Raw genomic sequence first — 71,314 nt, 5'->3', positions numbered from 1 at the left:
TTCTGATGATTCTCTTTTTACACTTTGGTCACATTTCCAGCACTAACGCTTGCAGGCCTTTTCCCATACATTACGCCTCTAAAGTGCTCATTAAAAAACACCCCAAAAAAATGTCGGGAGAGACCAAGGCGGAGGGAGTTAAAATGTCGGTGGGTGGCGGGGGTGTGTTGTTTATAAACTCGCAAGTGCTGCCGCGTGTCTCTGAGCGCTCAGTGCCTGCCCAAGCGTTTCCGTGCTCTCACTTGGTTCCCCAGGACAAAGAGCGCGATAGCGAATTGTCGTTCTATGGGGTCATTTCTAAAAGCGAGGCCTTCCTATAACTAACTAATTGGCAAGTATAACTTTTATTACATTGACACGTAAGTAAACACCAAAGACATTTAGTTCACGCTTAATCAAACTAAGCACAATTTTATATTTACACTTTTTAATGACACTTCAGAAATTACGACTCTACAGTTGAATATGAGTCCGCCTGCCATCGCCGTCAAGCGGAGGGGGAAGGCTGTGGGTCACTGTGTGCGGAAGGACGGAAGGATTTTTCTGACGTACGTTTGTGCCTCTGCGTAATAAACGTAAAATCAACGTTGCCTCACGAAAGAGACTCCAGCGCCCAGCACAACCACCCAGAACAGACTGGTGTACGAGCGCGCGGACCCCCAGACCCCAGGTCGGGACACCGTTCCCCGCTTTTTGTACTTAATTTGTTGTCCTTCCACAGATCGATTAGCGCGGTTGTCTACGTACGGTGTGAAATAAGTTCAACATACATAATGCTCATAGACTCAACACTGCCCATAGACTCAGCACTGCCCATAGACTCAACACTACTCATAGACTCAACACTGCTCATAGACTCAACACTGCCCATAGACTCAGCACTGCCCATAGACTCAACACTGCCCATAGACTCAACACTGCCCATAGACTCCGCATTGCCCATAGACTCCGCACTGCCCCATAGACTCAACACTGCCCATAGACTCAACACTGCCCCATAGACTCAGCACTGCCCATAGACTCAACACTGCCCCATAGACTCAACACTGCCCACAGACTCAGCACTGCCCATAGACTCAGCACTGCCCCATAGACTCAGCACTACCCATAGACTCAACACTGCCCATAGACTCAGCATTGCCCATAGACTCAACACTGTCCATAGACTCAACACTACCCATAGACTCAACACTGCCCATAGGCTCAACACTACTCATAGACTCCGCATTGCCCATAGACTCAACACTGCCCATAGACTCAGCACCGCACCTCCAATTATTACGGTTGGCTACGTATGGTGTGAAAGAAGTTCATACATGACCACGCAGTGGTGTGGAGGGTGGGAGGAGATGCCCGTGTCTCTATGTGCGTGCCCCCATGTGCGTGCAGTGACCTGGCAGCGCGGAACTGCCTGGTGGGGGATGCGATGTCACTGAAGATCAGCGACTTCGGCATGTCGCGCGAGGAGGAGGACGGGGTCTACTCGGCCTCCGGGAGCCTACGGCAGGTCCCCATCAAGTGGACGGCACCCGAGGCCCTCAACTTCGGTACCCTTTGGGGGAGGGGGGGCGGGGGACGTGGGGGGGTGGGGGAACAACGGAAACATTTTGCGGGTTCATCGTCAAGTGCTCGGCACAACTGCCACCACGGGGGGTGACGGAGTGACAACGCTTGTGTCTCACAGCAAGGGCTCCTGGGTTTTAATTCCTGACTCGGTCACCTTTCTGCATGGAGTTGGTATGTTCTGCCCCTGTTACTGCGTCGGTTTCTCCTGATTCTCCGGTACCCTCCCGTTACGAAAACAAAAGTGATATTGGCCAAACACATCCCAATGCTGAAGCATCACCTGTAGATCCCTCAGTTGGGGTTAACGTAAGCACTGCTACTGCGACTGCAAAAACTTGGCAAGGAGCTTCCTGATAAAAGGATCTTGAGACTTGGTGAGTCCATCCTGGGTAAATGAGCAGGATTGCTGGTAAACAGCCTCTCACTCAGAACAGCAACCAAGGAAGGCTGTCCTAAAGAATAATTAATATATAAAATATATTAAAAAAGATAATGAATATTATAATGAATATTATCTTTTTGAATATTTGTTGGAACGGTTTCAAATATTTTTTTTTACATTGGGAGAAGTAGTTCAGGTGGTTTCCCCTTCTGTTACTCAATGCGTGCAGTTTATCGTTGGCTTATTGTCGTTGACCTTTGGTGACCCTGCATAGATCTCCATGTCACTGAAGCACGGTGCTCCTCCACCACCACAAGGGAGAGGAAGAACATCTGGATTGGGCAGCCAGCAGAGAGAGGGAATGAACTGACAGAGCAGAGAGAGAGAATGAGCTGACGGAGGGGATTGGGCAGGTAGCAGAGAGAGGGAAACACAAAGATGGGCCAAGACCACAAACAGGTGCTTGGGAAGGCAGCCAGTACCGGCACCAACAATTGCTCAATTTCTGTGGTTTTATATTGAGAAGATGTTTGGCCAACTTCATGAATGAGTGTTTATACATGTGGGAAGAAACCACAGCACCTGGTGAAAGTCATCGAGCGCTTTTAGATGCACGTTTCCGCGGCCGTCTGAAACGCTCTTCCGATATTAGGAAGCCACTGGAGCCATGCATCTTTAAATCTTGATTGAAAACGCATTTCTTTAGAAGCGCTTTTTGTATTTATTTTCTTGCCCTTCCCCCACACCTCCGGTTAGCACAGTTGGCTACGTACAATTGTGAAATAAGTTTAACATACATATGTAATGACTGATGGCGAAGTAGTAAAATGAGCCACTTTTATTTGAATACTTCCGTAATAAAGGACCACCCTAGGCTTCGTGCTTGTCTTCCAACTTGTATCTTCCTCCGAAAGTCTCCACTCCTCTTGCTCTCCCGTTTTATATTCCTTAGCCCCCTGTCTCGAACCTTCTCGTCTTGTTTTTTACCTTTAGCCAATCCCTGTCCTTGCCCTCTAAACGGATCCTTTCTCTTGCCCCGTTTTCTCGCTCAACCCTTATTCCTCCAATCCCTTGAAGAGTCTGCGTTCCGACCAATCACCATGGAGGCCTCTTTCTTCCAATCGGAGACCTTTGTTTATTTTATATTTTCAAATAGCCATTAGGCTATTTAATACGTAAGCCACGATATGCAGCCATTAGGCTGCATATTGTGGCTGCATATTGGCTTGGGGTAATTGTTCGGTCATTACACATACATACAAACGAGAGGGGAGTAACTCAATCCCCTTGAAATCAGGGACGTGTGGTCCGGGGAGGCAGGGGAGGCAGAGCCTCACCTGTCATACTCCAATGAAAATAGATGTTAGAAAAAGTAAAAAAAAAGAATAATCAAATAAAATAAATATTAAGATTGTTCCACTGATCTGTGTTATAAATGTCACTTCTAAACGATTCCAATAATTTTTATAGTCAAAATCGCCAAATTGGCGGAGCTCCGCTACAAATACAGGAAGCGACGAGAGGTGAGGCAGCGACGAGCTCAGCCTCCCCTCTGATTGCGCAACCCCTCAGTAACTAGATGGAGCGCGGGCAATAAGCGCGTGCCTGTTACTATCACAGTATGTCACCAATGTAATGTTTGTAGACCCCTTCATTTCATCTCCTCGCCTTCCATACTCCAGGTAACTTATTTCACGTATGTATATAAAGATATTTATGCTTGCTGGTTTCATCATGAAACTGCAATGAAAAAGCTCCAGGGGAGGCAGCTATCACATCTGCCTCACTGAGGGGGACGTGTCTAACACGCCCTCCTTAGTGAGGACACGCCCCCTCGGTGAGGACACGCCCCCCTCAGTGTGTGAATCTGGCTCTGACACGAGCCAGTTCCTCCCCAGCCATTGACCTCACCGCACGTCACTGCTTGAAATGGAAGTTAACCCACTTGCTGTACTGCAGCACCCCTGGCAAGCTAAGAGATGGCGACCTCAACGCATGTGGGTAAGGGGAAGGAGTTTAGCGAATGTGTGTGATCCACCAACCCTCGCCGCCTTCCCGCATCGCTGGGTTACGGGTCCACGAGCAGCACTGCCACCCGGCGGGTGTTTCACCGTTGTGTCCCCACCCACCACTGTGCAGGCACATTCTCCACGTGTAGCGACGTGTGGAGTTTCGGCGTGCTGCTGTGGGAGACGTTCAGCCTGGGCAGCATGCCCTACCCCGGCATGACTAACCAAGAGGCTCGCGAGCAGGTGGAACGCGGTGAGTGCCGGGCACACCACACACACCACACACACACACTCCGTGTAGCCTTTAACGGACTGCTGGCACAAGTGCAGTGAGCGAGAAACGTTTAAGGGCATCGCACGAGGTGGCGTGGCCGCCTTCGTCTCCCCTGTGCCGATATTTACATGCCCCTCACCAGGTGCTCGTATAAGGCCGAGTAAAACTAGGGGTAGGCCCAGGATCAGTTTGTATATTTGTTGCTGATTTTGACCACGAGTGGCGATCGAACTCGCGGGTTGCCAAGTTGGTTGGGCAGTGTGCTAACCTCTGCAACACCGCTCGCGTGCCGAGCCCACGCGTATGCACATACATTTGCAACGATGCCTCCACGTGACGTACACAAGATGTTTCGGAAAGTGTTGTTAGCGAGCACCCCTTCAAGGCTAGAAGGATGCACATATTCGAACTCAATTGGGCAAACAGAGGTGTACTTAATAGACAAATGAAAAAAATACCCCGTTTTTCCTTACAAGCCTGGACGAGAATCAACGGTGGAAGGGCATGGGGGCCTGCCACACCCCCCACCCCACCTCTCAATGTGCAGTGCAGACCTTAATTGGTACTCGATAACAATACTTGCCCCAGCAATGTTGAAGGTTACATGAATGAGGGGTGGGCATTTTTGTCTCTTGTGTCCAGGCTACCGGCTGGAGGCCCCAGAGAAATGCCCGCGGGAGGTTCACCAACTCATGCTGCGCTGCTGGCAGTACGAGCCCAAGCAGCGGCCTCGCTTTTCCGACCTTCAGCGCGAGCTCTCCTCCCTCAGCAAAAAACACTTTGCGTGAGCTGGCCCCTCGCCCGCCCTCTCAATCGCCCGCCCTCTCAATCGCCCGCCCTCTCAATCGCCCGCCCGCCTGCCGTCCGCCCGGCTCGCCTGATTTGTTCCCTCTTTCAGTCGCCTCTTCACTCATTCGCTCTACTTTTCACCTGTTTGTTAATTGCATTCATTCATTCATTGGCTCGCATCCGTGTTCATTTGTTTCTGCTCAAACTTGATTTGGAGCTTTCGTGACTGCAGGAATTACTCTTTGGTTCTTTCGGTAAAGTCACGTGGAAAGAAAAAATAAATTAATTAATAGCATACGATGTTTCGATTGCAGCACAATCAATCATCATCAGGTACAAATGAAAGAGAAAACAAACCTAGTGAACTTAGAAATATAATGCAATACAACACAGAGCTACCTGGTTGATTACGTTCTTCCAAAGATTGCTAAATTTGAGAGGGAGACAAGACACAGACACGGAGACACAAAGACAGACACACAAGCAGAGAGAGACAACACAGAGACACACAGAGATAGAGAGAGAGAGACAACACAGAGACACACAGAGAGAGAGAGAGACAACACAGAAACACACATAGAGAGAGAGAGACAACACAGAGACACACAGAGATAGAGAGAGAGAGACAACACAGAGACACACAGAGATAGAGCGAGAGAGACAACACAGAGACACATAGAGATAGAGAGAGAGACAACACAGAGACACACAGAGATAGAGAGAGACAACACAGAAACACACAGAGATAGAGAGAGAGAGACAACACAGAGACACACAGAGATCGAGAGAGAGAGACGACACAGAAACACACAGAGAGAGAGAGACAACACAGAAACACACAGAGATAGAGAGAGAGAGACAACACAGAGACACAGAGAGAGAGAGAGAGAGACAACACAGAGACACACAGAGATCGAGAGAGAGAGACGACACAGAAACACACAGAGGTAGAGAGAGAGAGACAACACAGAAACACACAGAGAGAGAGAGAGACAACACAGAAACACACAGAGATAGAGAGAGAGAGACAACACAGAGACACAGAGAGAGAGAGAGACAACACAGAGACACACAGAGAGAGAGAGAGAGACAACACAGAGACACACAGAGATAGAGAGACAACACAGAGACACACAGAGGAGAGAGACAACCACAGAGACACACAGAGATAGAGCGAGAGAGACAACACAGAGACACATAGAGATAGAGAGAGAGACAACACAGAGACACACAGAGATAGAGAGAGACAACACAGAAACACACAGAGATAGAGAGAGAGAGACAACACAGAGACACACAGAGATCGAGAGAGAGAGACGACACAGAAACACACAGAGAGAGAGAGACAACACAGAAACACACAGAGATAGAGAGAGAGACAACACAGAGACACAGAGAGAGAGAGAGAGAGACAACACAGAGACACACAGAGATCGAGAGAGAGAGCCGACACAGAAAACACACAGAGGTAGAGAGAGAGAGACAACACAGAAACACACAGAGAGAGAGAGAGAGAGACCACACAGAAACACACAGAGATAGAGAGAGAGAGACAACACAGAGACACAGAGAGAGAGAGAGACAACACAGAGACACACAGAGAGAGAGAGAGAGACAACACAGAGACACACACAGAGAGAGAGAGACAACACAGAGACACACACAGAGAGAGAGAGAGAGACAACACAGAGACACACAGAGATAGAGAGAGAGAGACAACACAGAAACACACAGAGGTAGAGAGAGAGAGAAAACAAACTTAAAACCTCCCCATAGAGGTGGTTCAAACTTGATGTGGAGCTTTCGTGACTGGAGGAATTACCCTTTGGTTCTTTCAGCAAAGTCTCTGTATGTCTCTGTTATCTCTCTAGTATTTCCTGCAGTTTGGTTCCTCTCTCTCTCTCTCTCTGTGTCTCTGTGTTGTCTCTCCCTGCTTGTGTGTCAGTCTTTGTGTCTGTGTCTTGTCTCTCTCTCAAAATGTAACGCTTAACTTCTAATTTAGCAATCTTTGGAAGAACGTAATCAACCAGGCTATGCGTTAATTGTGTGTTGACCGACTCTCTGTGTTGCATTGCATTACATTTCCAAATTTTACTAAGTTTATTTGATTAAGTGTGTTTTCTCTCTCTCTCTGTGTGTCCTCCTGTTGTTGCTCTTATTCCCTGCAGTCACGAAAGCTACAAATCTCTCATTGGCATGCTGATTTCTCTACCCCCCTCTCTCTCTACCCCCCTCTCTCTCTACCCCCCTCTCTCTCTACCCCCCTCTATTTATTTAAGGCCTCGACACAGAGGCGTTGTTTCTCTGTGTGCCTATGTGTGGTGTGTGTCTCTCTCTGTGTGACTCTGTCTTATCTCTCTCTGCTTATGTGTCTGTCTGTGTCTCCGTGTCTGTGTTTTGTCTCTCTCAAATTTAGCAATCTCTGGAAGAACGTAATCAACCAGGTAGGGTGTTGACTGTTAAGTTAGCTGACTCTCTGTGTTGTATTGCATTGTATTTCCGAGTTTACTCGGCTTGTTTTCTCTTTCATTTGTACCTGATGATGATTGCTTGTGTTGCAATCGAAACGTTGTATGCTATTGTTTCTGCTCGTTTAGGACAAATTTGGCACAGTTGCCATTTCAGCTGTCCTTACACGCTTGTTTACTCGTTTTTGTTCATTTATTTTTCTAAAAGTAATTTTTTTAAATTGATTATTACTCTGGTAACTGGGCGAGTAAAGGGCTGGCGGGGCGAGCGAGTGATTGGGTGGGCACTTTGAAGGGAAGATGGCCCAGTAAACTGGAAGGGTTGGTGAGAGAGCGGGATCATGAGCAAACAAACAAGGCGCGAGGCCTCTTGCGGTGACGGCTGCGGCTGAGGTGTGCGTATGGTCACGTGTGGTTACCCACATTAAAGCTTTTTGAAAGTCCTATTTGGCCCCAGAATGGGCAAGCAAATGGCAAGATTGGTGCGCGACTGGGCAGGTGAGCGAGGTGGTGAGCGAGTTTTTTTTTTTCCATGAGGCACACGAGGGCTTCTCCATGCCCCAATCAGCGCCTCACGCGTTCTCTTGTAAACGATCTTTTTGTTCGATGCTGTATCGCTACGTCGTCACCACGCTGATGCTGTCTTGTTTCCTTCCTCCTTCTGAAAAGGGGGGGGGGGGGCTCTTCACCTCATTTATTATTATTGTTTATTATTGTTCATCAAACTTCTCATTCTTCTTGGAGATGGCTGGTCTGGGACCGTCCACAGTCGTTCATCTCCTCACATTTATAATTCATATTAACAAGTAGAATTCATATCAGCTGCTCAAGTTATTTCACTGCTGTAACTTGCGTAGACTTTTTATCGCCTTACGAGCAATCATTTAACGCTGCCTCGCAACGGGAACAATGCGGTGAGTGCCCGTTTCAAGCAATGTAGGTTGACTGGCCTGAGTGGTATAGCTTTTGCTGCTTTTTGCAGAAGTTCGCAGTTCGAGAACCAGCTATTGCCCTGGTTAATACTGCTGGGGAGTATTCACGATTGATACACGCTGCCTGCCTGACAGCGGACGCTAAAGTTTCTGTGATGCTATTTGATAAAGAGTAGGTCATGTGTGCTGGTGTCGTAGTACACATTTGCCAAAATTAACAAATTGACGCCACAAATGACTCAATTTGATGTAAATGCATATCAACATGACCCCCAACTGGGGCACTATGGCAGACTATACCTGTCTGTGAATGACAGCGACTGTGTGATAGTCGTGCACTGTAAGACTACCGCGAATACCAAATGTTGGTCATGCTTTGATTTGATGATGAAGAGATTTTCATTCTCTTCGTACGGCTGATGTTGGTGCCGCAGGAGCGACATGTTAACTTCCTTGCCTGGTTTCCAGGAGTTCGTGGATTCGATCCCGACCCTGACGCCGGTATATGTTGAGTTTTCATGTTCTCCCCGTGGTCACGTGGATTTTTCTCCAGATCCTCCGGTTTTCCCTCCACATTTATAAACGTGCGTTAAGAGTATTTGGCTGCTATACATTTCTACATGATAAGCCACTTCTTTGAGCGATAATTTGTGGCCAGGTCACTTCTGAACAAGACCTATATAGCTCAGTGGGCTTTACCTGGTTAAAATACAAATATTTTTTGTTGATCTAGAGCTGTAACTTTACATTGAGGTGGTTGAGCCAAATCATTGCATCAGGAGAGGCGGAGTGGTTTATCGCTGTGATGACATCTTCATATTTGTGAATCAGGCATTGAGTCGTATGTTCCATTGTTTGTTCTGGGTGAATGCAGTCGCACATCGGAGAGTGTTTACTTTTCCATTTGTGCATCAAGCATCCGTATCGGCTGCTGCCATGGTTTGTGAGGATGTGGTTTAGCGTTATGCCCATAAGATGTATGGAAGATCGAAGCCAGATATATTTTGCGTCGGGTATTTCACGAGGAGTTTGCGATTCCAAGAATCGTCAGGGGTTGAAGTTGCATCGTTGAAAGATAATCGCTTGGGTCCAAAAGCGCTCGCCATGACGTCAAGCGCGGTGATGCCGGTGAGGGACATTTTTGAGACCCCCGTAGTGGATGGGGAGACTCACTTTTTCCCACGATTCGCTCGGCTTCCCGGACCGTTGCAGCGTCGTGGCGAATGGGTGCTGTGAGGAGCAGTGTGCGTCAACACGGGCAGCCAGGGTGTCGGGGTCGACTTGATGGTGTTCCAGTGAGGCACTGCATCGCAGTGCTCAGTTGGGACAACAAGTCTTCTTTTGTATAGCTCCTATAGATGCAGAGCAACAACTACCATTTCACAAGCTGCTTGTGACTACTCCTGGTTCACACCGGTGCTGCACATAACTCGGCTCCGGGAGTACTCGAGGACCATCGCCGATGTCTGGACCACCGATGGCTAATGCTCCACAACTTGTAATTGCCATTATCTGGCTTCCTTCTTCAGGTGGTCGGGGAAGGCTTGGCATGCTGTCCAGCATCACTGCTGCACAGACAGGTCGGAGTGGGGTCGGGTTGCATGGTGTTGCCGTGAAGGGACACATAAAGGGACACTTTGACGTTGCTGTTATTGAGATGGAATTGTGGGGGGTTTGAGCCACTCATTTCCAGAGATATCCTTCCATGGTGTTTCGGGTCCCCTGTTCAAGGTGGACTCTATGTCATTGAAGGGTGGCTGCTTACCTTGCCAGTGGCGGCTCCATTGAGACCCGGGTGAGCTGTCGCCCAAACGAAGAGGTCACTGGGTGGCTCGTCAGAGGTCAGAGTGTGGAGGCGGCATCACTGAGATCCAGATTTCTAATGCGGGTTTCGTCCGCCTGTGATTAAACGGGCTTCTCAAGTGTAGCGAGTTGATGGTTTCAGTCTGTGTCGTGTTAATCTATGGGCAGTATGTACTGTATGTATGTTGAACTTCTTTCGCCGCGTATGTAGCCAACTGCTAATCGGAGGTGCGGGGGAATGGTCAACAAACTAGGCACAAAAAAGCAGTTTTAAAGACATTAGTTTTCAATCTTCATTTAAAAGTGCATAGCTCAAGTCTATCATGAACCATGTCTACAGGCAACTGCGTTCCTGTAGAGATGACTGCAATATGTCTATATGAGAGATAGGGGCAAAGCTCACTGCTGGTCTCGACTGGGGAACAACTGAATACCACAAATGAAAGACATGATCGACAGACTGTGCCTTCAGCCTCTGAATAAAACCATGAAATGATTCGTACAAAGTTGCGGCCCTTTGTCAGTCTGCTGCTGGAAACGGGCCTACCCACATCTACACTGCCACTGTCATGATTGCTGAAATCAGGCGACCGAGGACTTTCTTTCAAGGCTGTATTTTCATCGGGAGAAAGATATCTGATCACGCTTTACCATGCTGGTAAGCGCAGGTGGGGATGGCAGATGCCGGGGTTATGGGGAGTGGGCAGTGGAGCATAATTGGTCAAATGTTACTCGTCACTATGATGTTGATCGCTAGCCGGGAATGGATGTTATGCTGGCAGGGTTCATAACGCGGTGCGCTAACCTCTGGTCCCACCGCAAGTTAGTTACGGTGCAGTGGGGGGCGGGGGGGGCAGGGAGAGGATTCTGAATCAAATTTAAACGGCTCTGGCAACGTAAAGTTAGTTGGCCGTGGGTCAAGAGGTTGGTCATGCAGGAGTGCCGAATCGACAGCTTGCGGTCTGAATGTGGCCCGTGACTTCATTTCACGTGGCCCGCCACCGTAAGGCCTGCCAATTTGCAACGGCATTATTTATCCTTTGCTGCAAGCATCTTAATCACACTAGTCGGGTACTAGAGGGCAATATTTTGAGCTTATAACAGCACACTACTTTTAATTTCACCGCACTCGGGCCACGTTTGTCACTGCAAGGTCCTCCTGCGGTGACATAAGTGATCAACGTGTGTGGTTGCCCGCCAAAGCTATTTGAAAGTCCTATTTGGCCCTGGATAAGGAATAGGTTTTCCAGCCTTGCTCCAGATGTAATATCAGAAGTCTTATAGCTTGGCGCTGCACAGCCTCGCGTTGTGATTCGTCGTCAGACCTCACGTGACGACATGCTGGCACGTGATTGGCTGGTTGCACGCGTTCTACGCAATAATGGCCGCCATTTTTTTCAGTCCATGGACTGTTGTAGAAATTTGTACAGAACACTGAAAGTTTTTGTTCCAAAGAGATGCTGTAGATGTTACATTGGTGAGATGTTGCTGATGTGTATGTGCACACCCTAGGTATACATTTAATTATATACCTAATTTACCTTTCCGATGAATCGTAAATTGCGGATGGGAAGTATAAGTAAAGTCACTTTAATTTCCCATGCATAGTTTTGTTTTGTCTCGCTGTTCGCGTTCATAGTGTTTCTCATCACCGATGGGAAGCCATTGTTCACCTCTTCTAGCGCTGTATCATCGTTATTATATTTTTACTGCAAGATATTTGCATTATTGGCACTTTTTATACAAAAATCAAACTCAGTCGGAGTGGTTTTGTTACTTTTTCTGCTATTAATAGCAAACTGTGTTTTTAATTTTGAAACTCTATATAACGAGCATAGGGTGACAGCCATTCCCAGGGGTGGTAATTCCATATTTTTATGGAACAGCCAACACGTCTTTTATATATTGAACTTCTTTTGCACCGTATGTAACCAACCATACTAATCAACAAAATTAGTACCACTTGATAAAGCCCAAAGTGGTACCTATTTTATCAGTCATGCAGAGATGATGGGCTGAATGAATTCATGAATGGGATGTTATTTTAGAACTTTAACATTGACTCCTTTTAGCTAAGGAATAGAATGCCTCCGAGAGCACGGCCACTAAGGAGCTGGAGCAATGAAATTAACTCATGTTCAGATGCTAGGTTGACTTTCATTCCAGAATCGTGAGTAGTGGTGGTGGTGACTTGGTGAGGCATTTATCCAGCAGGGGCCGCTGATGCTGATGATGATGCAGTCTTTTAGCCATAGACAGGATCCCTACCTCTTTGCTTGTTAAGATATGAAACTTTGGCGTTTTACAAAACCTATTGGTTTTGAAATTGGCCAAACGTTCTCGTGTAGCAAGCAGGACCCTCGTGAAAAGCAGTGTCCGAGGCTCAATGAGGTTTTCTGAGATCCAAGCAAGGGCATTACTAAGCAATATCATTCTTTATGCAATGCTGTAAGTCTCAACGTTCTGCCTTCCACACAGAGAGACGATATTGTTTAATTACTATATATAGTGCTGCTTTTCAGTCACAATGTAAGTATTGTTGTTGGTGATCAAATATGTTATGGCTGTGCTTCCAAAGCCACTGTTGCAGACGCAGTGCCTGAAGGTTTAAGATTTAAATAAACCCGCTTTACCAGACAGGTTTCTCCAAAAACCTTACGTATTCTGAAAGCCTCACGCAGATGTTTCTGTTTGCCACAGTTCATCCGTTTGTCTCACCGGACGGGTGGCCCTGCGGCAGAGCAATCGGCTCGCAATTGGAAGGTTTTGAGCTCAATTCCTATTTCGGGGTTGACTTGGTCCATCATCCCTCCGGGATCAATAAAACCAATACGACTTTACGGAGGCAGTCAAAACTGGTTTATCTTATGAATACAATCACCCCCCCCCCCCCCGCATAGTAATGTGGCATTTCGGTCACTGGCTTGGCTGTAAATCAAAGAACGAGCGTTAAGCCACTGATGCGTCGATGCTCATTTGAGCAGGAAGTCACTGGCTTTTGAATTGTGTTTCATTGTCATCATGAGATGTTTTGTTGGAATTATTTTGGCAAACTCGGGTTGCTTTGTTTCTCCAGGTGCAAACATACAGGTCTTGTAATCTACATCTCGAGGTTTTTATTATTCATGCAAAGATTTGGTATTTGTCACCAAAACAATTGGGATTTATTAACTATACTGGAGGTCCAAAATTCATTAACCAACTCTGGCAATGCTGCATTGGATAGGTGATGGGAATCTGGCTTAAAATAAACTGAGAATTTTTTAACATGCAATTTCTTCCAGTACGTATTAACATTTGGTGACAAATTCCATACATTGACAGTGCTGCTGTTGAAATTGCCATCTGGCCTCCATACCCATGGCTCTCGCACACACGTCTTACAAATCCCTCAACCTGGGTCCTCAAGAATTTGATGGTCTGTATGCTTGAGCCAGTGGCCTAAATATTTCTCATTGATGCCACCCAGGGTGGTAAACGCAAATAATGATTTTCTTGAAGCATTTCTACTCTAGATCACAAATGTTTCTGACAGCAAAATTACCATGGTGGATTTTTTTTTCTGAAAAAGATTGTTCACGAATTCTCACTTTGGGAGATTTTTTTTTACATCAAACACATACGGAATATGAGTGAACGGGAAGTGTGTGTGTATGAAACAGACACGTGTACGTTAAGCCTTCTGGCCATGGCGTCAAGGCCCACGTTGGACACTTCCCATGGTCGACATTGCCCATGGTGCACGCTGGTTGCAAGATTCCACTCCAAGTGGTACCAAAAAACAACCTTCCCCTTGCTCGTGGGCCATTTTGATTCGTGCAGTCGCGTGAAAGACACGTGCGACGCGTTTTCGCGAGACACTTCTGTGGTTTCTTTTTTTATTCTCTCGAATTGTAAGCGGTGGCGTACGCGCGTTTTTGTAACGTTGATTTTCGTAATAAAACCGTAGATTGTCAGAAGAAAAATACATTCGTTTTTTTGTATCATTTGAGTGCAAAGGACGATTTTAATAAGTCATTCCCGAAGAACCAGGGTACACAACTTGCGCACAATGGTTCAAACAGTTGATCACAGTTCTATGGTGAGGTGTGAGAAGTCAGTGGTCGATGTTCTTCTGGGGTAGCCGAGTGAATCACTGTTGCTGTCGTTGCTCCTCCGGGCATTGTCACTCATGGCCTGTGCCTTGTCACAACCGACAGTGGCGAGCTCTCAGTTCCACAATCGTGCGGTGTAGATAAACCACAACTAACCGTGGTGTCACCGTACTCACGGTGGATACAGTTTAGTGCAGTACATTGTCTTCGCTGGATGGGGGAATCCCACGAGTCCTGTGGTTGGATCATCATCAACTTGCAAGTGACCGGCACAAACGAGCTGTGATGCAGGGAGCGAGAGAGAGATGAGAGTTTAACATGTCGTAGGCTTTCACAACCAATATCCATAAGAGGTTTTTCGGGTTAGATCCCGTAAATATGAATGTCGTTCAACCCATTACCACCCAACAACCAATTAGTAAGGTTTATACCCAAAACAAAACATGCCAATTCGTTACTAGTTCGGCACACTCGTGTGTTGGAGAGTAACCCATAACATGTACAACGTTTCGCCGGTAATTACAACCAGCCTTATCAGGCGACAGCCAGAGTTGTGGAGAAATCCTGTTTCAAGATGAGAGTGATGGACAAGAGAATGTAGAAATTAAGAAAAAGTAGCCTCCAAAAAAAGCATAAGCGTTATTTAATGGTAACTGGTGACCGATACAAGTGTAGGGGGTTCCACGGAGGCATACAATTGAACTTGGAGGCAATACGTTTATTTCTCGACCCCAACAGGGTAACTACAGAAATGTAAACTGGTTAACTAGACCACAACGGGGTAACTACATAACCGGGTCAGTCAGTAACACACGGTCTGACCCACGATACCGAGTGTAAAAACCGAGGACTGAAGACTGAGGATCGAAGACCAAAGAGATGTCGCACGACGGGTTGATTCCAGAAGACAGCCTCGATCGGCTCCCGGGACCTCCCTTTTATGCCTCTGAGCGTGGCCTGGCTCTGCCCTCGGCCACGCCCTCTTCTAGATCCTACTAGAAGGTTCTGGGTGACACATCACGTGTCCATTTCACCATCTTTTGGCATATGGAGCCAATCGTCCTCAAGGCTGGGTGCTATTCAACAACAGACTGTGAAGCTTCGTGTTCAGCCGCTCATAACATTCGTCTTCCAATTGATTCAACATCACGAGAACTGATTTTGACGCATCACCGCCACGTCCGCAAAATTTTTTGAACGGGATTTGCGAATCGTGGGAAAATATTTTTTTGCATTAAAATGTCTGTTTTTTTTGCAATGCACCACTGGTATACCGCCAATACATTCATATGAACTGGCTCAAGCTGTCCACTACATTCACTCCGTTTCCCAATTCAAGTGCTGGGTTGAGAAATTCTTCTCCTCTGCTATATTTACATCTGTGCCGGTTTCTCTACTCAAAGCCTATATGACAAATAAAGTCCACTTCCTGTACCGTGCTACCTGTTCTCATTTCTCGTTAATAAAAAAAATCCTTCCTCTTGCCTGCGATCCCACTTACGACGTGCATGTCTCTCTGTCTGTGCAGTAAGATAAAGGGGAGCGTTAGTGTAGCGGTTAACTCTCCGCACTACATACCCGGCGACCCGAGTTTGATTCCCGCTAAGACCAACACCAGTGATGATTATCTGAACTGGTCCTGGGCCTCCCCTACGGCAACTCAGCCTCAAATGAGTACCTGATGTGGTGTGTAAAAATTGCTGCTGGGGAGACAAAGGCGGCCAAGCGTGGTGCTGGCCCACCCACCTCCTCGTATGCCGTGCCGGCTTTCATAGATGCTCGCTAACAGCATTTGCCCCAACAGTCTTGTAAGGCTATACAGGGAATCTTTGTCTTTAGTTTGGTGGACTTATGATGCCGCCGCCACGAAGCCGTTCGGCAGGCGCCCCACCCCCGACCTCGCCACCACCAAGCAACGGAGCCAACCCCTCGTCCCCCTCACCTCACCTCACATGAACACACCCGCACGCATTCCCCCCCCCCCCCCCCCCCCCCATAGAGCTGGAAGGGAAGGTCACCTGATCGACCAGTTTTTATCCGAGAAACCCTTATCGGGATTAACTCTCACGGTTTCCGGCGATCAGGGAATTGGACGACCTCCCCCGACACTACTTTGCACCGCGGCGCTGCGACCGGCCTTAAGATGGTATGGCCGCGGCGAGGGGCATTCAGCCACCGCGGTTGAAGCGCATCCCCCACACACACCACCCACGTGTCGACGGGGTAAGCAGGGGAGGAACGGGACAGCATGAATAGCAGGACCGCAGGGGCTCTTGCGCATAGTCACAGAGGGTTGGGATAATTACGCTTGAGCGCGCAGGCACCATTGTTAGGGAGGGTAAGGGATTAATTAGGTTTTACGCCGCGCACGCCGCACATTGATTAGCATATCAAAAGACAGGGATTAATTAGGATTTACGCCGCGCATGCCGCACATTGATTAGCATATCAAAAGCGCCCGGAACCGCCGTACACGTGCTAGGGGGCGCGAGCCCATTGTTAAGGAAAAACTCAGAGCCGCATCCCTTTGATGTAGGGAGGATAAATAAGGAGGCGCAAAGGGGAAATCGCTCTCTTACTCCAGCGCCAGAGGACCAGACGCAGCTCCAGCCAGCGACCGGACGTCCGTGCGACACACCGAGGTACGCTATTAGCACAGGGATCAGCGGACCGCCGTGGACACTTAACGGTGAGTAAGGAGGTAAAAGTAGGTTCATAACCGATAAATAGGGAATAGGTACAGGTTTAGTGGAATAGGCCAGCCTCGTCGACTCACTGATTTAACATTAATTACCAGGTAGCAGATAATGAATCATTAATAGCGAATCGTGGCCTCGTGTGATCTCGTGAGCGGTGTGAACGCGTGTAGTGCTGCGGCTCGCCTCGGGGAAGCGCTGCGCAGAGCGGCGTGAGAGTGGGTGTCGCGTGTGGAGCTGCGTGTGTGCGCGTGTGTTCACTCCGTGTGTGATACAGGTGCGCGATCATAACGCGAGTATTCAGTGGTGAGTGAGTGCCGCGGGGAGCTGTGTGCGTGAGTGCGCATACGTTCGTTACGTGTCGGATACGGGTGCGCATTGGTAACGTGGTTATTCGACGTGGAGGCGAGTGCCGCACAGGGCTATAGATAGGCACACGCTCGCAGCGTGCGAGAGCTGTACGTAGCGGTGTAAAGAGGGGGAGTATGGCGTTTGATTGATGATGCTGTGCGCACGTATGCTCGCAGCGTGGGAGCGCGGCGCGAGGTTGTAACATGAGGGGCATCGCATTCAAATGCCGGCGAAACCGTAGCGAGTAATAGGGCGGTGCGGAAACGCAATCGGAATAGGGGATGCGTGAGGGAGCGACCCCGGGGGCCAACGGCCCCCACATATTGGTGTCAGAAACGGGACGATCACCTGCGCCCCCAAGGGAGAGAGGCCCCCCGACCCAAGTTAAAGTAAAAGGCACATTTACGGGCAAAGGGATTCCATCATGGAAATCGTTTGCCCGCAGCATCAAGGGGGCTAAAAAGATTAATGGGTGGTCAGATGAGGAGGCGTTGCAGCAGTTAGAGCTACATTTAGATGGGCGGGCAGCTGACTTTGTGGAAGCTTTGCCCGCAAGCGCACAAACTCAGTGGGAGGAACTAATGTGCCAACTCGAACGGCGCTTCGGCACCTATGACGAGGAGGAGGCGCAGACGGCCTTAGAGGCACGCCGTCGCCAACCCGGCGAGGATCTGCGAGATTACGCCGAGGATGTACGCACGCTGACCCAGCTCGCGTACCTGGAGTACGAGGCAAAAATAATTGAGGGCCTCGCCGCCGGTAAAGTCCAGCGATATTTGGCACAAACACCGTGGTGGCAGCCAAATGTCGACGGTGCACGCCTCTCCTTTAACACCCTCGTCAAGCGTGCGCGCAAATGCGAGAAACTCTCGGGTGAGCGCGCGCAGCCTCGAGGGAGGGGACGAGAGTGCGCCGTAGCGAGCCTACTCTCCGACGAGGAGGAAGAGCTCGCCATCGCAGTAAGGGGACGGGCAAGGGAGCCCCAGAGACCCAGCGAAAAAACCCCGGGGTGGGTAGCCGGGTTACAGGCCAGCATGGGAGATATGATAACCCAAGCACGCGAGGAAACGAATAAAAATATGACCAAACTGCAATCCTCCGTTGAGACCATCCGATCCGAGATGGGAGAACTAGACTCCACGGTAGGAGGGCTAACTGGAAGGATAGCCCGACTAGAAGCAGAGTATGAGCAGCAGCGCACTGGGGGAGGAGGGAGTGGGAAGAGAGCCCACTATGGAGCCGCCACCCCTCCCCGGGCGTGTTATGTGTGCGATCGGCGAGGGCATCTCAGGAGGGACTGTCCTCAGGTCGCCCGAGCTAGACAAGAGCTAAGGTCAAACACTAAGGCCCCCCTAGAGAGGGGACCACCGGGGGGTGAAATCGACGTAGCCCCGACACAAACAAGCTGTGAGAATAATGGCGAGCGAGTGATCTCCACACAGGTTCCAGCAACAACGCCCACAGAAACGGTGACTCATGGCGACTGGCTATGGGAGCTGGTGGCAGGGATCACGGGGGCCACGTCGCTCGTGGAAGGGGAAGTAAACGGAATGCGTACCCGAATCCTGCTGGACACGGGGGCGGTGGCCTTGCTCGTGAGCGCAGCGCACTGCAGCGCGATCGGGGTCGACGTGCGTCACCTGCAGGCACCGGACCACGCGCTGCACACTGCGAGCGGAGCCGGAATGGGGCTGCTGGGGAGAGCCACCCTAGAGGTCTGCATAGCCAGCCAGGTGTGCACCCAGGAGTTCTATGTGTCGAGTGCGTTGTGTCACGAGTGTATCGCAGGTACCGACCTCTTAGAACAGCTGGGACTCAACGTGCAACCCCGCCAACGATGCGCCACCATGGAGAGCAACGGCGAGCGGATACCGTTCCTGGGACGAGAACCAACGCGCCCCCGCTTCGCACCTGTGGCCGCTATCCTGGCGACGGCAGTCACCATCGGGCCGCTCACCGAGATGCTGGTGCCGGTAGCAACATCCCCCACCGACCCCGCGCTCCGACCATCAAGAGAGGTAATGCTAACTCCTCACCCGGAGTTGGCGAAACGGTATGGGGTCGTGGGATCCGCCACGTTGGTAAACACAGATGGGGGCCGATTGTTTATGCGGATGTTTAACCCCCACAGTACCCCAGCGATACTGCGACGGCGCACCCCGATCGCCACTGTACACCCCTTGCACGCACGCCACTCTGACGAATCGGTGTTCGCACTCTGGGCTGAGGACCCCGGTCGTTCGGAGGGTGACCAGGACCTGGCCTGGCGAGTCGGCCCGACTCCCCGAGCCGAGGTCGTCCCCCTGCTCGACGCGTTACATGTGCCATGGGCAGATTTACCTAAAGGAGAGGCCGATCGGCTGCGCGAGTTACTGCGGGAGTATGCCGACGTGTTCAGTGAACACGACTCGGACGTGGGTCGGACCGACCTTGTTAAGCACCAAATTGACACCGGTGCAGCCCGACCCATCAAACTCCCTGCGTACCGAGAGGGCGCACCCGAACGCACCCAGATCAAAGAGGCGGTTGGGGACATGCTTCGCGATAACATAATTCAGCCCTCGTCGAGCCCCTGGTCAGCCCCGGTGGTACTAGTAATGAAAAAGGATGGGTCAACCCGGTTCTGCGTCGATTACCGTAAACTGAACGCAGTCACGCTCGGCGACGCCTTCCCCATACCCCGCATCGACGACACTTTTGACAGCCTCACCGGAGCGCGATATTTTTCCACCCTCGATCTCGCATCCGGGTACTGGCAGGTGGAGATGGCGGAGGAGGATCGGCCGAAAACCGCATTCACCACCCCAATGGGACTATTCGAGTTTTGAGTACTCCCGTTCGAACTCACCAACGCGCCCGTGATGTTCCAGCGGCTGATGGAGTTGGTGATGCGGGGCTTGCAATGGGAACAGTGCTTGATTTACCTGGATGACGTGATAGTGTTCAGTAGATCTTTGTCTGAGCATTGGTCCAGGTTACGAGAGGTGTTCCAGCGACTGCGAGCGGCTCATCTCAAGCTCAAGCCACGTAAGTGTTACATTGCACAACGCGAGGTGGGGTACCTCGGGCATCGCGTCAGCGAGGCAGGCGTGCGCACCGATCCGGAGAAGGTACGCGCTGTAGTGGAGTGGCCACGGCCAAGGAATCTGACGGAGATCAGATCATTTTTGGGGCTCGCCACCTATTATCGTCGATTTGTAAAGGGATTCAGCAAGATTGCGCGCCCCCTCACCCAACTCACTTCCCCTAAGCACCCCTATCAGTGGACGGGGGCCTGCCAGACGGCCTTCACCACTCTCAAATACCATCTCACCCACGCCCCCACCCTCGCTTTCCCCGATTTTACCACCGATTTTATTTTGGACACCGACGCCTGCAGCAGCGGGCTGGGCGTGGTGTTGTCACAGGTACAGGATGGGACGGAACGAGTCATCGCGTACGCCAGCCGGACCTTGAGTGGGGCCGAGCTGAACTATTGCATGACCCGCCAAGAGTTGTACGCCGTGATTTTCGCATGTAAACAGTTCCGGCTGTATTTGTACGGCAGGAGATGTTGCGTATGCACTGACCATTATGCTCTGCAGTTTCTTCTTACATTCAAGGAGCCGTGGGGGCAGATGGCCCGGTGGTTGGCGCAGTTGCAGGAGTACAACCTGCAAATCGAGTATCGGGCTGGCCGGACGCATGCAAACGCGGACGCCTTGTCGAGGCGGCCCACGGTGTACGCCGAGACAAGGGCGGAGGAGGCCTGCCCATGTTTCACGGGGGGACGCTGCCGGCAGGCAACGGACCCCCGAGAGGCCGCAGCCACTGACCCTTCCCCAGCGAGAGAGAGTGCAGTGTGCGCCACAGAGACCCTCACAGGTGGCACCGAGGATCCCGTCGACCGCCCGGCAAGTGCGGGACCCGCGGCTCGGGACCCGATCGGACGGATCCAGGAGGACATCGGCTGCACCTTCCCGGGCCTGAAAGACGAGCAGCTGAGACAGACCCAGCAGCGAGATCCCGATCTGGCGGCAGTGGAGGCGGCACTGCGGGAGGAAAAGAGCGCCCTACCAGGACCCTGGAGCGGTTTGTATGCCCGGTTGTGTGTGCAGAACGGAGTGGTATGGGAGTTAACCGAGGCCAGCCAGCCGGGGTGCATCTGTGTTCCTGCCCAGGTGCGACCCCAGCTGCTACGGCTGGTGCATGACCACCCACTCGGGGGCCAAGATGGGGAATGACGCACTCGAGAGACCCTGCGTCGCCAGTATCTCTGGCCCAAATTGGCACAAGACGTGGCGGCCTGGGTACAGGGCTGCCGCGCCTGTCAGCAGTGCGGGCCGAAACCGGCACGATACCAGGTACCCCTAAGGCCGTTCCGCGTCAGCCGCACGAATCAGCTGGTTGGGATCGATCTACAGGGGCCATTCCCGCGATCCCATCGAGGCAACCGGTATATCCTAGTCGCAGTAGAGTATTTCACCCGCTACCCCTTTGCAGTGGCCATCCCTGATAAAACGGCCTTGGTGGTGGCCCGGGCATTCGTGGAACATTACGTACTCAAGCACGGGATCCCAGAACGAGTCCTCACCGACCAGGGTAGCGAGTTCGAGGCCGAGCTGTTCCAGGCACTGTGCCGAGAATTCGGAATCCAGAAGGACCGAACCACAGCGTACCACCCCCAAGCGAACGGTATGGTAGAGCGCATGAATCAGACCCTAGCGGGGAAACTCAAACGTATGGCGGCCGCAAATCAACGGGATTGGGACGAACACCTCCCCTACGCCCTTTTCGCCTACGCCACCACCGTACACACGTCGACGGGACAAACCCCGTTTTTACTGATGTTCGGCCGTGAGTCTCGTTTACCCGCAGATCTGCTATTCGGCGTTCCTTCCCCCCAGCCGGAGGAGGGAAGCCACCCCGTTGAACACCTGTTGGAGACCCTGCGAGAAGCCCGAGGCCGAGCATACCCGCAAGGGGAAGCCGCGCATCGGCGGCAGGAACAGGGCACCCGACCCCGCATGGAACCCCCCTTATTCCTGACAGGCGCTAAGGTGTGGCTACACACCCCTCGCGTCGGGGCCGGGCAGGTGGGGAAACTGACGACCTACTGGCGGGGACCCTGGACCGTGGTGCTGCAGATCTCCCCCTGGACGGTACTAATTTATGGCGGGGAGAGGAGTCGAGAGACGGTGGTCAACGTCCGCCACTTAAAACCGTGGAAAGCGGCCCCGGCGAGAGAGAACCCCGTCACCCGAAGGCCCCAAAATCCCGGAGTACCCGCACCCCTCGTGTTGGGGGGCCTCGCACACTACATGAACCCGCCGGGCCCCCGAGACGCCCCGATCCAGTCAGGAGACGGCACGGACGACGGCCCCTAAACCCTTCCGCTGCTGAGTTTGTGCCCCAGCCCACAGGTGCCGGAGGACGGGGAGAGCCGCTGGAGTGGAGGAGGAGGCCGCCACAGGAGCTACAGAGAACGGAACCACCCGCCCCGAGAACAGCCACAAGGTCCGGACGGATCCCCTGGACCCCGCAACGTTTCCTTGTGGGCGCGGCCCAAGCAAGGTGCTCCAGTCAACCGGGGACGGGGACTGGCACCTCGGGGGGCTATGTGATGCCGCCGCCATGAAGCCGTTCGGCAGGAGCCAACCCCTCATCCCCCTCACCTCACCTCACATGAACACACCCGCCCCCCCCCCCCCCCCCCCCCCCCCATAGAGCTGGAAGGGAAGGTCACCTGATCGACCGGTTTTTATCCGAGAAACCCTTATCGGGATTAACTCTCACGGTTTCCGGCGATCAGGGAATTGGACGACCTCCCCCGACACTACTTTGCACCGCGGCGTTGCGACCGGCCTTAAGATGGTATGGCCGCGGCGAGGGGCATTCAGCCACCGCGGTTGAAGCGCATCCCCCACACACACCACCCACGTGTCGACGGGGCAAGCAGAGGAGGGACGGGACAGCATGAATAGCGGGACCGCAGGGGCTCTTGCGCATAGTCACGGAGGGTTGGGATAATTACGCTTGAGCGCGCAGGCACCATTGTTAGGGAGGGTAAGGGATTAATTAGGATTTACGCCGCGCACGCCGCACATTGATTAGCATATCAAAAGACAGGGATGAATTAGGATTTACGCCGCGCACGCCGTACATTTATTAGCATATCAAAAGCGCCCGGAACCACCGTACACGTGCTAGGGGGCGCGAGCCCATTGTTAAGGAAAAACTCAGAGCCGTATCCCTTTGATGTAGGGAGGATAAATAGGGAGGCGCAAAGGGGAAATCGCTCTCTTACTCCAGCGCCAGAGGACCAGACGCAGCTCCAGCCAGCGACCGGACGTCCGTGCGACACACCGAGGTACGCTGTTAGCACAGGGATCAGCGGACCGCCGTGGACACTTAACGGTGAGTAAGAAGGTAAAAGTAGGGTCATAACCGATAAATAGGGAATAGGTACAGGTTTAGTGGAATAGGCCAGCCTCGTCGACTCACTGATTTAACATTAATTACCAGGTAGCAGATAATAAATCATTAATAGCGAATCGTGGCCTCGTGTGATCTCGTGAGCGGTGTGAACGCGTGTAGTGCTGCGGCTCGCCTCGGGGGAGCGCTGCGCAGAGCGGCGCGAGAGTGGGTGTCGCGTGTGGAGCTGCGTGTGTGCGCGTGTGTTCACTCCGTGTGTGATACAGGTGCGCGATCATAACGCGAGTATTCAGTGGTGAGTGAGTGCCGCGGGGAGCTGTGTGCGTGAGTGCGCGTACATTCGGTACGTGTCGGATACGGATGCGCATTGGTAACGTGGTTATTCGACGTGGAGCCGAGTGCCGCACAGGGCTATAGATGGGCACACGCTCGCAGCGTGCGAGAGCTGTACGTAGCGGTGTAAAGAGGGGGTGTATGGCATTTGATTGATGATGCTGTGCGCACGTATGCTCGCAGCATGGGAGCGCGGCGCGAGGCTGTAACAGGAGGGGCGTCGCGTTCGAATGCCGGCGAAACCGTAGCGGGTAATAGGGCGGTGCGGCAACGCAATCGGAATAGGGGATGCGTGAGGGAGAGACCCCGGGGGCCAACGGCCCCCACAGACTCTGCCTTAAATGAGTGCCTGTTGTGGGGTTTAAAAACATTTTCGCTGGGGAGACGGTCGGGCGTGCTGCTGGCACTACCCCCCACACTGTCGGAAATAAAAAAATGAACAGGCAACGAATTTATTTAATTTTCATATTGGTGCCAATAATTACGATCACAAATTCTGTTTTGATTCATGTAACTTCACATATGCTTTAAGCATATAACCATTTAAATATGCTACCTTAATAATATAACATGTCCAAGCGTCATCCTGGTGTGGCTTCACAATTTTTGCTTTCTTGTTTTTTAACAATCTGAATGTAAGAATTTCATTTTGCTGTGCTGTGGGCAGTAACCGTATGATGATGGTACAAACAAATTGCAACCCGTTGTGCAGCATGTAGAGCAAATGTAATGGAGTTCTCTTTGAAATCCAACAACTTAACCCGAAGGCACTAAGACATTAGAAACTGTGATTGGTCAAGCAACCAGCAAAGTTGAATGTTAGATTCGGGAAAATGTTACTTCAGGAAACGCCAAATGGAATACCATGAACCAGATCTTTCAGAGTGGGATGTTTATATAAAATACACAAAGTGCGAATAATGAGACTCCAAAAGATAAGTGAACGCGAGAGCCCACATAACTTATAGATGGGATTCATGAGCAGTTGTTGTGTGGCTGTGGGTTTGTAAATGTGAATATCCTCTTTGGCAAAATGCGGTATTATATACCATTTTATATTCGAATTTTGATTTGATTTTATATTTCCCATTCATTGCGTAACGGTAAATTCAGCAGTGGAAATGTTATGGCAGAATGTGGCATTCAGTTATAAAGGGTACGCAGTGATGATAAGTACGTTCACGCACTGCGTGAACATCCATTGTATCCCCACAACAGCCTATTTACGATCCCAACCGTGACGCCTGCTGTATATTTGGAGTTTGCATATCTCTCTCTCTCCCCTTGGTCATGTGGATTTTTCTCCGGGTCCTCCGGTTTTTCCCTCCACATTTATGAACATGCGTTTAGAGTATTTGGTTGCTATACATTTGCACGTGATAAGCAACTTCGTTGAGCTGTCATTTGTGATAGGTCGCTTCTGAAACAAATCTACCTCGCTCATTGGGCCTTACCTGGTAAAATAAAAGAATGTTTTAATAGTTTTATATTAACACGTGTGACCTCAAAGAAGAGAGACTGCTCAAACAGCACCCTGGGATGTCTAATTTCACGTGTGAGCACTGACGTGCACGACACGCAATCCAGTGGGTGAGTGGTTGACACGCTGATCGGATTGATGTGGAGAGCAGATTGGAAAAGAGTGGGACATTTGAGAAAGGTGATTGGTGGAGAAGGGGTTTAAAAGGGACTGGAAAACGTGGGAACGAGGTTAGTTTGATGATGAGTGCTGCTGTGGTGTACAAACGGTGACAACGGAATAAAATAGTTCAAGTACACCTGTCCAAGTCTTCTTTTCATTTGGTGGCAGCGGTGGGATATTTTGACTGAGCCGATGCAAGTTCCCACGAGAGGAGACCCAAGCAGAAGACACTCGGCGCCCGGGACAAGCAGTGCTCAGAAACGGACCCGCCGAGTCGGGATTCGTCCCCCGGCTCATCAACAGGGTCCGAGGCAGCTGTCCCACCGACAAGGGCACCTTCGTCCACCAACCCGGTGGAGCAGACTCGCAGCAGACCATCATCCAGAGATCGGAGGATGGATCAGCTGCTTGAAGCAGTAACAGAAGGGTAGTGGCGAACATGGCTGGGACATCGATCTTGGTAGGTTCTGTCGCAGGGGTTAGCTTGCGTGTGTAGTGAGTTCAAGGAGACGTAGACGACGTAGTCGGAGGCACACTTATTTATTATAACGTTACACTCAACACAGGCCAATGTATACAACACTTGAAGGGGTAACGGCCCCTTCACCCGTCTAACAGGGAGACCCCACTAACACTAGCTCGGCTAGCCTGCTCCCAGGTCCTCCACTCGAGATCTAGGGGAGGCTAGCTGATCCAGCTCTGGCCAAGCTAGGATCTCGGCACCCTTAGCCAACCAGACCGGCTCTTACAAGAGCATCGGCTCTGGACTCTCAGGGCCGCGCCGCTGGCTTGCCCTGGTCGGTCCTTAGAAGGACAGCGATCCAGGGGAGTCCCAGAGCCTATCTAGCCGGTCTTCACTCTTCACTGGTTAAGCTGAATACTGAACCCTGAGCCCACCGGCTCTCCGCCTTATATAGCAACTCCCCCCCGAGGGGTGGGGCCGTGGGGGATCACAGCGCCGTTACAGCCCCCCAGGGCTAACCGATGCAGACGTGGAAGTAGGCACCCTTACGCGTGCGGGCATAACCACCCCTTGTGTGTTTGTTTGTCCTCCCGTAACACGTCTACACGTATGTTGGTCTACATGGGTGCATCAGCCACCATCATATCCCTGTGCATCTTTGACTTGTTACCAAAGGGACAGTGTCATCTTGAACCAGTTCAGGCTAGGTACATACCTGCGAATGGGGGAAGTATGGGGATTATTGGGCAAGTGGTAGTGCCAGTCTGTATCGAAGTGCTGAAGACACGGGGACCGGTACTGGTCTACAGTATGCTCATGGTTCCCTGTTTGCTGGGCAGGCATTTTCTGAGCCGCATCCCCCTGCGCATCCTGACGAAGGAAGACTGTGTAGAAACTCCATCGGAGAGGCGGTTGTACTTTTTTCGTCTGGATGGAGGGGGAAAGCAAGTTCTGTGGGTTCAGGCACCTGTGCACACCACGGTCTCAATCCCGCCGGGTGCTCAGGTCTTGGTGCCTTTGCAATATCGCACCCTGCTCATCACTTCCCGGTCAGATTCGCTGCTTGTAGTGTCCACGGTGCCATCGGTGGCCAGTCGCCATTGTTTGGCAGCAGCGAACACGCTTGTGTGGAACAATCAGCCACTGTTTTTACAAGTTCTTAACATGGTGGATACCCCCACAGTGGTAAAGGATGGGACGTTATTTGCGCATGTCAGTCCTACGGTTTCATGTTCCGATGTGCAGGGTGTTAATAACATGGATTTGGGGGTACTATCGGTTGGCGCAGAAGATGTGTCTTGGGTAAACGAGATCCTGGCACAGAACACCGATCTGTCAGGGGAGTAGGGACCCTTGTGTTCAGCAAGGATCCCTACAATGTAGGCCGCACTACGCTGATGGAACACGACATCGATACAGGTTATGAGCTACCCATAAGGCAGAACGCCTATAGGATGAGTCCTTGAGGTGCTGCCCCTAGCTTACCCCGATGTTTTGCTTCCCTTTGTGTTGGATACGGATGCTAGCGATGTGGGGGTTGGGGCTGTTCTTTCCCAGGTTCAGGAGAGTAGAGAGGACATGTTAGCCTCAGTGAGTCACGTATTTTCACCGGCTGAACAGCAATATTGCGTTACCCGTTGCGAGCTGTTCGCCATTGCCCACTTTGTGCAACAGTTTTTACCCTATCTGTATGGCCACGAGTTTACTGTTTAGACGGATCATGCGGCGTTACAGTATTCGCTTCGTATTGACCAGTCGATTGATCAGATGGCTCGGTGGCTTGAACGACTGCAGGTATATTCATATCGAGTCGTGCAACACAAAGGGCTGAGACACACTAATGCCGATGCGTTGTCCCAGTTGCCAGCTCCCATTATGTGCGCCTGTGGTCACGGCTCCCTGCGTTGTAAGCCCGCAGCCACGTCGGTGCCCGAGGTTGTAGCCCCGGTTCCCGTCGGGGACTCGGACTAGGCGGGGCCGTCCGCATCAGTTGACTGTGACATAGGGAGACCCCCGCTGGGACAGTTTTACTGCCTCTTGTCTCAACACGGCACCGCAAATTTAACAATGAGACGTCCTACGTCTGAAGCCGTCCCTACTCAGCATGCGTGAGACCCAGCGTGCCATCACTAGGCGCAGCCAACGCGGCTGGTGCTGCGTCGCCGGACACCGCCATAACTTGAGGCGATCCAGCCGCAAATTGGCTTACACCGGCCCGCACCCATAGAACACACACAGGTCACTCGGTATCAGGCGGAACAGCGCATCTGCGTTGCAGTGCCACACACCCTTCCTGTAGATAACAGTGAACGACTATTCCTGCAGTGTTTCCAGCCAGCGAGACAGCTGGCCAGAAGGCTGATCAATATGCAGGGAGTATTGGAGGGCCACGTGGCCCGTGCACACAACAAAGTTCCGTCTATGAAGCCATGGCCTATACTGTTGGACAAAATGAACCATGGCCAACAGTTCCCTGCGTGTCACACAGGAGCGCTATTCTGTTGGGAACAACACATGGCTAGATGTTTGCAAAAGATGGCACTTTTGCGGTTTGAATTTGAGATTGGCCGCCTACACTTTAACAAACACCGACCGCAATCGGCGCAAATGCTCCTCGAACATATGTCCCAACACAGTGACGGCGTCTAGGTAAATGAGGCACGAGTCCCATTGGAGAACTGCCAAGACCAATTCGATCAGCTTTTGAAACGTGGATGAAGCCAAATGCAGCTCCATGGGGAGGCAGTTAAAATGGAATAACCCTTGGGGTGTTCGGAATGCGGTCTTAGGCCTAGATTCCTCATCCAGGGGCAGCTGCCAGAACCCTGACAACAAATCGAGCGCTGAAAATAACCACGCGCCCGACAACGCATCCAAAGAGTCATCTATCTGAGGACGCTCCCGTATTGACCAGAACCCTTACCTCAATCCCCTGGATAAACCCAACCACCGCAGACGAACCCGCCACAGCCGCCACAACACGGTGCATCAATCTACTCCACTACTCTACACAACATGATTACCCATCCGTCACCGTAGTCCGCCGCCTGCACGCCGCAACAAGATGAAGGATGGCGACGTGTGAATCCGACATGCGCAACAGCCGAAATGCGTTAGGTGATGGTTGCGGCCAAGTGTCTGATGTGTCGTGACATGCCTGTCAGGTGGAGGAAGCGGATGTCGGCAGGGTGGAGGACGTCGAAGGCGAGGTGGAAGATTAGGCGCTGTTCCGGTATCCCCTGGTGATGTTGCCCGGCTGACTGCACTTTAAACAGGTGGTCGCGGACCTCCGTGCTGGAAGGGGGTCCCTCTCTTGCAACTCCCGCTCTGGCTGCCGTCCCTTGACTTCCCTCCCGCGTGGGTCCCAGACGAATGAAATGCAGGCCCACTCTGGGTCCTGCGGTGCAGGCCCCTCCAGATCTGCAGGATCCCATGCACAAGCAACTTCAAGTAAAGGTGTGCCTGTATACACTGGGCCACCGTCAGGGATGACAGGTCGTCCCCCCGTGATGGAGAGTGCGACGCTCAACTCCACTTTCAGCAACAGCCCCCAGCTCCCACTCAGGGTTCCCTCTTATACTCCCTCTTGTGCTCCCGGCGTGGCCTTGCTCCGCCCTGGCCACGCCCCTCCTTCTGGAACCTACTAGCAGGTTCTTGGGGCTTCCAGATGGACCCCTTCCTGAGCTTTTCCCTAAGTTCTCTTTCCCCCCGTGTATACTGTCACCTGCTGACGTGTGTACTGCCATACGCTGTCAGTACCACTTTCTGTCAGTAGCTAGCGCTATTACTCTACACATGTATTTTCCTTGACGGCCACGGTGTTTTAGAATTCACGAACAGCCGGGCCGACTGGAGGCAGCGGCCGCCACCGTCCTCCTGTCATTTGTGATAGCAAGGTCGCTTCTGAGAAGTAAGTTAATACCTCAGTGGGCTTTACTTGGAAAGATAACAAAAAATTGTTTAGTTTTATTGGAATATATTTTGAAGTGATTTGTTTACCCTTGCGCTACATATTCTTGCTTCTTTCGGTAAAGTCACGTAGATATAAAACAACAAATCAAAATTAAAACAAAAACTGTGGTGCCACAGCAACGGAGCAACTCTGCCGGCGCTGCTATCCCCTTGCACCCCTCCACACGAATGCACGCACACCCCCACTAAACACACACACGCACCCACGTAGTGTCTCGTAGGGGGTCACCTGGTACCATGGGTTTTTACTCGAGGGACTCCTAGCGAGGATGTCCAAAGGTTTCCCAGTGCCAGGAGATTGGCCGACCCCCCCTCCCCCCCAGGCCGAATTGCATTGCGGCCCACGTGAATTAGCTTAGCATTGTATGAGCACGACGAAGCTCACCGAGCAAACCGCAATGAGAACACTCACAGCATAGGGAGATAGGGTCTCGGGGGCAAACACCCAGCGAGGTGGGAGGGAAATTCCTGGACCGACTGAAGTTGTGTATTCCATGGGACGGCCACCCCGACCAAACCGGTTGGGGCGGGGGTGGGGAGGGCGGGTGCGTAAACAATGGGTGAAGGCGAACTGGAGGATATCGTTCCAGGTAAGGGCGGGGCATCGGTTTAAATCGAAAGGTAGGCGCCCGATTGGCCATGCAAGGTAACACCACGTGACCCTGGATTTTTGGATTCTTAGGGGACAAAGGGAGGGAAGATAAAAAAACATAGTCCTTCTCGAGCGGTTGAGCTACCCGGGCTGACTCCCAGCCGCTCGCAGCGTCCGAGCGACGCTGGCGAGCGCTGCTACAACTCGACCCCCAGGCAGAGACCTCGTCCCTCCGACTCCCATCACGTCTGTATGACCCCGTGAGTACGTCTGTGAGGTGAGAAGTAGGGGGAGAGTACACTCAGGGATTGAATAGGGATAGGCTGAGTATTTACTCCGGACCGCCCAGGGCTTGCTATAGACGCGTCATTAATAAACTTTATCACAGAGTACCGACACAGCGTGATTTCTGTGTGTGGAGAGAGCGTATGTGTGGTGCGAGTACGTGCGGGCGTGTGAAGCGCGCGTGTATTCAATCATAAACGATCACTGACGCTAGCGTGTGTTTACGTAGCGACGATCGCATCAACGGTGGGGCGTGTGTAAATTGTCATCAATACGGCCGTCGTTTTGCCCGTTGCCTGTGCCCGTGTGCTGTGTCTGCACAGCGGATTAAAGCCGGCCCCACAGGAGGGGGAGGGGCGCGTGCATATTCATACGGCGAGCGAAGGTGCGGCTCCTCGGGCACGCGCGTGCACGCAGCCACCTCCGCATGAGTGGTGGTGGTGTACGTGGGAGTGTGTGGGGTAACTCCGGGCGGTGGGGAGCCAGCCACGAGCCGTGTCCCTCAGAGAGGGCGCTGCTGCGGGGAGGCCGGTCACGCGATTGGCTCAGCCCGGCGAGAAGGGGTGGAGGAGGGGGGAGGGGCGGAGGAGGGGGCGTTAGCCCCCACAAAACCCCACGACGTTTCGATCGCAACACAAGCGGTCTTCTTCCACCTGAAGAAGACCGCTTGTGTTGCGATCAAAACGTCGTTGGTTTTTTGCTTTTTATTTAGATTTTTAGTTTTCTATCTACGTCACTTTACCGAAAGAACCAAGAATATGAATTCCTGCAGTCACGAAAGTTATACGTCTAAATTTACCTTTCCTATCCTTTGCACTCCTATCGTGTTTTTGTATTGTTTGTTAACGTTCTGACCCCGTACCCTACTGGACGTGTGTGTAAAGAGCTTCATAGCTCATCGGATTCCTCCTCCTGCGGTATAAATAAATAAATATATATTCTGGCCCCGGGGGGGGGGGGGGCGCTCCCACTCACGAGACCCGATTCATCTTCCGGAAGAATCTTCCAGAAGCAGAAGAAGAGGTGTCGGTGGTTATTTCACACCCCCCCCCACTCTCCAAGCACCCCGTCTTCTCATTCCGGCAGAGGCCGCTGGCGCGTCACGTGCCTCCACGGTGACGTCACCCGCCCGCGCGCGCGCCGTGTTCCGTGTTGGGGGCAGCAGCTCGCGAGGGAAGTTTCTCCTCCTCCGGCCTCTGGGGCCGTCGCTTCAGCGAGCCGCGCTTCGTCCCCCGGCGTCTTCGAGGGAGGGAGGGAGGGCGGCCACACGCGTGAGTCCATCGCGCCGCGTGGCCGGCGAGACCAAGCCTGGCCACAAACTTCCAAACTCTGCAAGAGTTTCGCGAGCGTCGGGCGCGGCTCCCGATGGGTTACCAAGGCGAGCGGGCGGGAAGTGGGCTCGTGTTCCGCAGCGGCTCTAGGCGAGGCCGTGGCTGCGGCCTAGCCCGCCTCGGCGTCTCGCCTCTCGAGCGCTGCCTAATGCAGTCGTTGAGGGTGGCTGTGTTGTGAGGCGTTGCTCATTCTCACCCCATGGCATTGATGTTGACTGCGCAAGGCAAGGGAGAACAGGTTGGAGCAGAAATACCAAGAGCCCTTGAGCAATTGCGAGATTTGTATAAATGTTATTGCAGTAAACAGCGTTGATGATTTTGCGTGGCGCTTGAACCGCAGTCGCACAACGCGACACCTTTTACTGCAGCATAGTTGGGGGCAAATAAACTTGTACAAGTGTTACAAAAAATAAACTCCACTGCTCGATCAAGGCATAGAGTAATAGTACCTCGATAGGCGTATATGCGAAAAGCGAAGTTTCTGTATTGCCATTAATTTACAGAAAGCGAAACAAAATAAGGAAAATATATACACTGAAATGCATACATAATACATGTATCGATATACAGTACTATATAAATAATAATACAATTAAAATAAATATAGATTCAGTACACCTTTTATTTACGTCAGTTTATTATAAGTGTTTAGTATAAAATATAATAGTTTAAATATACATTTTCTTTGCTTCCAATATTAATGGTAAGTTATGAAGTGTTTATCGTATGAAATGGTACGATTGTATAAATTATTAGATATACGACGTTTTAATATACTAAGCTCCAGGAACGCATCTACTTGATATATCTAGGACAGTATACGATCCTAAAGGTATTTTTTTACAACGGAACATAGATGTTTCACTCTTTGGTGGCAGCTGAGATAACAGAACATCATAAAAACAAACCCCACTATTCCTAAGTACAGTATAACTCGGGAGTATTTTAAAAAAATAAACTACACCACGTTTGACTTGGTTGTAATGGTCAGGTAAAGAAATCGTGAACACCAAAGCGTGTTTACAAATGGCCGAATCACTTGGGAATGTGCCCAAAATCTCGTCAGATCTCATCAGAAGCCCAAGCCTGCACAGTGCTGGTGCGTGAGGGTGTTGTATATACAGTGGTACCTCGGTATACGACTGCTTTGGAATACGTTGAATTTGGTACACGTCGTGTTTTGACGAGAAAAAAATGTCTTGGGATACGACGTCTTGCTTGGGATACGACGCGCTTGCTAGAACTTGTATGGGTCGGGATGAGTCACTGCGTACCCGCGTATACCCCGTTCACGACTGAAAACAAAGCGCCACTCTCAGTCTGCCTGTCCAGTAGATCTCGTTCAGTGCACAACCCTTACTATAACTCTCTGGGAATTTTCACGAGTTTTTTTTGTCATTTTAACGTTAATGATTTTAGCAAATTTCAATTTATTTTAATGTATGCATTTATTTTTATTTATGTCAGCATTTTAGTAATAAGTAGTGTAAATAATTGTATACAACCCCATTAATGTATAATATGCCATATAAAATATAATGTCTTATACTCTGGAGCGGATCATTTCCTTTCCCTTTATTTGTTATGGAAAAATTATTTGGTTTCCGTCATGTTCGGTACAAGTCCCACCTTCTGGAACAAATTAACGACGTATACCGAGGTACCACTGTATTGGGTCTTGCAGAATTATAAAAATTAAATGAAAATTGAAAAAATGTGTAATTTTCCGAAATGTCAATGTATGTAATTATGCAAATCATGTTATGTTAATTAGGAAGGTGTCATTGTATCAAGCTATACAAGTGTAATTATGATAATTGACGTTCTGCCTCGTTGTCTAGGGTTGTATTATCAATCAGGATAATACAAGGATTCTTGCTTTAACTTTTATTTATTATGTTTGAGTGTTTGTCAGGTCTCAAAATTCAGATCTCTCCACAGGATACAGTTCTTATAATTAAGATTATTATACATGAACTTAGGAAGGCACCACTCAGACTATTCTCTGTTTAGCAACTTTAATCTCTAAAACATTCTAACAAGCAAACACTTAAGCTCAGAATTGTCAACACAGTTCTCCTCGAGATGTCCTACTCATTTATCCGTACAAATAACCCTCAATGGTTACATTTGTTAACTGGGTAACAGAACAATCGGTTAATTCCTCAGAGTAAAGCGAGCATACACGGCGATGGGAAAAAGTCCTTAAAAATGAATGTGACAATATTCATACGAACAGTAATAAAGAAACATGTCCTGAAAGCAAAAGTAGACGTCAATTAATTCATTGATAAGATTATGCAATTAACGAAAACGAATGACTAAAATACTTCTAAACAATCGTATTCATGTAACTCAACGTGCAGCAATGCTTTTCACGATCAGCTGATATTTGACACACCACCTTGGAATGGCAACCCTTCTTGAAACACAAAGATAACTTTTTGGAACAATCTTATTAGTCCCGATATGCGTGTTGTGTGTGTGTGTCTTCTTTGCCACTTGTTGACTTGGCGGCTTACGCGGTATGGCCTTCCTTGTGCTGAAAATACCTCGGGTTCCCAGCAGGGCAGCTAGGGCGGTGTATGTGTGTGTATTGAACACACTTCGCTCTTGCCTGCGCCAACACTCTTCCTCTTGGCGTTGCAGCTGGTTGAGTTGGCGCCGATGCTCGCCGTCGGCGGTGCGCGATGATTCCGTCGTCAGATAGTGCTCGCAGCTCGTCTACTGGTCGCCGTTCCTCACTCTTGTCTTGGCTACCAGCTGGGGCTTGTCGGTGTGTGTGTGGGTCGAACCCACGGCGCTCTCGCCGGCGCTCTCCTATTCCTCATGGGCGGCTGGTCAGGCTCATCCCCCTGCTCCGTGCTCTCTCCTTGCTCTCTCCATGCTCTTGCCCTTTGCATGCCGCTGCCAGCTTCACACGGGCACCCGCTGGTGCCTCTCCCGCCCTCCTTCAGGGCTGCGCTGCCTCAGGTTCTTTCATTGCTCCGTTCTCTCTCCTTTGGCGGGCAGCTGCCAGTTTCGCGCTGGCATTTAGTGGTGCCTCTCCCACCCTTCCTTCAGGGCTTCGCCTTGTCGTTGCTCAACTTTCGTGCTCTCCGCCCTTCTTCCAAGAGGGCTCTTGCTGTGAGCTGCTCGTCGCTGGCTGGATCACTCACTCTCAAAACTTGTAAATTGTACGGCGTGGGGAATTATGCAGCAGTGGTTGGACAAAGGACTGTAAGTTATATTTGTCGTAATGTTTTGCAAACTCAACAGTGGATCTGCATTTTGTTGGTCAATGTTGTTGGTCTGGAAAGCCAATAGAGTGATGGGCGAAACATGGTTTAATTACGTGGAGATACATATAAAAATGAATCTACTGCACTCTATACGATTCTATCCATAATGGCAATGCTTAGTGAGTTTGTGTACCGTTTTATTTCTCGGAGTGCTCTTGCCAATAACATCAGAACCCAGCCGCATTTGATGATGAGACACAGAAGGCTGAAACCAGTCCAGAGTTTGCTTGTTTAATATGCTGCTTGTGATAATAATATTGGTATTGAAAGCCTTGGAGGTTGTAGAGACAGAACGGAGTTCCGCTTCATTGTGAATGTTGTGGATCAATGCCACAGCTTTAAACGCGAGCCTCTCTGGCTCCGGAGTTCAACTCTGATCCCCACAACAGGCTGGGTCCTGGCGATCCCAATCCTGATCCCCAGCCAGTACCTCTCCTCACCGTGGACACAAGGAAGGAGCAGTGGGGTAGCGAGTGAGTGTGCGACTGCACTAGGCCCGCCAACCTGAGGAACCCAGTCGCCAGGTTACAAAAGTAGAGGTCTCCCAATTGAAATTAATTGATCGATATTTTATGTGTCAACATCGCCCTCAACAAGGTAGGCACCAGTCCATATTACAGCAGAACGGGGAATGGTACAAGGGGCATATGAAACCCGTCATGACCTCAGTGGCTAACACAGACTGAGCAAAGTGGATTGCAACCGTGCAAGAAATGAAATGCAAACGTGCACAATGAATACCATAAGAGAAAAAAATATTCAATAAAAGAAATAATAAGTTAAGAAACTTTTTTTTCCTTACATTTTATGGGAAGGCAAGTCTTGCACAAAAACCCATGCTGAACATTGATTCACAAATTTTGGTGGTTTTTGCACAGATTGCTTTGGGCTTAATTGTTATACAGTCTGTTCTGCTATAACGCCGTGGTACTAGTTGTGTTCTTGAAGAACACCGCATTATGGAATAATCGCGTTGTAATAAATAATATAAAATATAGGGTAAAGCACAGTCCGCGATAACATGTGAGATGCGTACGTAGGCTGAGCATAGACTGAGCGGCGTGAGTAGCATCTAGAAGTGTCCACCAGCATCCCAACGGCTTGTGTGATGCTACACCAAGGTAGCCTTACAACCGCTTATTCCTACTCGCGCAACGTAGTTCTGCCCACTCGATCGCGTTAGATCCAATTCACATCCGCATAAAAAGTGTTCCCTAATGCATCAATTGCATTATGTCCAACTTGCGTTATGAAAACACGCATTATAGGAGAACAGACTACTGTATATTGTTTTTGCTTTTTTACTCGGTCTTTCTCATCCCCTATATCACTCTGCTATGAAGAAGAGCCAATGCCAAAAAAGTATATTATAGATCGTATTCTTCTCCAGGTTAGTGTTATTGACAGATGTGTTCAGTTTGTGCACCAACGCCAACGCAGCATGACATTATTTTAACGCAACCGGCAGAGGTGTCGACCCCTCCTGGCCCCAACCAATCACAGCCTCATAGCAAAATTTATCTCGCAGTGCAAAATTGCTGACACCGCTTCTCTAAGTAAAAACAACTGGAAGCGCCAATTTTATCTTGGTTACAGGGAACATCTCAGGCCCACGGGGCCTGAGAACGCGGCAGCTCTAGAGAAGGACCCACTGTGTGTGTGTGATTGCACTCTGCCCTGACCGATGCATTATGGAAGCTATGTGTGTGTGCGTACTGCGCTGGGCGCTGTGTTTGCTGCTGTGTTGACACAAGCGATTTTATTGTATCACCCTCGTGCCATTCCACAGCTGGGCAAGGAAAGAGCGCCGAGCCATGGGTACAATCAAGCACTCGCCCGAGTACAACTGGTTCCGGAGCTCCGTGTCACTCAAGCGGGTGGGTTCACAGTCACGGTTTGTGTTCAGTAGGATTGACCATTGACCTCCCGATACCGCGGTTGAAACAACGTTAAGTTGGAAGATCCCTGACGCAGTCGTCTGGTTGCTTGACCGCCTGAATGCAATATTGTAGTTGTTGTTCTGCATCTACCTCCGCCGTATGAAAGAAGTTGAATCAATGGCCAAGTCTCTGAAATCACCTCCTACTCCCTCGCACCCCCTACCATTCAGCGTAAATGGCTTCATCAAAGTTGATTTGTGTCGGTACTGCCACCGCTTCCGTGACCTCCGGCCAGCTTGGAAAGAGTAGGCCAAAATAACATCTAGACGTGCTGTTTAGCGCTCCGTCTAGCAGAGGCCCTTTTGCCAGTGGAGGCATGAGCAAGACTATTGCAGGGCTGTGCCTTTTACCGTCAGTATTCAAATAAATCGTCAGTGAAACATCCGACTACTTGAATATCAGAAACAGGTTGGGTGGGGGGGATCTGTCTAACAAAGAGGAAAGGAGCATGTAAGGGACCCCCGTTTGTTCAGTGTAAGAGGTGACTGCGAGGACTCGGTTGATATTCACAATTCACCGAGTGTAGCTATTTAAGTAAATGGGTAGCGCTACAGTTTTGCTTGGATAGGGTGGGACCAGAAATTGACGCAGAGGGTCATGGCCAGGAGTCGGCAACCAAAATAAGAAGAGCCGTTTTTTTTTAATTCGGTACAAAACTATTTCAAGAGCCGCAATGCGTGTGAACACGAGACGGTGGTCCTTAATAAATAACGTCACGGAACAGTCCTGAAAGAGCCGCGTGCAGCTCCCAAGCCGCAGGTTGCTGACCCCTGGTCATGGCCACTAGCGGGTGGGGAAGATCCGGACTTTATTTCACATGATGCCTCTACTCGGAAATGGTCCGCAAACAACATTTATTAATCACTGCAAGCATCGTAGCCCCACTCGAGATGGCTCAACACTGTTTCTAAGTACAGAAGCCCGAGTCACGTCTTGTCTTTCATGTGGTTCTGAGCACACAGTGTGTACAGTCCTAGGTTAAGCAAAGAAGTGTCAATGCATGAGTTTTTGCCCGTCAAAGGAATGTAACATTTCTAGTCAGTCCTGAATAAAAAATAAAGTTTTCCTGAATTATGAGTTGAGTATTGAATTTCTGTCGAGGACGCCAGGGCATGCTCCTTTGCAGGGAGTCGTGCACTACTGTGCAGAGAGCAACTCAACAAGTTTAAAAAGAGGAAGTAGAGCGGCAGGGAGAGAGAAAGTGAGAGAGAAAATAATTGAGAGAGAAGGGGGAATAAGACAGGGGAGAGAGAAGGGTGAGAGATTTAGAGAGTGAGAGAGTCGTATCAGTCATGTGCCACCACGCGGAATGCTGAGCAGGCAGGGGGGGGGCTGCAATGCGGCCTTGGCGTTGAAGGGTCACGAGTTTGACACCGCGTGCAGTCACACCGAGTCTTGTGAATCCGTGTAACTGCCAGGCGATGATTAATTGATTGAAATTCCTTCATCCACGAACGGTAATCATCACCATTGTCATCCCTCCCATAACCACAAAGGTCATGGGCGCCACTGATGAGTGCCAATTGTCTCCACTTACCACTCGCTCATCACCTGCAAGCATGATTGTGGCACGTGTGGTTACCATGTGGTTACCGCGTGGTTGGGATGTACTTTGCCCTGTGCTTGGGGTATAGTTACTACTATACTAAAGTTAACTAATTATATTACCTGGTAAGGCCACTGAGCTGCTATATAGGTCTTTTTCAGAAGCGACCTGGCCACAAATGATAGCTCAGTGAAGTAACTTATCACATGTGCTTTTTGAATGGCAGCCAAATACCCTAAATGCATGTTTCTAAATGTGGAGGGAAAAACCAGGGGGCCCAGAGAAATATCCACGTGACCACGGGGAGAACATGCAAACTCCAAATATACAGCAGGCATCAGGGTCGGGATCGAATCTGCAAGCTCCTGCATACCAGGCGAGGGAGTTAACATATCGTCAACGGGGCACCTCTTGCGGTTTAATGCATGGTTGGCATGCCGGTGTGGTCACCGTGTGGTCACCGTGCGGCTGCCCTATGGTTGTCTTGCAGCGTGTGCTTCGTGGCGTGGTGTGCAAGTGGGGAGCGGTGGTGTAGCGGTACGTGCGCTGCGCTACAAACCCGGCGACCCGAGTTCGATTCCACCTCACGGCCAACACCAGTGACGTTTATCTGAACCTGTCCTGGGCCTCCCCTAGGTTGACTCGGCCTCAAACGAGTACCTGGTGGGGTGTGTAAACATCACGATTAGGGAGAGACAGAGGCGGCTGGGTATGGTGCTGGCCACCCACTCCCTTCGTGTGCCCAGCCGACTTTCATAGGTGCTGTTCAGTAACAGAACTTGCCCTAACGCTTTGTTACAGGCTATAAGGGGGTTCTTTGACTTTGGTGTGCAGGTGATAGTGGACGAGGACGACACGAAGGTGTGGTCGCTGTACGAGGCCGGCCCGCGGCACGTGCGCTGCCCCATCGTCATGCTGCCGCCGGTGAGCGGCACGGCCGACGTCTACTTCCAGCAGATGCAGGCGCTCAGCGGCCAGGGCTACCGCGTGATCTCGGTGAGCGTCGTCACATCTTTATCCCCATCATAATCATTCACTATTACCATCATAATTACCATCATCATAACCATCATAATTACCATCACTATTACCATCATCATTATTACCATCATCGGTGCAGGGGCACCATGTCGTATCGTCACGTATTTATTCATAATTTATTTTCCTTGTAACGTGCCACGCGATGCTCGCTCACTCTTGAAGAGAGAGAGAGAATTGAGTGGTGCGACGAGGAACCACGGGAAAGGTAGCCACATAGTGAGCCAGTGCGAATTTCCCTCCCAATATCTCCAGTCCTCTATATTATTCATATTATTTCCACCAATTAATGAGCATCACTCTATCCAAATACAGATGGGACAGATCTGAGTCCACATTTGCTGTCCTGTATTTTCCCGGCAACGCCAGGGTATTGCACCTCCTTCAAACCCACGAGAAGGGAATTTGGCAACATTTGTGTGATCATCATGGGACCTCTTTTGCCAGTACCAAAATATGAGAATAGGTTTTCCCCTTTTTTCTGGCAACAAAACAGGTGTAAAGATGTTAAAACACCAAACTAAAACCTTTCACAAGGAATCGTGTCTGCATTAACCACAATACTTGTGGTCAGAATGCAAAAAAAAAACATACTCTAATAATATATGTGTAGGGGTGTTACGGGAGGGCGAACAGACACACAAGGGGTGGTTATGCCCGCACGCGGAAGGATGCTTACATCCACGTCCGCATCGGTTAGCCCTGGGGGGCTGTAACGGCACTGTGATCCCCCACGGCCCCACCCCTCGTGGGGGCGTTGCTATATAAGGCGGTTAGCCGGTGGGCTCAGGATTCAGTATTCAGCTTAACCAGTGAAGAGTGAAGACCGGCTAGATAGGCCCTGGGACTCCCCTGGATTGCTGTCCTTCTAAGGACCGACCAGGGCAAGCCAGTGGCGTGGCCCCGAGAGCCCAGAGCCGATGCTCTTGTAAGAGCAGGTCTGGTGGCTAAGGGTGCCGTGATCCCTGCTTGGCCAGAGCTGGATCAGCTAGCCTCCCCTAGCTCTCGAGTGGAGGACCTGGAAGTAGGCTAGCCGGGCTAGAGTTAGTGGGGTCTCCCTGTTAGACGGGTGAAGGGGCCGTTACCCCTTCAAGTGTTGTATACATTGGCCTGTGCTGAGTGTAAAGTTATAATAAATAAGTGTGCCTCCGACTACGTCGTCTACATCTCATGGAACCTACTATATATGCATTGTCTTTGAAACTGATTGGTCCACACTAGAGACAGCTTTCTTTTGAGCCTAGTCTCAAAACGGTGTTAGACCAGATATGTTTTGCTGTTGTCTTGTACAGCGTTGTGAGATGCAGTTTTGCATGAACAACGCCATATAAAAAGGAATTATCACCATACCACATCATATTGGTGAGAATCACATCATCATTGCCATCATCAGCAGGCAGGGTTACTGAACTGTGATCTTAGTTCGAGTCGCATCATCAGCTCTATCATCATCTTATAAACGTTGCCATCATCACAATCATCATACTCTACTCGACTAATCATCCCTGCTGTGCACGGGAGCTTTATGGACACTGTGTGACCGCTGCTTTGTGTGTCTTGTGTAGCTTCAGTACCCGGTCTATTGGAACGTGGAAGAGTTCTGCGAGGGCTTACGTAAGCTGCTGGACAGCCTACAGCTGGACAAGGTGCGTTGCCACCTGACCACCTTGTCTCCTTACCTTCCCGTTATTATGACACTTGTTTACCCAGGAAAGCCTCACTGAGTCTCATGGCCCTTTCAGGAGGGTCCTGCCAAGTTTTTGCAGTAGGGTAGCGATGATTGCTGCTGCTGTGTTGATTCAAAGTAATTTGTGGGCGCAGTTTTTTCAGATTTAGAAAAATGGACTCTGACACCAAACACACAATGCCTCCTCTTGCAAATGATGTCACACGATCTTGAATGTCCACTGCGATGCAGATGGCGCGTAGTATTGTTAATGTTGATACAGGGCGCAGTATCAATCAGGGCAGCCGCTGGGTTCGAATTTTTAACCTCTGTGACAAGCGGCGAGCATGCTACTGTTGGGCCGCGTCACCGCCCCCGGTCGCCATCGGTCATCCTGGTTGCGCGTTACAACACACTGACATTGCCCGTGAGTCCGACCGATGTAACTCAGAGGTTGGGGGTCTCTGGTTCACGCGGGGATGTGTGTGCTTACCGTACGTTGCTGCAGGTGCACTTATTCGGAGCGTCGCTCGGAGGGTTCCTGGCTCAGAAGTTCACCGAGCACACGAGCAAATCCCCCCGCGTGCATTCGCTCATCCTGTGCAACGCCTTCAGCGACACCTCCATCTTCCGGCAGCACTGGACCTCCACGAGGTGAGAGCACGATCGCCACGGTGACGATGCCCACTTGGGCAGTTTGTGCCCCCCCACCTCGTGAGGATGAGGATGCCGCAGCATTTTTAAGCGTTGTGCATCGTCGCGTCTTATCTCAACCACTGTTGCTCGGCTGGACAATCACCTGTGGCAACTGTGGCAGGCTGGCCAAGAGGACCCCAGGTGGCAACCATCCCTACGCTAGTACAAGGTGTACCCAAGACTGGCCGGCAAGTGGGTATCAGTCTGTCAGTAGGGGGTGATGTTGCTCTATGATTATTCCCAGCTAAGTAATCTGCGGATAATTATTATAATTGTGTAATATTTGGACCATATCGCCAGGACATGGCCAACTGCTGTTTTTGCAAATAACGACTCGGGATGTATGCATGTTGAGCTAACCGGAGGTGCGGGGAAAGGACAACAAACTAAACACAAAAATCAGTTCTAAAGAAATTAGTTTTCAATCTAGATTTAAAAGTGCATAGCTCCAGTGATTTCCTAATATCAGAAGGAAGAGCGTTCCAGATGGCCGCAGAAGTGCATCCGAGAGCGCGCGATGCAGTGAAGCAGGGATCTTTAATGTCCAGATTCGGACCGACGCTACGGAGTATTTTTGGCTAACGTACCCGCCTTATTAACTGGGGTGGCCGTTAGGCTCGAGCCGGGGAAACCTCTGTGACAGGTGTTTGTACACACTTTCTTTTAACTCACTCTGTCTGTTGTTGTTGTCGTATCTTCAAATCTTGTAACTTAATCTTAACCCACTTCTCAATGGGATATCGACTGCAAACTTGGTATACTTATGTCATACTGAAGACAATATTATATTCTATCATAAAAAAATATATATTTTTAAACATTCTTTTTTATATGTTATGTTTCGGCATGGGTCTAATTGTCCACGGTCAACTGACATTGGCTGTAATTGGCCACGGTCCCTTACGTTATGGCAAGTTTCGGAGCCACTTCCTGGAGTCGTGGAGTTCTGCCATTACTAGTACATTTCATATAAGCGTGTTTTTTTTTTTATATTACTTATTAAATGCCCGGGCCACTCTGTGGTCCCATCCCCCTGCTCTGTTTTTGCCGGCGCTGTCTTCACAGTTTCTGGCTCATGCCGGCGTTTGCGCTGAAGAAGCTGGTGATGTCCAATTTTGCGGCGGGACGCGTGGACGGCCAGATGGCGGACGCCATTGACTTCATGGTGGACAGGGTGGGCCCCCCACGCCTCCTCACAGTCACTCCGCATCCAGCCAGGCCCTCGTCCGCCCCACAGAATCAGAATGCTTATTTATACTGGAGGAATCCGATGAGCTATCAAGGCTCTTTTTCACACATGTCCAATAGTTTTCACGCATGTCCAGTAGATGTCCACTCGTCAAGTTCCACTTTAAAACCTTTTGCTTTAATACGGTCTTTTAATCGAGTTCACCTTGGTTTGGGATGTACTATGTGTCTCACGAAGGAGCAAGACACAGAGGAGAGGCTAGGCAGTCGACACTCAGCCCATCATCCCCCCAGGGTCAATAAAATGAAAGTACCGCTTTTCTGAGCAAGTCAACCGTGGTTGCCCTTTAGATGGGAGCTAAAATTCAACTCGTTCGTCATTAATACTGGCTCTGAAATGAAAATATATAATAGGTTACATGTTGGGCAATGGCCCTCCATACCACATACATAATTTTGTATGCCCTTGCCCCCGTCATAGGAATGTGGATTGTCCACTACTGGCTCTATGGGGCTGTGAACACGAGATGAGTTCCAGTGAGCAGGAATCACTCTGACTTCGCCGAGGATTGAGGGAGGTTACACTGCCGAGTGTCACTGAGCCTTTATCGATTCGCCGCTCTGTTTTTGTGCAGCAAATCAATAATGGCTGCTGACCACCCCAGCCTCGAGTCAATGATCATTCCACTAGTTTATCCAGGAAAGCATCACTGAGTATCAGGATTCTTTGTCAGGGCAATGATTGCCATTGTGTAGATTTCATTTGAGTCAGGAGGTCCCATATTTGCATTGGGGATAGCGTCTCTGGAAAACGCGACGTAAGTTGTAACAACGTAAACAGAAGCCTATCTTTACTACCATTTACTTAATGGTATAAATTTATGTTTATGTTCCTGGGTGTAATATTTTTGGTCGAAATTTACAGGAAAATAAAATATCTAAATAAGTACCAAAAAAAAATAAAAGGACTAAAGATAACCCAAAAAGTTGTATAACTACTTTAAATAAACAATGTTATAATACAGAAGATTGCATTTCGAGGCCACCTCCCGTATTTTGGTGAAGGCGTTGTTGAGGAGTTAGTTACTACGGCGACGTCACCAGCGCTGAGGCTGGAGCACCCGCTTGGGGTACCATGGCGTGGTGTTGTGGCGTAGCGCCGTGTCGTTACGTACGCTGCCCAGATGACATAGTGAATCGAGGCACTTTAAATGTAGTTACCTTCCCTAATTCATAGGCGCCGTTACAGTGAAGCAGCGTAAGTGTGGCATACATGTGGGGACTTACCGTAATACGCGGTGTCATTTTTTATTCTAATGACCAGTGAGGCAGGCGGCAGATAGTAATATAATTCTCTTAGGTTTTTTCGGTAAAGTCACGTAGGTAAAAATAAGTAAAAAAATTATAATAATAAACAAAAGAAATACTAATAGAAATAAAATAAAAAATCACGACGTTTCAGAGGCAACACAAGCTTCCTTCATCAGGTGTAATAATGTCCCATCACAAATAACTCTCACTACAGTTATTGCCTTTTTACACCTGATGAAGGAAGCTTGTGTTGCCTCCGAAACGTCGTGATTTATTATTTTATTTCTATTACTATTTCTATACATTTATTTATTATTTTTAAAAAAATTTACCTACGTGACTTTACCGAAAAAACCTAAGAGTATGAATCCTTGCAGTCACAAAAGCTTCAAATCTTGAAGTAATATCATTATGGATATTACACCCGCAGAACATCTGCAACAAGCGACGAATGCGCTGTATATTACAAGCGACGAATGCGCTGTATATCACTAGCGAAGGCCCACTGAGCTATGTAGCTCTTTTTCAGAAGCGGCTTATCATCATGGAAATGTATACCACGAGGCCACATCTCGGCCCCATGTGTTGCGTATATGTGTGGTTGATGAGTATGTATAGTTGATGTGTATATGTGGTTGATGTGTTCTGTATATACATGTATTGCATATGTTATTGTATGTATGGGTGTTTATGTATTAGGGTGCCACTCAATATGCATTTGGAAAACGGAGGATTCACTTTTCTAGATCTCACCCTTCTCTCAATGTTGTTACCTTTGGTATAAAAGTCAATGGCTGAGAATCTCATTCTACTCTGTTCATATTTACAAGTGGCTCAGGATGCCCTTTTCTCCTGTTCTGCTCTTGTGCCGCTACTCTTGTGACTACATTGGCTCTGATGCATTGTTCAGCTCCGTCAAGCAACCGAAGGATTGTCTCAGCTTAGTGTTTTTAGTTTAAAAGTTAATGAATAGGATCAGGATGAGGGGTGACCTTGAAAATAACAAACTTGGATGTTGAGTGGCATCCTCGACTGTATGGTACGTATACGTACGTATTGTATTTGCATATGTTGTTTGCATATTGAATCTGTGTGGTTGATGTTACGGATTGGTTTCTTGTTATTATTTAAATCAAAAATTATTTTAGGAAACCTCTCCAGGTATTTGCTTATTTTCCTTGTGTAAATGACACTATACTCTTTGGTTCTTTCGGTAAAGTCACGTAGGTATAAATAAAATTAAATAAAACAAATCGCGACGTTTCGATCGCAACACAAGCAATCTTCATCAGGTGGAACAACCACAGCAAGAAAAATGCTGAAGTAGGCGAGCAGTTACATTGGGGAAACTAAACGACATGTCTCGGACCGTGTTCATGAACACAAGGTAGATCTGAAACACGGCAGAACTAATACCTCTGCCGTGGCTGACCATTATCACACTGTGGGCTCGCATGATATTGTTTTTTCTGAGACCAAGGTACTCTGCAAACCTTCGGGCAACTATCAAAGGTTTGTTCATGAAGCCATCCAGATATATAAACATAGACATAACGTCAACCGAGAAGATGGATACAAATTTAGCAATCAATGGAAGGATGTTATTATGCAGGTAAAGCCTTAACTGGTTGTGGTTGTTTCCATCATACCTGCCGAATACTAGTAGATTTTTCAGAGTTACTTTCCCCCCGTGTCCCACATTCAGCTTTCCTCTTCTAGCCCCGCCTACTTCCCCCCCCCAGCCTCACTTCTTGTCCCCCTATGGCTCACGCAGCCCCCCTTCCCCTGCTCCACCCCCCCTCTATCTCCCCCCTTGCCCCTCCCCCTTTCTTACCTATATAACCTCTTGCCACGGCAGCTCTCTCACCTACTTAAACATTTTTCTTGCTGTGGTTGTTTTACCTGATGAAGATTGCTTGTGTTGTGATTGAAACGTCCTGATTTGTTTTATTTTATTTCTACCTACATGACTTTACTGAAAGAACCAAAGAGAATGTATTCCTGCCATCACGAAAGCTTCAAATAAAGATTAAATCACACTAGGTTACAGATGGCTGCATTTTGGTGTTCATATTATTACTGTAACCTCACTGTCGCTAAACACTGGACCTCCCTCTTGGATGTGTCACCTTGTGAAGCGCTTTGCCATGGTGATCATCATGTTTGAATGCTGTATGAGATGAAGTTATGTTGAATTAAACGCATATTGTATACACGTGCGGTGCAGATAGAGAGCCTGAGCCAGGCCGAGCTCGCCTCTCGTCTCACCCTCAACTGCCAGAAGTCATACGTGGAGCCGCAGAAGCTGAAGGACGTGGCCATCACGCTAATGGATGTGAGTCCTCAATCTTTCCGACATTGTTGCCGTTTGACAATTCGTTCCTTTGTGGCCGTGTGTTTCAACGACTGTAAAGTGTAAAATAAATAAATCAAATGACAACCACGGGGCAATGCCCACGTGACTGCCCTGGTGTCTGTGCCAGTCCCGGCGGCTCGTCATCGTGAGACATGGCGTCACGTGATAGGTGGAATGTGAAGGCCTTGACTATTGTTATTGGTTGGCCACACTGGTGCACGGGAAGCATGCAGCTCCCGGGCAGGTCAGGTGCAGATTGATAGAGATGCAGATAATGAAAAAAATGTGAAACAAACTTTTGTTTAAACAGGAAAAAAATTATCTGTGGAAACAGGATCAGCCTGGGCCACTCTCCCCTGGTAGCGGAGCCAGGCATGAGTACTCCTGGTGCACTGCCGCAGATTTTAACACAATTTCTTTTTTAAACAGAGAAAATTCATAAAAAGATTTACTTCCCGTAGGTATCATATGGTGAGCATTGATATCGTATTGCCTATCATGAACATTTTAATATGTATCGTGAAAAAATTATAAAACTAACATGGGTAAGAATATTGTGTCAGAAAACGTGATATTGCCACAATCCTAATCTCACATCTCCATGCATTCCGTCCAGTCTCTTTCATTGAACCACTGTCTATAGAGTCCCCCTTCAGATAAGATACCCATGAGTCACGTGCAAGGCAGGTTGGAACAAGCTTGTGTGTTATGGGGCTTAGGTCACGTTCATCGTGTCATCTTCACGTCTCAAACTGACCCCGATTTCAAACAGCGAGCCGCAAAACCACTTGGTTCCAACACATATTGCGGGTCACCCACGGGTGCGTGCCAGTATCCGACCCGATGTACGAATCGACCACTTTCTAATAAAGCTAATGGATCATCTTGGTGTGTATCTTCGTTCAGACTCGTTCGTTTCGCTTTGTTACAGTCATCATCGCGCTTTTGTCTTTGGTGGGCAGTGGTAGTCATCGTCACGTGTGATGATTTTTCATCGACTCATCATGGTCATCGTGAACTAAAGTCAATTAAAAACTCTACATTGACGGAATATTTGGGCCACTAATTTCGTCGTGCACAACGTGAACTCCAGCGTCAGGGCGGCCCTGCCGTTCAAACGGCAAAGGCTACCTCGCCGCATCCGCCATGTTCCCACACAATTGCCAGCCACGCCGGCGCAACCCTGCACCACCAGCTTGGCTTGACGAGCCCTTGGCTTTGCCAATTCGACTGACGTGAAGAACCCTGACCCCCCCCCCCCTCCCCGTAGGTATTTGACGAGAGCGCGCTGACCTCCTCGGCGAAGGAGGACATGTACAAGCTGTACCCTACAGCCAAGCGAGCACACCTCAAGACGGGCGGCAACTTCCCCTACTTGTGCCGCTGTGCCGAGGTCATCCTGCACATCCAGGTGGGCCGGGTCATGTGCCGGGGGTCGGGTGGTTTGTCGCCGGTGGCAGGGTGGAAATGAATGAGAGTGATTTTAAGCGTACGTTCCGGACGCGTTGCATACGGGGGTTTTGCTTTTGAACATCTCCCCCCCCCCCCCCCCCCCACATTCAATCACGATTCAAAGTGCTGACATCCGCGGTGACAGTGAAAGACGTCGGCAATCGCCAGCGTGAAGTGGCGTTTTACTTTGGTGTCGCGTGGCAATTTGTAATTTGTATAGAAATTACACGTCCACCTTTCTTTAATTTGTGATTGACTGTTTTGGTTGACTTGTGGTCAGTGGCTAAGCCAGGATTTTCAGGTGGGGGGGGCAACCCCTTCAGCAATGAAAAATGATAGGAGTTGTAAATAAGGACTTGTCCCTTGCTTTTTATTCAACGCGTGTGCGGCGATGGCACAGCCATCGATCGAGGGTCGAATTCGAACCGTGTGTGATCGGCATCGCGCTCGCTGAAGGTGAATGCCTTCAGGGAAGTCGTGTACTGTATACGCAACTGCGCACAATTCTGTGAGTCGCTAATAACCGCTTTGCCGTTACTTATTGCCAATTATGGACTAAAACTATTGTCTTATCATCTCATAGAGTCCCTGGCACATAATATGCTACACAGTGGCAGTGGGGGTTGCAAAATGCCGATTTATTACTAATAAACCTCAATGATCCGATCGAAATTAGGGATTTCGATCGGATCCTTGGGGGGGCATTTGCCCCCCCCCCCGCCACTGCTTCCGGTTGACACCATGTTGGGTGGCTGTGTGATCGTTGACCGCGTATTATTTAACCGAGCTCGTTGATTGTGCATTGATCAACTATGCCGATTGGCTGGGGGTTGCCTGCATGCTAATAGAGTGGATTAGCAAGTTGTGTATTGATCGATTCTTGTTATCCACTGTGTTGCCCGTGGTAGTTGACTATAGGTTGGTTGACTAATTCATAATAATCGATCTTTTGGTTAGGCCACATAAAATGATCGAGCCAAATTTGTGTCGTTAAGACCCTCCACCACTCATCATTCTGACGTAGTTTCAATTGAGACGTATCCAATTGCTACATCTGGCTTTAGGAATCGTTCTTGAACTCGCCGGTGGGCAAGCTGAAATGATCGTAATGTGTCGCGTTAAACCCTTGTTCACATGGCTACTTAATTTGTTTGGCTGTGTCAGGTGGTGGCGAGTCTTTGTGACACAAACCTTACCATGTCATTGCGTGGCCTACCACAAAAATCAGTTGTGAATCGTGATATTTGATGTGAGAACCTTCCTGTTGGCGACTACGTGAACTGAACTGACTGTTGCCGGTCGACCACCGCGCGTCACCAGATCCACCTGCGGCAGTTCCACGTGACGCCCTACGCCGCCATCGACCCCACCATGATCGACCGCGAGGAGCTGCAGGTGATGGAGACCGAGCAGCCTGCGCCGGCCGAGGGAGACGGCCCCACCGAGCCGGCCACGAGCCCTGATCCCGAACCTTGACCCCTGACCCCCTCGTACCACCTCTTCCACCTCCTAGTGTCCTCACCGGTGCCCGAGAGCCATGCAGTGGTGGCGAAAGTAAAACCTGGCTGGCAAACCCTCCTGTCCGCCCACTCACGTTTGCCGACTGGAGGCTCCGAACCCTTTCGCTGCTTTCGGCCAGAGTGCTCGTATTCCCAGCGCAGTCGGGTAGGGGCGCAGGCGTGGGCTGATCCGTCCGTCCATTCAGCCAACCAGATCCTGGTCGCCAAGCGCCTCGGCGCCACCGTGATAGGGACTGCCGAGGCTGTCGCGCGGGCAAATGCAATGTCATGGTATCGCTTCGAGGTGTCTCCCCACGCTGCCACAGCCTCCCTATGCGGTACTTTGTTGGCATGGCTACGGGCATGTGTCGGGGAAACCTGGACACCGGGCCTGGTGAGAGGGTTGTCACTGGGCTGGGAGCATGGGGCTGTGGGTAAACGCGTGCGACGGCGGGGGGGGGGGGTAATCGGGCCGAGCCATACTGCCACTGCGACACCCCCGTCCCCCCCGGTGCAACGCACGGTACAAATGCCCCCATCGTGATGTTTTGGCACCATCTGCGACCACAGATTTTGCCGAAATTAGTGTCACGACCCGAGTTCCGGTGAGCGGTCCTGGTGCAGCGTTTCCGGGATGCCCTGTCTGCAATTATTTCTTTTGTAATTTTCTGACTGTTAATTATACAATTGTTTTGTATGTAAAGAAAACTGATTATAGAAACTAGAACTTTTTAGGTTTTCATGAACCAATGTTTTGTCGGTGGTTGTCCTGGTGGGGTTTGTTTTGAAGTCCTTGAACCCGTTTGCAAAGAATGGTAAAATTCCATCTCTGAATGCACCACATGTGTGGCTCGGAGCAATAACCATGAAGCGTTCCATATAGATTTTGTAAGGAAGGGCGTGTTTGGTGTTTGTATAGAATTTCTGCACGGGAGTCGCCAAATCCCTGCAATACGGTCTTATCATTTTCATTGCGCGCGGCGTTACGTGACTGCCCTTTGACTCATCTGCTAAGATCAATTCTTCAGCTCGCGATGGTGACAGTAAGCGTAGATTATTTACAGTTCGGTGTGCATTGTACGCCGTTGCTCTGCGCAGACCGCGCGGCTATTAGAAGCGCGATGCGCGCCACATGGCTGCGGAGAATCTGTTCTCAAATCGCGATGCGTGCCCTGCGTCGCACGTGCAACGATCTATTATCTTCTGCGATTTTGGCACGCCGTGTGAGATCTGTTCACGTGACCCGGCCAGTGACCTGCTGAGGCACAAACATTTGTTAGAAGATTAAGAATCAATTCTTGAATCGCAATCGCTGACACTGAATCATGATCATCTACACAACTCTGAGAAAGGTGTGGGCACGTCATATACGGGGGGGGGGGGGGTGCAGGAGCTGGGACGCTTGATCAGTTAGCCAATTTGTCGATTCAAAATGGTAACCAACCACTTTAATTGTGGTCCATCACCCGAGCCCCTTGAAAATTGGTGGCCGCCCCCAAAAATCCCCTACAAGCGACGCCGATGACGTCACCAAGCCAATGTGGGCGCAGGTGAGAAGAATTTTTATCCCCAGCTATTCTCGTGTTACCCGGGTTGGTCGAGTGATCGAACGTGAAGAATATGATGAGAAACCGGCTGTCGCTATACCGCCGTCTTAAAAGCTGCACTGGACTTGTAGTGGTGGTTAGTTCGTATTGGGGACTTATTGCCCAGGATTAAGACTGCAAGAGGGTTAATTAAATGCAGTGTCGTAGGTACTTCCGCTAAACCACTCCAGCTTCATCTGTCTAGTTGCTGCCAACCGAGACGTGTTGCGTCGCCAGCGCTCGCCTACGTCGCCGGGCTGGGTGCTGACAGATTATTGACCAGGTCCGCGCCCAGCCACACATTCACCACAGCCGCGCCTTTCTATTACCGCCGCTAGGGGCCTGGCTGAAGCAGGGCCCAGCCCGGCGACATGGGCGAGTACTGGCGCCTTGATTGCTTGCACTCGCGCTGCCCTCGGTGTTGTCGGGTTGCCGGTTCGGTTGAGAGCAATGGCACGGGATTGAAGTTGGTACGGCGAGCGTTTTGTTAGCGTCAAAATGAGTGAAGCAAACATGTCGACTTAAGTGCTTTTCTGTTTAATCTACGATGACAGCGCGATGATAACTCCGTCCACCCGCGAGTAGCGTGACTAGAGACTGCAGTGCACTGAGGAAGACCAAGCATGGCAATTGGCTATACGTAAGAGTCTCGCAAGACTTAACTAGTTCACGGATCTGATGACTTGACATTTATCGGGAGGGGCGGAATTGTCACCTTCCCGACATTTAACTCAAGAGGGACTCGATGTGTGACTGCACCGCCACGATACCCACAGACCCGATCTCTATGGGAGTCGTGGACCAGAGTGTGACACATACACGATGCTGACTACAACATCGCTCTGGCGGTACGTGACACACACCGGCGTTGCTGGGTGGGTGCCCATCGCCGCCCGAAGTCCGTCGTTCTGGCGTTCCCCTCGTTCCTGGTTTCCGACAACTGCGCAACACGGGCACAGTTCCGCGAGTGGCGTCCGATTCTTGGAGCTGCCGAAAATGTGAACGGCTTTGTCTACTGGATTTTAAATGCTATTTTAAATTAAATTTGTTAATAAAGGCATATTGTGCACTTCCTGGTGATTACATTGGGGCTGGAGCTTGTGACTGCGTGTGTTATGCTTGCAAAACGTGGACCCCCCCCCCCTAATGGAACATCTATGCCGGTCTAGAAACATTCAGGACGGCCTGCCGACGATCCATCCTGGGTTTAACCAGGCTGAATTTTGTGAGGAGCTCACAAATCCTTGAAAGATCTGGACACAGGCCCATCGGTGAGTTCTGGTAGGCAAGGCTGTGATGGCTGGAGCACGCATGCCCAAACGGCTTATGTTTGGCTGGATAGAGGGGGCTAAATGGGCATGGCACGGGCTGGAGAAAAGCTGAAGTGATGTAGCACGAGAGGATGTGGAGCTGAGTGGACTTGCCAATGACGGGCCAAGATTGGCCTGTGGAGGCTCGTCAAGGGCGCTGTGGGTATTTGGGAGGCAGTCGCCCTCCAGTAACAGAGGGCAGAGGAGTGATGCTCACGAGTTAAAACGTAGCAAGTTGGCACCATGGGGGGCACAGGTGGTGCATCGGCCAGTCATCTCAGACGGTCAACGCATGGCACCTGGGTTTGTCCGGTGACCTGACACAAGCGTCGTGGTGATGTCACCACTATTTGATCTTCGCTGATGTCAGCAGTAGTGACATCTGTCCAGCGGCTGGACGAAGTACCGCGTGACAAGCGGAACGACAGCTGCGGTGGTAGTAAGCAGCAGTACCAACTGGAGAAAGTTGTCAATGAAGGCCGACAAGAACCATAATCCGGCCCTGCCCCCTCCAAACTGGCAGCGGCGACTGCCTGTTGTCGTGCCAAACCACCGCCCAGAAATTCCAATCCTCAACCTCACGGGATCGGGTCACTTCTCATTGGAGTAACGTTCTGATGGAGTGTCATTTACGTTTGTCAAAGCAACTCTTCATCAACGAATTTATTCATGGATTGTCGGGATTTCGTGGGTCCCATGTGCAAGTTTACATTGACCGTTGCATGCGGCTTCCTGGTGCTCACTGGGCATGTGAAGATGTGTGGTTCCTCATCACCACGTCACTCACTTCACCGTCCTGAATTAAGCCCGAGACACAATCGCCATGAATGTGCCCATTGCCGTCAGGTGCTCACAAGCTAAGCAGATTTGAGTCTGGATACTGCCTGGGATGGGCGACTGCTTTGCATGTCAGGTTGTAATAGGCGATGGAGCTGTTCTATTTTGTGGGCAGCAGAATGGCAGTGCAGCTAAAACCTATTTCTGTCCGGCGCTCCGATATCAATGCATTCAGCAACTCGCACTGACTATCGTGGTGAAGAATAGCTAAATAACCAACACGGTGTAGAGGCCCGGGGAGGGGAGGGGGGTGTATGTGCTTCACTGTATACGGCGGCCGTGTGAAATGCTCGCAAGCCACCAGCGCAGACCGACTGGCAACGACGGTGCTCGTGGGCGCTCCGGAGAAACGAGGTCCGCGCTGCGATCGGAACTCAGTCGTTTATTTAACAAAAATGTTGATCATTTCCCAATGCACAGCTTGCCTTTGACTGATTAGACAACACCACGGCCTAGACGCTAGGGGTCGCCCTTTCTCCTCTGCTGCCTCCGGCCATCTGGAATTCCCATTCCCCTCTGACCCTCCATCCTTCCATGCTGTAGACTCCTTGCCCCTAATCAAGTTCAGGCTTATCCTTCTCTGCCTATTCCTGGCTCTTCTTCTCTTTATAAAAGTATAAATGTGTCTCAGAGACCCATATACCCACATAGACCATAGACTCACAGAGATTCAGACTGACCATATATCCACACTCTCTCACGAAGAGTCATTGACTTGCATAGAGGACATATATCCTCACAGGGACCTCATACACACACGGAGAACCATAGACTCGCCTCCAATTATCACCGTTGGCTATGTACGGTGCAAAAGAAGTGTAACATACAGACCTATATCCACACACGGACACCAAAGACAGATCCCCGTATAGCCTTAACAGACTGTTAGGGCAAGTGCTGTTAGCGAGCACCCATAAAGGCCGGCAAGCCTGACCGCCTTTGTCTCCCCAGTGCCAATGTTTATAACATCGCACCAGGTACTCTTTTGAGGCTGAGTCGACCTAGGGGAGGAACAGTTCAGATATTCGTCACTGGTGTTTGTGGCCGTGAGCGATAATCGAACTCGGGTCGCCAGGTTCATAGCGCAGTGTGCTAACTGCTGCACCACCGCTCACCGACAGCCATGGACTCGCATCGAGACGATATATCCACAAAGGAACTCCATCGACAGACTCGGGAGAGATCTATGACGCTGGTCTCTATAAAGGCACGTGCCCCACTGTTTCTGTGCGGCTGAGATGCGTGTTGCATGTTAGTTGTATTGCTATCTGTGCCTTGCCCTTAATAAAAAAACGGCTAAATTGATCAAACTCTCACAGCTTGGGGGTGACAATGCCCAGCGCGATACAAAAAAAACACATCACTGACCCAGGCACTGACATTACACACCCACTGCGTTCCTCGCCTCCCCGTGACATCTTGTTGAGTGGCTCAAAAACTTAACGTCGGCATCACTAATCAAAAGACTTCCGGGGGACGAGTGCGCATTTGGAAGTGCTACGGAATCCAGGCAACGTGCTTAATTTTTCTTATTCACCTCTCTATATATCTCCCCATCTCTCTATCGGAATCAGCTTAAGCCTCCCGTACATTACGTGACTTGTGTGGCCATCCCCCACTCCCTGCCCGCTGTGAAAACAGACGCAGCTCCTGTGCAGCAGCATTGAGGCCCTTATGTAGCTTCTTCCTTCAATGACCTCTCCGCTCCCGTTCCTCCGCTCCTTTGCAATCCTGTTCCCTCTTCCCTCTCCCGTTCCTTTCTCTTTCCCATGCGTTCACATCCCTGACTCCACTCCCTTTCCCGTGCTGTGGCCACGGGTACAAAGTTACGCCGAATTGGGACTCGTTGAGCCAGGACCGGCATCGCTGAAATTATAGCGACGACCGCCGTCACGTTGGCATCGTGTTCAGTAGAGGATGGTGCGGGGAAGTCCATCGCTGTACTGCATTACGCTCCCACGTCTACGCTCCACTGCCCGGCGCAAGTCCCGTTCGAAGTCCTGTTGAAATAGGGCCCGTGCCACCACGCGGAGCGTGGAGCCAGAGCGCCGGCGCGAGCTACGCCGAGGGGGCCCCCGTCACGTCCCTGCAGGGCTCCACCGGCGCCGTGGCGCCGCCAGCGTCCGCCGGTTCATGGGGGGCGCTGGGAAAATCTGGGGGGCTGTTGCTCACGCTCACGGACGCCGGCCGCAGCACGGAGCTGCGCTGCGGGGGGCTGCGAGACAACACAAGACACGCGACAACAACGAGCGCAGGGTTAACAGCGCAGTAGCAGCACTCGTGGCACACAGCAAGAAGGGCCTGGGTTCAATTCCCGATTCAGACATCTTTCAGTGTGTAAGTGGTTTGTATGTTATCCACCTGTTCTGCAGAACGAGAGTGAATGAGTGTAAGCGAGTGTGTTGTGGAGTTTGTAGGTTCTGCAAAGGCGGCCTGGTGTGGTGTTGGCCACCCATCTCCTCGTGTGCCGTGCCGGCCTTCATAGGTGCTCGCTAACAGCACTTGCCCCAACAGTCTGCTAAGGCTTTTCGGTGGATCTTTGTCTTTGGAGTTTGTAAGTTCTGCCCCTGTTCTGCATGGTTTTCCTTCGTGTTCTCCAGTTTCCTCCCAGACTAAAAACAAGCACGCAGCGTAATTGGTATTGGCCACACATCCCAATGCTGAATAATTAGCTGCAAATAATTCAAAAGAGTTTAAGCTCTGTGAGGATTTCCTGGGTAAACAGCACAATAATAAAATAATCCATCAACACCATCATCAGCTATGACCACTCCACTGCGAGAGATGGCCATCACCAAGTTGTTGCCATCTCTCACAGTCCTGTAGCGATCCATCTGGTTCTGGCACACGAACCGAATCCACCACCCACTCTGTCTCCGCAGTGGACGTCCTCTGGGGCGCGATTCCCTCCTCTCGGCGTTGCTCCGTCGTTAGTCTCAACCGGCGACCATCATCCCTTTCGGCTGTGACACGTGCTGCCCAGGCCCACTCGCTCTTCATAGCGGTCAACGTGAATTACGTTAAAATAGATCATCAGGTGGTGATGCTGCTGCTGCTGCGTTGGCAGTGGTGCACAATTGGAATGCTCTTCCTTCCGATATTTGGAGGCCACTGAGAGCTATGGCACTTTTAAATCATCGTCGAGATTGAAAACTCATTTCTTGGAAATAGCTTGTTGTGTTTTGTTTGTTGTCCTTCCCCCACACCTTCGAATAGCACGGGTGGCTACATACGGTGCGAAAGACGTTCAACATACAGATGTACAACCAAAAACTCAACACATTAGCCAATAACACTGCGTGGCCTTAAAAGAAAATAGAAAATCGGCGATGTTCCTTCTTCAGAGTACACAGGGAGATGGTCTGAATTGCTCAAAACGTCACCTCTATTGTGAACTACTTTTTAAGGCAGTGCTTTTAGCGAATGCATTGCCTTCTTTAGAACAACAGTTGGCGGGCTCGGGCAGCAACAGCTGAAAGGAGGATGGCCAATAGTGGACGTCAGAAATTAAACCGACGCAAACTGGGACAGGCAGGAAAGACAACAGCGAGGGATGGCACCGGACCGGCCCACACGCAGAGGATGTTGGCCTAGAACGAGGTCGTTGGTCTGGCATCCCATGCCGGACTTCAAGACACAGAACCGAGCGCACAACTGTACGGACACCCAAAGGCCTCTGCTGTGGCTGCACTCCATCGGGGTCCACGGGGCGGTGACGCTGGCCAGCGTCTGCCGCTGCTGTGCAGATTTGTGGTTTGAGCCCGGAGGCCGCCCTGGTTAATACCCTGATGGTATGTGCATTAACCACGAAGAACCGCGCACCGTCTGCTTCACGGTGGACGTTACAGAGACCGTGACATTATTATAAATAGACCAGTAAGGCCATGTTTGCCGAGTTCACGTTCCACATAAGAAAAATCGCACTGCAAGTTACTGAAATGTGAAAAACCAAATAGCCGCATCGTACCCATACTAGCAGAATATACTCGTCTGTGATCTCCTTTGTTATATAATGGCACAAATACCCACAGTACAAATATATTATGATTCAAAAGACAGGAAGACACAAGATGACTCATAGTCAGGCTTTGCACACGGCCTGTAATCCAGCGCTCTCGCGGCTAGCAGCGAGGGTTGGTGGATCACACCGATGTTGTGAAACTCCCTCCCGTGGGCAGTCACACGAGAAAGTGTCTCCCCCCCTCCCCCGTTGTGTGACTTTTCTCTGGGTTCTCACAAATGTATAAAGCACTCATTAATTGGCTGAAAAACATCTTAATATATAGAGAGGACCGCAGAGATTGGGCAATTGTTGGTAGTGCCAGCTCCTCGCTACCTTGCTGCTGCCTTTCAGCTCGTGTGGTTCCTCAGCTGTTGTGAGATGCAATTTGCATGAACGGCGTCGCTGCTATATAAAACTAAAAAGAGTGCAGGTGGTCCCCGCCTGCCCTCCAGTTTTTCCCTCCACATTTATAAACATACTTTGAGATGATTTAAATTATTTTGCTGCTATAAATGTCCAAATGATTAGCCACTTTGGTCAGCAATCATTTGTGGCCAGGTCGCCTCTGAAAAATAAGTTAATACCTCGGTGGGCTTTGCCTGATGGGATGGGGATGGTTTAGTTTAATGTGTATGTGTTTGGTTGATGTTTACCTTTCTTGTACTTTACACAACTATTATGTGCTCGTATTGTTTGTTGTAAAGTTCTTACCCCATGCCCCTGCTGAACATCTGTGAAAAAGAGCTTTACAGCTCATGGATTCCTCCAGTATAAATAAACATTCTGATATAAATGGCATAAATGTAGACCGTTGTCAAGCGGAGACCGCCTGTATTGCTATTATTCCGCCGTCTTTTTCCGTCTGTAGATCATCACCTGGCCAACTGCGTCGAGTTGAGCTGCTCCTTCAAGTCGATGGCCTTTTGGAGGAGGCTCTCCACGCTGGAGAAACACAAGCTGCTACTCGCGATGCTGGACAGGGCGCTGGGGGGAGGCGAGGAAGACAAAGATAAATAACAAAGGTTTCCCCCACCCTCCCCGGGTGTAGCCTTTCACAGACTGCTGCACTTAGATTTGAATGTTTGCTGTTAATGTTTTTTTGAATCTCAAATCTCTTGGTCTCATTGGACACTGATAATTTAAAACCCTTTGTCAATCCACTGGCTGGATGAAGGCCGCTTCACACCTTTCAGTGTTGGCAGTGGTGGTGGCGGTGGTGGTGGTGTTAGTGTTAGTGGTGTTGGTGGCGGGCGTGGTGGTGGTTGTGGTGCTGGTAGTGGTGTTGGCAGTGATAGTCGTGGTGGTGGCGGCGTTGGTGGTGGTGGTGGTAGCGGTGGCAGTGGTGTTAGTGGTAGTGGTGTTGGTGGCGGGCGTGGTGGTGGTTGTGGTGCTGGTAGTGGTGTTGGCAGTGATAGTCGTGGTGGTGGTGGTAGCGGTGGCAGTGGTGTTAGTGGTAGTGGTGTTGGTGGCGGGCGTGGTGGTGGTTGTGGTGCTGGTAGTGGTGTTGGCAGTGATAGTCGTGGTGGTGGCGGCGTTGGTGGTGGCGGCGGTCGTGGCAGCGGTGGTGGTGGCAGCGGTGGTGGTGATGGTGGTAGTGGCGGCAGCAATAGCTTACCCACACGCGTACTCCACATCGTACACGATGCCGTTGCTCCTCTCCTCCACGTTCAGGAAGTTCGTCTGAGAGGTTTTCAGAGTGAGAGTTGCGGGATAATTTTTCATGATACGATATGAAAATGAATATTATTGCGATATTAGTTTCCCATCATTTGTAGTCATATTTGCCACGAGGTTTTTGTGCATTACTGCACATCTCGTATGACTACAGATTATGTAAGTTTTCCAACCGCAGTTAAAGCAACATAAGTATTATAATATTACAACTTTACAACTGATTATGCACATGCTGTCAGTTGCACAAAAATAATTAAACAATGCAGGGAACTACAAAGATGATGGTGATATGTACTTGCCATGCCATAAATTACTCCAGAAAATGTTTTGCACTAAACGGAAAGCAGCAGTCATTATGGGGTGAGGAGTGGATCTCAAGGAACCAATCCCTTGTGGACGACCCTCCTCCGGGTTTGATCCCAGGCGCCGAGACTGGACCCTGCTCAAAAGAGGTAGCGGAGCGGCCAGGGCCTCCTCCTTCGTCCAGCAAGGACGGCTTGGGTGGCGAGGGATTACTGTGCGGCAACGCGGCCTGTGGCTGTGGTGCGAGATGGACGATGACGACGCATGTCGCCATGAAGACTACCAATAATCGAGCCGGGCGGCGGCGGTGGGGATACCTCCACCGTGCTCGCCAAGCGATGTAGCCACTGCCCAGCTCGGTGAGATCGCACGCGCTAACCGGACGATAGTCGTTCCTCTGCAACTTTCATCAGCGAGTTTTGTTGTATAAGAAAAACAAGATGAGTCGCGATAACCACGATATGGCGAGAAAAACGGACGTAGGGATTATCGCTGCTCTGATATCCTTCGACGTATCGGAGCGTCACCACGTCGCAGCGGCCCTGGTGCCCGCGCACGCACCTTGTGCTCGGCCAGTTCGGGCAGAGAGCGGAGGATGTGCTCCTGCACGCGGAACAGCCCCACGGAGGGCTCGTTGGCCAGCACCCACATGCTGTCCGTCCAGCGCTCTGACACTACAAAGACAAAGATCCCCCGTATAGGATTAACAGACTGTTGGGGCAAGTGGTGTTAGCGAGCACCTATTAAGGCCGGCACGGTACACTTCGGGGTGGGTGTCCAATACCACGCCCGACCGCCTTTGGCTCCTCGGTGGTGATATTTACACGCTGCTCCATGTACTCATTTGAGGCCGAGTGAACATAGGGGAGGCCCAGGACCAGTTCAGATATTCGTCAGTGGTGGTGGCCGTGAGTGGGAATCAAAACTCGGGTCGTAGGGTTTGGAGTGCAGCGTGCTAACCGCTACACTACAGAGGTCGCGCACACACACAAACACATACTCTCAGGGTCACACGGGAAGACAGGAGTTGGACAGGTGGTTCAGATGTCAGGTGCTAAACTGGCACATGATGGTTTTGGGTGTGGCTGCACACACACAAAACCACCACGTTAAATTTGGTTCTGCACTAAATTTGGGTGGATTCCAGCACTGAAAATTCAAATATCGGTTTGACCATCAAACCGAGAGGTCCTGTCCACAATTCCTACACCGCGAGGGACATCAGAGGTGTATCGATCATAAACGAGGTTTTGGTGCCATCACAGATGTTCCTTGTGGTGCATCTACACGTAAAGTGGCGCCCTGCTGCATCTATAACTTGCGCCAATAGCAACGATGCTCAGTTTCACACCGCGCCATCCATGCACAGCACGTGGAACATGAAGTGAAACCTCCTGCTTTAGCTTTTAGGGTGAGGCTTTAGGGGAGTGAGGGGTTCGGTGCAGTTCAGGTATAAGGGGACGGGTGCCCCCTTGTGGCTCTTTGGCTACCCCCTTGAGGCTCTTTGGCTGCCCCCTTGCGACTCTTTGGCTGCCCCCTTGTGACTCTTTGGCTGCCCCCTTGCGACTCTTTGGCTGCCCCCTTGCGGCTCTTTGGCTGCCCCCTTGCGACTCTTTGGCTGCCCCCTTGTGGCTCTTTGGCTGCCCCCTTGTGACTCTTCGGCTGCCCCCTTGTGGCTCTTTGGCTGCCCCTTTGTGGCTCTTTGGCTGCCCCCTTGAGACTCTTTGGCTGCCCCCTTGTGGCTCTTTGGCTGCCCCCTTGTGGCTCTTTGGCTGCCCCCTTGAGACTCTTTGGCTGCCCCCTTGTGGCTCTTTGGCTGCCCCCTTGTGGCTCTTTGGCTGCCCCCTTGTGGCTCTTTGGCTGCCCCCTTGTGGCTCTTTGGCTGCCCCCTTGTGGCTCTTTGGCTGCCCCCTTGTGGCTCTTTGGCTGCCCCCTTGCGGCTCTTTGGCTGCCCCCTTGTGGCTCTTTGGCTGCCCCCTTGAGACTCTTTGGCTGCCCCCTTGTGACTCTTTGGCTGCCCCCTTGAGACTCTTTGGCTGCCCCCTTGTGACTCTTTGGCTGCCCCCTGGAGACTCTTTGGCTGCCCCCTTGAGACTCTTTGGCTGCCCCCTTGTGGCTCTTTGGCTGCCCCCTTGTGGCTCTTTGGCTGCCCCCTTGAGACTCTTTGGCTTCCCCCTTGTGACTCTTTGGCTGCCCCCTTGTGGCTCTTTGGCTGCCCCCTTGTGGCTCTTTGGCTGCCCCCTTGTGGCTCTTTGGCTGCCCCCTTGAGACTCTTTGGCTGCCCCCTTGTGGCTCTTTGGCTGCCCCTTGTGGCTCTTTGGCTGCCCCCTTGTGGCTCTTTGGCTGCCCCCTTGTGGCTCTTTGGCTGCCCCCTTGAGACTCTTTGGCTGCCCCCTTGTGACTCTTTGGCTGCCCCCTTGAGACTCTTTGGCTGCCCCCTTGAGACTCTTTGGCTGCCCCCTTGAGACTCTTTGGCTGCCCCCTTGAGACTCTTTGGCTGCCCCCTTGTGGCTCTTTGGCTGCCCCCTTGTAACTCTTTGGCTGCCCCCTTGTAACTCTTTGGCTGCCCCCTTGATACTCTTTGGCTGCCCCCTTGTGACTCTTTGGCTGCCCCCTGGCGACTCTTTGGCTGCCCCCTGGCGACTCTTTGGCTGCCCCCTTGAGGCTCTTTGGCTGCCCCCTGGCGACTCTTAAACAAATTTAACGTAAAGATAATAAACAATTCCTTAAACATGATAGGGAATGCGGTCACTATGGAATGTCTTTGTGACAATAACATGTGCAGCAGTCACACTGCATTGTTAAAGAATAGGGGAGACAAAGTCAGAACGTGAGTTGTTGTTGTCTTGCTATATCCCTGCTGTGTTTGTGTGTACAAGTGGCTCTGCGTGCGATGTCGCTCTAAAACTATTTTGGTCAGAGACAAAAACAAACAAAATGTCTCTTCCTCTTTGACATGTTGACGACCCCCGCTCTGAGACGACCACTGCGTTACCGCCACACAACATCTCGCCAATTGACGCCTGGTATGCAGGAGGTCGTGGCTTCAATCCCGACCCTGACACGCCTGCTGCTGCTGCTGGATATGTGGAGTTTGCGTGTCTCTTTCCCCGTGGTCGCGTGGATTCTTCTCCGGGTCTTCCCTCCACATGTAGAGAATTTTGCTGCTATACATGTCCACATGATGATAAGCCCACTTTGTTGATCATTTGTGGCCTTGTCGCTTCTGATAAAGAGCTACATAGCTCAGTGGACCTTCCCTGGTCGGATAAAATCCGGTTGTTCAGCGCGAATCGCGCACCCGCCGTGTGAGAGAGAGACAGACCTCACCAGGTGAGGCGCTCAGTCACTCACCTCTCCTCACCTTGAGCTGCAGCTCCTGCTCGTCCATGGCGGAGCTCCTGGCAGCGAGGACACCGCCCGGGTCTGCACGAAACCACCACAGCCTCGTCATGCCATCGCCACCGGTCACCATTCATCCACTTGCTGGATCAAAGTCTCCCCCCGAACCGCCGCGATCCCTCACGACCGTGCGATGTGACAATCCACGCGAGCCGCGCTTTCCGTTCCGTCTCCGCGGTGTGGGAGCTGTGAAGTTCGGTTTTAACTCCTGAAACTAATTCCTTCCCGCTGAGCCCGCATCACACAAATCGGAATTGAAACCCCAACAAGAGGCGTTAAGATCTAAACCACCGCAGGGAGCATCGCCGTGATTATTTGCTGCGAACGCGGACAATTCGAGTTTGATCAAAGGCTGTCGGTACGAGTCACGTTGCACAAAGTTAGACGGCCAGACCGACCCGGGCCGACCCGGAAGAGGCGGCATGTCCCCGGCAGCCCGCCTAGGCGAGACCGTAGGCTTCGCGGCCTACCCGCGGTGTGGCGGCTTCGGGGAGACGACGGCTGCTCCTGGCCAGAGAGAGGCGAGGGGCTGGGGACGTCCCCCGGGGGAGGCGGAGCCACCCTGACGGGGAGGCCGGCTCGTGGCGGAGCGGTGAGGAACTTCGGTGAGGAACTTTGACGAGGAGTTGGGGAAAGTTGCGGTGCGGGCCCCGGGGGCAGCAGGAGGAGGAGGAGGGCGCCTCCCGCTGGCGAGGCGCGCGCAGCGACAACCCGCGGCGGACGCCGCTCGCTGGCGGGGGGGTCCCCGTCCCTGAGAGGGGTCCCTCGGAGGGGTCCCCGTCCCTCGGAGGGGTCCCTGAGAGGGGTCCGTGAGAGGGGGTCCCCGTCCCTGAGAGGGGTCCCTCGGAGGGGTCCCCGTCCCTCGGAGGGGTCCGTGAGAGGGGTCCGTGAGAGGGGGTCCCCGTCCCTGAGAGGGGTCCCTCGGAGGGGTCCCCGTCCCTCGGAGGGGTCCCTGAGAGGGTCCGTGAGAGGGGGTCCCCGTCCCTGAGAGGGGTCCCTCGGAGGGGTCCCCGTCCCTCGGAGGGGTCCCTGAGAGGGTCCGTGAGAGGGGGTCTCCGTCCCTGAGAGGGGTCCCTCGGAGGGGTCCCCGTCCCTCGGAGGGGTCCCTGAGAGGGGTCCGTGAGAGGGGGTCCCCGTCCCTGAGAGGGGTCCGTGAGAGGGGGTCCCCGACCGCGAGAAGCAGTTCGAGCTACGAACCCGACGATTATTTTAACCGGTCCTGGGCCTCCCCTAGGTCGACTCAGCCTCAAACGAGTAACTGGTGTGGTGAATCCAAGTCCCGGGCGAAGCCGGGTAGTAAAGCTAAAGCTAGACATAATATAAATATTCAAATATGCTCAAAATGTCCCCTCAATATATTGCTATGAAATAGATTTCTGTTTATATAATTGTGGTTTTGGTTGTACTTTATTAATCCCTAATCTCTGCCATTACATACAATGAAACAAGAAAAGGTAAGAAAGAAAAAAACAGAGCAATGTAGTACAAAACACTATTAGACATTATTGTAAATAAAAAAAGTCCATCCCATGTGTTAGTGCATTTTTTTATATTTTAGCCAGGAAATGGCACGAAATTCGTTTTCAAATTTAGATTATTTTTCTCTGGGTTGGGACCCCCACACCCCCTGGAAGATTTGGTTCTCCCCAATGTTGACTCCATGGCTACGGCCTTGGTCAGATCGCTAAATCTATAAATGTGTCGTTAAAACCCGCCACCACCCGACACAGCCAACTAGTAAGGGTTGTCACGTGAACAGAACGTGCTGACAACCCTTACTCTGCATCCCTTTACCTCCCTCCTCGCCTCATCCCTCCCACACACACCGAAGACCAAAACACCCGTGTAGCCCACACAACCAGGCACACCAGACACACTACGCACAACCAGGCACAGCAGACACACCAGACACTCCACACAACCAGACACACCAGATACACCAGACACCCCAGGCACAACCAGGCACAGCAGGCACAAACGGGCACCCCAGACACACCAGGCACAAGCAGCTACACCAGGCACAAGCAGCTACACCAGGCACAGCAGGCACAACCAGGTACAGCTGGCACAGTAGACATATCGGACACACCAGACACTCGAGGCACAGCAGACACTCCAGGCACGACACCGCGCCCTGTATCCGCCCTCTCTCTCTCTGGGCCATGACGCAAACCCCTCATGCACGCGCTTACTCACCCACCCACTTATCCACTCACCCTTTCACCACTTTTTCACCCACCCACTTATCCACTCACCCTTTCACCACTTTTTCACCCACCCACTTATCCACTCACCCACCCGCATACAACAATACCCGCTATTCACCCCTAAGTGGCGATGGCATCACCATCGCGCCTGTGCCAGGCTAGGTGCACTTTGAGGCCACGTGAAGTACCAAAGGCCCATTGATAGGAGGGCACAGAACAGACCCAAGTGCCATGGGTTTACTGACTGAAATGACTGGCCGATGCACCACCTGGGCCCCTACTGACCCGCTCACCATCATGAAGGTCCTTAATGATTGTGAGCAGAGAGTCAGGGACTCCAAAAGCACGAGGAATAACTCAGAGCGCTGGTCTGTTGATGGTATCATAGGCTTTGACGAGAGAATAAAGCAGAAATGTAAGTCATGTTAAAATTCCCCACACCTCTGCTGTAGCATATGGATAGAGAAAAGTGTTCCTGCAGGACCACCCAGTCTGAAACCTAATTTAAGCTTCGCAAGCTTCTCCTCAGCATGTCTAGCAAGACAATATTGAATAAGTCTTGAGACTAAGGAGGGAGATACCCCAGTAATTGTTGCAATCAGTGTGATCCCCCCACCCCTTTTAAAGGGAGACCACTAGGGCATCCTATACTGCAGAACCCCTCCTGTGGTCCAGACAGTTAAGATTAGACAGTTGTCATATAGGGCAGTTTGCACACAAACGCCACTCTCCCTCAGCAGTTCGCTTGGGAGGCCATTTCTTGAGACTAGATACAGCCACTCTCAACAGGTGACACCTCATTATACTTCTGCCAATATTTGAGGCACTGCAGCGCCTGCAAGATCATCTCCACTTTGCCCCATGATGTTATCTGGGCTGAGTGCTTTATCCTCCCCCAAGACATCACAGAAATGCTCAGCAAACATGCAGACCTGTTCTTGGAGATTGGATCACCGTTTTTTTCCCCTTAAGGATGGTGATAGTTTTTGCAAGTTAATTTAGATAGCATTAAAGAGTTGTGGGGGATGCCAAACCCAGCTGAAAGCGATGATGACGTTCTGCTTGTAAATTTCATTAGCTAGCTGAGACCAGACTATTATGGGATTAAATGGGGTCTTATATGGACACCCACCACCACAGTGGAAGAATGGCAGGCGCATCTTAGGGATGATAAACCGATGATCATTGGGCAGATCAGCTCCACGGTAGGTCCTGGTGTCAAGAACATGGGCCTGCATCCGCTTTTCTGCCACTATATAGTCCAGCAGATATTTGTGCTTGGACCCGGCGTGCATCCATAATGTTGGAAGGATTTCACTCCCATGCCCCCTTCATTATTGTTCGAAAGAATAGTAACTCCCTGTTGTTTGGTAGTTTCCTGCGCCAAGTGGAGGATTGTCCATCCCTCATGATGACTGGAGCCACAACCAGTCCACTGGACCCCCTATATTAAGGCAGTACTGATTCAACTCCCGACAGAAGAATAGTAGCCTCTCGACAGAATGAGCACTTGAACATTCCACGTAGCCACTCGCAGTGGTTATTTGCTGCCTCTGGAGGATACCCAAGGATCAGGGTTCAGTCTCCTGGCTTCGCCAAATGGAGCTTGGCCAGGAGACGTAATACTCTCCTGTCCAACAAACTCACCCACTCCACGTAACCACTCACTCACCCACTCACTCATGCAATCACTAACCCACACACCACTCACTGTTTACTCAATCACTTCCCCGCCCACTCTCCACCCACTTGCCCACTCACTCATCCACCCACCCACTCATCCACCCATTCACTGACGACAAAGTAGTTGTTTAATTAACATTCATCATCATTATCATCGGTCACGTGCAACCTTCTGATGAATGAAGGCCTCTCGACTTCGTGTCGGCCATTGGGGTTATTTGACCATACTTCCCCGCGCTGGTCTGGTCAGTGCGGGTTGGTGAAGTAGAGAGGGCAGGACCAGTTCGAATATCAATCGCCACTGAAGTTAGCCGTGAATTGCCCATTGTTGCTAATGATGATGAACAATGTTCGCGAGATGTTAACTACCTCGCCTTTTCTACAGGAGGTCAGGGACTCGATCCCGACCCTAACGCCTGCATATTTGGAGTTTGTATGTCTATCTCTCCGTGGTCGCGTGGATTTTTCTTCGGGTCCTCCGGTTTTTTCCTCCACATGTAGAATCAACATGACGCATTTAGAGTATTTGTTTGCGTTACATTTCCACGGGACGATAAGCCACTTCGTCGAGCGACGAAGTGAGATAGCAGCCGGGTCACTTCTGACAAAGAGCGACGGAGCAGCCCAGTGGGGCCTTGCCTTATGTAAAGACCGAAAACAACAAAGCACTTACCTGATATGGTACGCGTTCGAAGTGTGTCAAGGCCTCTGATTGGTGCAGGGGGGGCATCAAAGAGGATTGGTTAGGGTCAGAGAATGAAACTGATTGGAGGACAAATTCAAAAGTAAAAGGCTGGGAAACGAGGGTAGACGCTCGGGGTGACAGGCGACAACTGTTCGAGGACGGGGTTTGGCGAAGGGAAACGGGGTGAGCGGACCTTCGCGAAGGGGCGAGCTCGAGGGACTTTACAAGGGGCGAGCACGAGGGACTTTACAAGGGGCGAGCACGAGGGACTTTACAAGGGGCGAGCACGAGGGACTTTACAAGGGGCGAGCACGAGGGACTTTACAAGGGGCGAGCACGAGGGACTTTACAAGGGGCGAGCACGAGGGACTTTACAAGGGGCGAGCACGAGGGACTTTACAAGGGGCGAGCACGAGGGACTTTACAAGGGGCGAGCACGAGGGACTTTACAAGGGGCGAGCACGAGGGACTTTACAAGGGGCGAGCACGAGGGGAAGGGAGGCTTGGAGATAAGGCGAAGTTCGAGCATCAAGAACCGAAGCCCGGGGCCGAGGAATAGTGCTGATGTTCACAATAAAAGCTCTTAGTAAAGCAAGAACGTGTATCGGCGTCATTACACTTGTAAAATAAAATTGTTTAGTTTATGATGAATACTAACATTTTTTTTAAAGTCATGTGACTCGAAGTGTAGGCCTAAGGTCGGTGGGTGGGGGCGGGAATGGTGAAGTCTCCATCAGCCACCTCTGTGGCAAATAAATAAATAATCACGACAGGAATTCCTTTAATCTCTGGCCAGAGTGGAACAGCATTTAGGTCAATCAACTGCATGAGCACAGCTGCTTTCTGAACCAAATGGTTTCCTGCCACATTCCATTAACAAGCAGTAAAAATATGTGAATAATAACGTGAAAGGTTTCGCCTTCTCTGGGTCTCATCAGCAGTAACGCAAACTCCTGTGAATCACCCCTCAAGCTCTCACATCTTCCACAACCCCTTCGCACGCCACGTGGGTTTCAGCTGCTGTTCCTGCTGCTACTGTCTCTTCTCATCGCCATGGCGATCATCACAACCCTCTCACCAGGTGCTCTTCCGACGGGCGGCAATATCCTGAAGCTCCTGTCACTCACACAACGCAACCATCTCTGGGCGCCTCCCCAGTTCAAGGCTTCCTTCAAGAGCGCGTGCTTCGAAGCGGGATAGTTCGTCAACAGGCCTAAGTCATACATATTGACAAATACAAAGATCACCCGTATAGCCTTAACATACTATTGGGGCAAGCGCTGTTAGGGAGCATTTATGAAGGCCGGAACAGCACACGAGGGGGTGGGTGGCCAGCACCACGCACGGCCGCCTTTGTCTTTCTAGTGGCGATGTTTACGCACCGCACCAGGTACTCATGTAAGGCTGAGTCGACCTAAGGGAGGCCAAGGACCAGTTCAGATAATCGTCACTGGTATTGGTGGCCGTGAGCGGGAATCGAACTCGGGTCGCCGGGTTCGTAGCGCAGTGCTCGAACCCTTCAACTCTGCCACTCGGGCGCCTTTCTCTGCATGTGGAGATTCTCTCTATCCATGTTCTGCACGGGGTTCCTCCGGGTCCTGGGGTTTTCTCCGATAGTAAACCCCCCCCCCCCCATGTAATCGTAAATACGTCATTAGGGGTTATAGAAGCAACATCGCCCCCCTGTACTGCCAGAACTTGGACCGGAGTCTCCTGAACAACTGAGCCCTGAGAGTCGGTGAGGTTTTTTTCCCACCTGGGTAAGTCAACGAGCTGAATGGTCGCGTGTGAAGCGTATGCACCGACACGGGACAACGGAGGCGATGTTGGCATTTTGTCAGTGGGCTTTGTCCGGTAGGATGGGGATGGATTAGTTTCATTTGTATGTGCTTGGGTGATTTGTTTACCTCTCTTGTACTTTGCACAACTATCATGCTTTTGTATTGTTTGTTGTTGGGACGTTCTTTACCGTGCCCTTAATGGACATTTGTGAAAAAGAGCTTTGCAGCTCATTGGATTCCTCCAGTATAAATAAAGATTCTGATTTGCGATGCTGTGTTGTTTGCTGGCCTGGCCAATAAGAAAAGGTAATTTGTTATTATTGTTGTCTCTTCACTCAGAAAAGCCTCGCTGAGTCTTAAGACTCTTTTCTCAGGAGGATCCTGCCAAGTTCTGCCGTTCTTTTTATTTCGTACGGCTGCCGATGGTAGATGCAGAGCCAGCAACTTACAATGTCACATTCAGGTCGTGGTTAACCAGCAGAAAACCACATCAGGAGCCAGTAGTGCATCATCATCATCGCTGTGATGCCTCCTTCGTATTTGTGGATCGGGGAATTGCGCCTTTCCACGTTGTACTGCAGGCTGCTCTTGATGACCCACAGTGGCACCACCACTACTGGATAGTTTTTAATTTCCCATTTGTGCGTCGGTATCTGCATCTCCTGCTGCCATGGTTTGTGCAGTGGATGCGGTTTAGTGTGGACCATGAGCAGCTTTGTGGAAGATCTAACCCAAGAATCTTCTGCGTTGGGCCATTCACAACATGGCGGAGGTTTTTTTGAGTTCTTTAGAAATCCATTCGGTTCTCCAGGCTTCATCGGGGGTTGAATTCGCATTGTGGAAGGTTCAGCGCATGGGTCCGAAAGGGCTTGCGGCGTGATGTCAAGCGATGGGGAGGGATGTTATTGAGGTCCTGATGATTTTTGCAGTAGAGGGCGACGTAGCTGCTGTGTGTGTATGGGGAGCGGTGGTGTAGCGGTTAGCGCGCTGCGCAAACGAACCCGGCGAACCGAGCTCGATTCGCACTCCCGGCCAACACCAGTGACGATTATCTGAACCGGTCCTGAGCCTCCCCTAGGTCGACTCAGCCTCAAATGGGTACCTGGTGCGTTGTGTAAACATCGCCACTGGAGAGACAAAGGCGGTCGGGCGTGGTTGAGAGCCACCCACCTCCTCGTGTGCCGGTCCGGCCTTCATAGGTGGGTAGTGCTCAACGCAGCAGCATGCCTCACGACGTGCTCTCTCACCGCAGTTAGATCTCAGCGTTCAATGTAATTTATTGTAGTTTTTATTATTAACTCTTTCACCAGAATGTGTACCAAACCTGCGATCATTACCTATGATAGATAAACATTATTGGACATCGGAAAGAAGAGCTTGCTTGCCCAATGCAGCGTGTCCGGGAGACGACCCTTTGTTTACCAGACAACATAAGACGAGACGCAGGAGAAGAGCCGGTATTCAGATGAGTAGA

General features: G+C 50.7%; 3 protein-coding genes across 6 annotated transcripts in view; 2 read left to right on the top strand and 1 right to left on the bottom strand.

Moving 5' to 3' along the window:
- Nucleotides 1–5,690, top strand: part of LOC133345691 (tyrosine-protein kinase Fer-like) — a 68,220-nt gene extending 62,530 nt beyond the window's left edge. For all 4 annotated transcript variants that reach the window (XM_061556758.1, XM_061556846.1, XM_061556931.1 and 1 more), the window contains 3 exons: nt 1,390–1,547; nt 4,088–4,210; nt 4,874–5,690. In XM_061556758.1, coding sequence (XP_061412742.1) covers nt 1,390–1,547; nt 4,088–4,210; nt 4,874–5,019 — 427 coding nt within the window. In that variant the 3' untranslated portion in view covers nt 5,020–5,690. The remainder of the gene's footprint in view (nt 1–1,389; nt 1,548–4,087; nt 4,211–4,873) is intronic.
- Nucleotides 5,691–32,186: 26,496 nt separating this feature from the next.
- On the top strand, nt 32,187–53,038 carry LOC133353338 (maspardin-like). Its single transcript, XM_061569530.1, has 9 exons — nt 32,187–32,336; nt 37,467–37,554; nt 39,998–40,159; nt 41,767–41,847; nt 42,376–42,521; nt 43,629–43,737; nt 47,290–47,397; nt 48,689–48,829; nt 50,191–53,038. Exons 2-9 carry the CDS (start codon nt 37,492–37,494, stop codon nt 50,344–50,346), a joined length of 966 nt encoding a protein of 321 aa, XP_061425514.1. The 5' UTR covers nt 32,187–32,336; nt 37,467–37,491; the 3' UTR covers nt 50,347–53,038.
- A 1,431-nt stretch (nt 53,039–54,469) lies between these two features.
- Nucleotides 54,470–64,169, bottom strand: LOC133358218 (BLOC-1-related complex subunit 8-like). The gene is made up of 6 exons (XM_061576491.1): nt 63,955–64,169; nt 63,437–63,508; nt 60,644–60,756; nt 59,721–59,785; nt 58,982–59,089; nt 54,470–56,317 (listed from the first exon to the last, which is right to left on the bottom strand). The coding sequence occupies exons 2-6, from the start codon at nt 63,471–63,473 to the stop codon at nt 56,161–56,163; spliced, it is 480 nt and encodes a 159-aa protein (XP_061432475.1). The 5' UTR covers nt 63,474–63,508; nt 63,955–64,169; the 3' UTR covers nt 54,470–56,160.
- Between the last annotated feature and the right edge of the window lie 7,145 nt (nt 64,170–71,314).

This window comes from Lethenteron reissneri, chromosome 1 (assembly GCF_015708825.2).
Source record: "Lethenteron reissneri isolate LAM-NWPU_2019-01 chromosome 1, ASM1570882v1, whole genome shotgun sequence".
In the NCBI taxonomy this organism is placed as follows: Eukaryota; Metazoa; Chordata; class Hyperoartia; order Petromyzontiformes; family Petromyzontidae; genus Lethenteron; species Lethenteron reissneri.
The sequence above is the reverse complement of the archived record's forward strand: the minus strand, read 5'-3'. Positions and strand labels throughout refer to the sequence as shown.

Excerpts from the sequence above, each read along its gene's own strand:
- LOC133353338 (XM_061569530.1), top strand. The coding sequence starts at position 37,492 with ATGGGTACAATCAAGCACTCGCCCGAGTACAACTGGTTCCGGAGCTCC. Across the intron at positions 37,555-39,997 it reads GCTCCGTGTCACTCAAGCGG|GTGATAGTGGACGAGGACGA; the intron begins GTGGGTTCACAG and ends TTTGGTGTGCAG. Across the intron at positions 42,522-43,628 it reads CAGCACTGGACCTCCACGAG|TTTCTGGCTCATGCCGGCGT; the intron begins GTGAGAGCACGA and ends CTGTCTTCACAG.
- LOC133358218 (XM_061576491.1), bottom strand. The coding sequence starts at position 63,473 with ATGGACGAGCAGGAGCTGCAGCTCAAGGTGAGGAGAG. Across the intron at positions 60,757-63,436 it reads GCAGCTCAAGGTGAGGAGAG|TGTCAGAGCGCTGGACGGAC; the intron begins GTGAGTGACTGA and ends TTGTCTTTGTAG. Across the intron at positions 56,318-58,981 it reads AACTCGACGCAGTTGGCCAG|CCCCCCGCAGCGCAGCTCCG; the intron begins GTGATGATCTAC and ends GTTGTCTCGCAG.